The sequence below is a fragment of the Polyodon spathula genome, chromosome 9 (assembly GCF_017654505.1).
Source record: "Polyodon spathula isolate WHYD16114869_AA chromosome 9, ASM1765450v1, whole genome shotgun sequence".
Taxonomy (NCBI): domain Eukaryota; kingdom Metazoa; phylum Chordata; class Actinopteri; order Acipenseriformes; family Polyodontidae; genus Polyodon; species Polyodon spathula.
The window spans coordinates 50,910,814-50,982,902 of NC_054542.1; the positions used below are offsets into that span (position 1 = coordinate 50,910,814).

Genomic DNA, 72,089 nt, shown 5'->3' on the forward strand with positions numbered 1-72,089 from the left:
CTCTGTTGTATTCATCCCGAAGGGAGGTTCGCACCTCAGTACCATTGCTGCTAACCCCCGGAGCTTGTATGTGATCGTGAACTCTGCCAATCAGCTGGACCCCACTTCTACAAGCTTTCAGCCCCGCGTATCACGTGGGTGCTTTGCTATATAGTGAATCCTTTATGCCTGGCACGTCAATTTTCACAAACAAGCCAGCGTGGGTTGGGATCATCCAATTTCAATGACTGTCCAGTGCAACACTAAAAACCCTGGTTTAGGGCTCTCAATATAAACAGGATACAAGTATGGAATTACACGAAATCGGAGGTATTGCACAGAGATGATGTTTCGCGTGAAAGCATAATCTTATTGCGGTCGATGTATGTCACGGTTTTATATAAAAAAAAGATTGTTGTAAAGGGGGAGGGGATATTACAAAGGGGTTATCGAAGAAGCGGAAAACAAAACTGAAGAAGCGCGATGAAGTGAAGTGGAGGTCAAGTTAATCAAGCCAGGAGAGTCAGTACTGCTTCGCCGGCGATGTCTTGGGCAAAATGCATCATCTTTCCCGAGAGCTCTTTTTAATTACATCTCTCACTCCCAAGGAGGGGTGTTGGACACAATAGATTGAGCCGAAACCTTCTCTCTAACACACAAGACATTTCACCAAAAAAAAAAAAAAAAAACTTCTTCAAAGACCTGTCAATTGAATACATTCTGCTTTAGGCGCTTGGGTTGCGTTTAGGTGGTACTTAACAGCGTTGTGTTGACACAGTTCTGTTGTTTATAAAAGATCACCTTAAGGAATGTGGGGGTTTCAGAGAAGGCGACTGTTTGGTATTCTTTCGGCACCAGTCTTAGTAGCAGTGGTGTGCTGTGCACAGAGGTAGGCATTTCACTTTACACTGTTGGAGCGAGCGATTCTTCTTTCTTATTAAAAACAGATTTCATCCCGGTGTGTTTGTTTTCTTTCTTACAGCGCCAATGAGCCGGGGAACATGTCGTTTGTAAAAGAGACTGTGGATAACCTGTTAAACGGATATGACATACGCCTCAGACCAGATTTTGGAGGTACGTCTGCTCTTGTTTGATAGTTTGTTTGTTTACAACAGTGTCTATGTGAATTAACGAGCGCTCCGGTTAGTACCTCACAATATGCTTCACCGAGATATTTTATGGTTCTCTTTTAGGTCCCCCGGTTGCTGTTGGGATGAGCATAGACGTAGCCAGTATAGACATGGTATCAGAAGTAAACATGGTAAGCGACACATGAGTGCTTTATGAACTGTCTGAATTTCCTGCGAGCACGAGGATTACATGCTACACCCATGCAGGACATGTCACGATATAGAAGGGGTATCTTGACAGGCCACTGTAATTGGCCTAATGTTTGTTTGACAAAAAAAAAAAAAAAAAAAAAAAAAAAAAAACGTTTTCAGTTACTGATATGAACTAAAAAAATATTGAAATGGTAACTGCCCGATCTGGTACACGAGATATTAATGTACTGGAATCTTGTAGTGCATGAAGACTGTTTGTTATTAGCATCTTATAGTTTACATGAAAACAGCAACGAGACGTTCAGCTGTGTGTGAAGAAAGGCTAATTAGATGCTATGCGTGCCCTGAACCGCATTAGTTATAGCCCTGTCTCTGGGACTCTGCATATACAATTAGCAATTGCATATTTGACTGAAATAAGCAGGTGATTTAAGCGAGTATAATTAATATCCACTGAAGCGGGTGCTAAGCGTGGCTCGTGGTAAACGTGTTATCTTTCGGGTGTTCTGTGTGAGGTCGTTATTGCAACGCGAGGACTTGCTCTAACTCCGACCTTACTATCGTAACGTGTGTAGAATAGACTCTATAGCGTCTGTTGAAAATCTACACGCTGAGATCACAGGGATAAACTTATTTCAAACGACACGTTATGACAGGAGGTGTGTCCGATTGGGATCCACGCGTTTGCCTATGCTTTACACGTTCAAATGTAAATGTATTGTATCCCGTTGTGCGCTGTCCAGGGTACTGAAATGTGAACTCCACGTGGAATTGCATCGGTACAGCTTGCTGCCAGCGCACAGACCTCTTATTACTTGTTGATTGTCTTTGTCAGTTGCCTCTGTGTCAGTTGCTCATGGATCACAGACATTACAAGCAGCAACATTAACAATGTCGGAAATGATTGTGCAGTATATCTTTTTTATATTGTAGAGTTTCAACGTGTTTTAACTGGTGATATGTTAAGCCTTAGTTTAAAAAAAAAAAAGAATAATAAAAAAAGTTAGGTGTCAACTGGACTTTAATGCCTGTATAAACATATCATGATGTCACGATGCCCGAAACACAAGCTGTTTACAAAAATGCAATTTTGTAGAAAATATTTTTGTTTGACTATTTTGCAGTTCCTCTGTTAACGCGGTCGTGACTTGTAATTGTTGCGCACATGTTTATGCACGATGAATGGCAGATTTGTAAACCTGCTATGTTCAAAAGATTCACTGCAGAACAGTGGGTTTGGCAGGTAGAGGCATCAGAAGCGTCAAAGCATTGCAGCACCAATACCACGGGTCTAAGAGGCCTAGAACCTGGCGTCAATAAGTATTATTGCCTTAACACTGTAATCCAATATTGACGAGTGTGGTCTTCAGCAAACATTACATATATAAACACTACATACACACACATACACACAAACACATGCAAACACACACACACACACACACACATACACACACACACACACACACACACACACACACACACACACACACTATATTACAGTACATCATCATGGGAGCCAATAATAAAATTGTGGCTCTTGATACACAAGATAAGGCCACCATTTGGAAGAACACCATACAAACTGCTGATTCTATTCATTAGAAAGGGATGCAGACCACTTGAGGTAGGGACAGTTTCCTTTTAGTACTAGTGAATACATAACAAGTTTACCAGAAATCTATCTTTGGCATTCACTTAATAAAAAATATTTTTAAAAAAAACAACTATATGAGCATAATTTGGATATTTTATTGAATATTAATAATCATAAAGGTAGTACAATATTTTATGTTAGACTTTGAAATGTCCTATAGCAGGGGATCTCAAACTCAGTCCTGGGTACCCCCTGTGGCTATATCAAACATTCTGTTTTCAGTTCTTAAACAGTTGCAGTTCAAGTTACTTATACAACGTTATAGCTAACTTGAAATATGCAACTGTTCAAGATCTGAAAACAAGTAGGGCCCACAATGCAGACATCTGACACATTTCCATAGGGATTGCAATGCAGACTCCTGACACATTTCCATAGGGATTGCAATGCAGACTCCTGACACATTTCCATGAGGATTGCAATGCAGACTCCTGACACATTTCCGTTGGGATTGCAATGCAGACTCCTGACACATTTCCATACGGATGTAAATCTGTCTTGATTCTGCAGGTGATGGTTTATCTGTGGAACTAATGTGGAGGTTGAAACCTGAGATGGTTTAAATTTTGACCTTAAGTGCTCATTATCAGTTTATTTATTTATATGTCTTTTTCTGAAATCTTAGACCTGTATCAAACATTCTAAATTGGTCTATGCCTTCCTATAATCTGGGCTTCCTGATTCTAATGCATTGTTTGCTGGCATTCCTGCTAATGCTTGGTTTAAACTCAATTAAGAAAGATGCTGCCTTTAAAGAACACAGAGCTAACACAATAATTCCAGTGCATGTTACCTGGAGTTCATGTCAGAGCTGTCACATGTTCCTGTATGAAACACACACACACACACACACACACACACACACACACACACACACACACACACACACACACACACACACACGCTATTGTAAAGGTGAATTGCATCTTTTACTTAAGCTATCAATAAAGAAAAGGCTATTTATCTGGTAACACTGTACATTGTGTTTCTAATTACTATGTATTTACATAGGAGTTACTTAGTAAAAACATGTGCACTTACACACAATTACAATATTAGTATATATACTGTAGTTACAATGTACTTCATGTGTAAATCTATTTGCACAATGTGACCCGCAACCCTAATCTTTTTCTGATACAATTGTGTACTTACATACATCATGCACAAAGATTTACACAATAAGTACATTGTAACTATGCATATTAACTGTTACACTGTACTTTATGTGTAAGTCTTTTTGCATGCTATAATCCCAATCTGAACCCTAAGCCTAACCTAACGCTATCCCTAACCCTAACCCTAACCCTATACCTATCCCTAACCCTAACCCTAACCCTAACCCTAACCTTACATTATCCCTAACCCTAACTCTAACCCTCCCTCAACCTAACTGTGACCCTAACTGTAACCCTTAACCTAACCTTAACCCTAACCCTAACCCTAACCCTAACCCTAACCCTAACCTTACACTACCCTAACCCTAACCCTAACCCTAACCCTAACCCTAACCCTAAACCTAACCCTACCCTAAACCCTAACCCTGTGATAGGGATGTGGATTGAACTGTTGGTGTGGAGTTGGGATTTACACTGATTGGAAAACTCTAACCCTTACCCTAACCTTAACTCTAACCCTAACCCTAACCCTAACCTTACAATATCCCTAACCCTAACTCTAACCCTCCCTCAACCTAACTGTGACCCTAACTGTAACCCTTACCCTAACCTTAACCCTAACCCTAACACTAACGTCCCTAACCTGAACTCTAACCTTAACCCTAACCATTTTCTGATACATTTATTTACTTACGTATTTTGTACAAAATAACTTACACGTTAAGTACATTGTAACTATGCATAATACCATTGTAAGTTTATGTAAGTTCACATGTATTCACTAAGTAACTACCACGTGAATGCACTGTAATTGGAAACACTTACTGTAAAGTGTTGCCATTCACCTTTACATGCACTTAACCTGCACTTACTTATATCTGTGTTGTTTTTCACTAGTTTTGAAAAGTGGCACTGACTCAAAAGCTTAGTAAATGTGCTCTAATGAGTCTGAGTTTGTTTTCATTTTCCTCTCGCGTGTGAAGATGCATTAGTTTGTACGAGCATTTGTTTGTGATCTAAAGTGAGTTAAGAGTTGAGGTTTTGAATAGCTGCTCTTGTTTCATAAGAACATAAGAACATAAGAAAGTTTACAAACGAGAGGAGGCCATTCGGCCCATCTTGCTCGTTTGGTTGTTAGTAGCTTATTGATCCCAAAATCTCATCAAGCAGCTTCTTGAAGGATCCCAGGGTGTCAGCTTCAACAACATTACTGGGGAGTTGATTCCAGACCCTCACAATTCTCTGTGTAAAAAAGTGTCTCCTATTTTCTGTTCTGAATGCCCCTTTTTCTAAACTCCATTTGTGACCCCTGGTCCTTGTTTCTTTTTTCAGGCTGAAAAAGTCCCTTGGGTCGACACTGTCAATACCTTTTAGAATTTTGAATGCTTGAATTAGGTCGCCACGTAGTCTTCTTTGTTCAAGACTGAACAGATTCAATTCTTTTAGCCTGTCTGCATATGACATGCCTTTTAAGCCCGGAATAATTCTGGTCGCTCTTCTTTGCACTCTTTCTAGAGCAGCAATATCTTTTTTATAGCGAGGTGACCAGAACTGCACACAATATTCAAGATGAGGTCTTACTAATGCATTGTACAGTTTTAACATTACTTCCCTTGATTTAAATTCAACACTTTTCACAATGTATCCGAGCATCTTGTTAGCCTTTTTTATAGCTTCCCCACATTGTCTAGATGAAGACATTTCTGAGTCAACAAAAACTCCTAGGTCTTTTTCATAGATTCCTTCTCCAATTTCAATATCTCCCATATGATATTTATAATGTACATTTTTATTTCCTGCGTGCAGTACCTTACACTTTTCTCTATTAAATGTCATTTGCCATGTGTCTGCCCAGTTCTGAATCTTGTCTAGATCATTTTGAATGACCTTTGCTGCTGCAACAGTGTTTGCCACTCCTCCTACTTTTGTGTCGTCTGCAAATTTAACAAGTTTGCTTACTATACCAGAATCTAAATCATTAATGTAGATTAGGAATAGCAGAGGACCTAATATTGATCCCTGTGGTACACCGCAGGTTTGGTTAGTTTAAATTTGTTAACCTTAGCTTTATTCTTTACTATTGGGGATTTAAAAAACACATCAAATGAGACCATGTTGTGGTCTGAGTTTGCCAATGGTTCTCTGACCTTTGTTTTAGTTATTCTATCTTCGTTATTTGAAAAGACTAAATCAAGGCATGCCTCCCCTCTAGTGGGTGCCTTCACAAATTGTGTTAGGAAGCAGTCATTTGTCATTTCCACCATTTCTATTTCATCCTTCGCGCTACCCACCGGGTTTTCCCATTTTATTTGGGGGAAGTTGAAATCCCCCATTAGTATGGCTTCTCCTTTGCTACACACATTTCTAATGTCATTGTATAACAGATTATTGTGCTCACCGTCTGAATCTGGCGGTCTATAGCATGCTCCTATTATTATGCCTTTTGAATTTTTGTCTGTTATTCTGACCCATATTGATTCGGTTTTATTTTCTTTGTCCAGGTTTAACACCTGGGCTTCAAGACTGTTTCTTATGTATAGCGCTACCCCTCCTCCTCTTCTGTCCTGCCTGTCTTTCCTATACAGTGTATATCCACAAATATTATATTCGTCCCCATCACTCTCAGATAACCACGTTTCTGTAACACCTATCACATCATAGTTACCTGTTAGTGCAGTAGCTTCAAGTTCTAGAATTTTGTTTCTGATACTTCTAGCATTTAGATAAATACATTTAATGGTTGTCTTACCTGAGTTGTTGTTCTTGTTTTGATGCGGTCTCCCTTCTGTTTTTTTGTTGATTTCTCCCCCCTTCTTTTCTAGTTTAAGGAAGTTAGTTTCCTGTGCATTGCATGCGGATGATGATGAGGAAGAGGCTCTTCCATTACATTATTGATGCAGTACTTTAATGGTTGCTTTATAGTTTGATATTATTGGTTCACAATCGATCAGCAGTGTTGCGTTTTGGCTATTAATGAGGACCTTACTATAATATTACACCAGCCGGGCCGGGCAGGCAAAGGAACAGGTTGAAGTGACTCACCCAGAGGAAACACTCTAAAGGATGTGTTTAATAATTAATACAGAAAATACAGCAACATTTGCCACAGTAAAATTGCATTCAAAACAGAAAATAGGAGGCACTTTTTTACACAGAGAATTGTGGGAGTCTGGAAGCAACTGTCCAGTAATGTTGTTGAAGCTGCTACCCTGGGATCCTTCAAGAAGCTGGTTGATGAGATTCTGGGATCAATAAGCTACTAACAACCAAACAAGTAAGATGGGCCGAATGGCTTCCTTTTGTTTGTAAACTTTCTTATGTTCTTATTTTCTATAAGTGGATTGGATTGTAAAACCTTATATTTTGCATTTACAACACTTGGCAATATCAATCCTATGTTAACACACTTCAGGGATGTATCGTATTTGACAGTGAAGTCACTGGAGGAACGATGCATCAAAAGCCTATATGCAGCAGTAGTTTGGGTTAGTAGGATGTGCAATGCAGTAGATTGGGGTAGTGGGGTGTGCAATGCAGTAGTTTGATGGTAGTGGGGTGTGAAATGCAGTAGTTTGTAGTATGGTAGTGGGGTGTGAAATGCAGTAGTTTGATGGTAGTGGGGTGTGAAATGCAGTAGTTTGATGGTAGTGGGGTGTGAAATGCAGTAGTTTGATGGTAGTGGGGTGTGAAATGCAGTAGTTTGATGGTAGTGGGGTGTGAAGTGCAGAAGTTTGATGGTAGTGGGCTGTGAAGTGCAGTAGTTTCGGGTAGTGGGGTGTGAAGTGTAGTAGTTTGATGGTAGTGGGCTGTGAAGTGCAGTAGTTTGGGGTAGTGGGGTGTGAAAGTGCAGTAGTTTGATGGTAGTGGGGTGTGAAGTGCAGTAGTTTGATGGTAGTGGGGTGTGAAGTGCAGTAGTTTGTAGTAGTTTGATGGTAGTGGGCTGTGAAGTGCAGTAGTTTCGGGTAGTGGGGTGTGAAGTGCAGTAGTTTGGTGGTAGTGGGCTGTGAAGTGCAGTAGTTTCGGGTAGTGGGGTGTGAAGTGCAGTAGTTTGATGGTAGTGGGCTGTGAAGTGCAGTAGTTTCGGGTAGTGGGGTGTGAAGTGCAGTAGTTTGATGGTAGTGGGCTGTGAAGTGCAGTAGTTTCGGGTAGTGGGGTGTGAAGTGTAGTAGTTTGATGGTAGTGGGGTGTGAAGTGCAGTAGTTTGGGGTAGTGGGGTGTGAAGTGCAGTAGTTTGGGTTAGTGGGGTGTGAAGTGCAGTAGTTTGATGGTAGTGGGGTGTGAAGTGCAGTAGTTTGTGAAGTGGTAGTGGGCTGTGAAGTGCAGTAGTTTGGGTAGTTTAGTGGGGTGTGAAGTGCAGTAGTTTGATGGTAGTGGGGTGTGAAGTGCAGTAGTTTGATGGTAGTGGGGTGTGAAGTGCAGTAGTTTCGGGTAGTGGGGTGTGAAGTGTAGTAGTTTGATGGTAGTGGGCTGTGAAGTGCAGTAGTAGTGGGGTGTGAAGTGCAGTAGTTTTGGGTAGTGGGGTGTGAAGTGCAGTAGTTTGGGGTAGTGGGCTGTGAAGTGCAGTAGTTTTGGGTAGTGGGGTGTGAAGTGCAGTAGTTTGATGGTAGTGGGCTGTGAAGTGCAGTAGTTTCGGGTAGTGGGGTGTGAAGTGCAGTAGTTTGATGGTAGTGGGCTGTGAAGTGCAGTAGTTTCGGGTAGTGGGGTGTGAAGTGTAGTAGTTTGATGGTAGTGGGCTGTGAAGTGCAGTAGTTTCGGGTAGTGGGGTGTGAAGTGCAGTAGTTTGATGGTAGTGGGCTGTGAAGTGCAGTAGTTTCGGGTAGTGGGGTGTGAAGTGCAGTAGTTTGATGGTAGTGGGCTGTGAAGTGCAGTAGTTTCGGGTAGTGGGGTGTGAAGTGCAGTAGTTTGATGGTAGTGGGCTGTGAAGTGCAGTAGTTTCGGGTAGTGGGTGTGAAGTGCAGTAGTTTGATGGTAGTGGGCTGTGAAGTGCAGTAGTTTCGGGTAGTGGGCTGTGAAGTGCAGTAGTTTGATGGTAGTGGGCTGTGAAGTGCAGTAGTTTCGGGTAGTGGGGTGTGAAGTGCAGTAGTTTGATTAGTGGGCTGTGAAGTGCAGTAGTTTCGGGTAGTGGGGTGTGAAGTGCAGTAGTTTGATGGTAGTGGGCTGTGAAGTGCAGTAGTTTCGGGTAGTGGGGTGTGAAGTGCAGTAGTTTGATGGTAGTGGGCTGTGAAGTGCAGTAGTTTGGGGTAGTGGGGTGTGAAGTGCAGTAGTTTGATGGTAGTGGGGTGTGAAGTGCAGTAGTTTGATGGTAGTGGGGTGTGAAGTGCAGTAGTTTGATGGTAGTGGGCTGTGAAGTGCAGTAGTTTCGGGTAGTGGGGTGTGAAGTGTAGTAGTTTGATGGTAGTGGGCTGTGAAGTGCAGTAGTTTGATCGGGTAGTGGGCTGTGAAGTGCAGTAGTTTGAGGGTAGTGGGGTGTGAAGTGCAGTAGTTTGGGGTAGTGGGGTGTGAAGTGCAGTAGTTTGATGGTAGTGGGGTGTGAAGTGCAGTAGTTTGATGGTAGTGGGGTGTGAAGTGCAGTAGTTTGATGGTAGTGGGGTGTGAAGTGCAGTAGTTTCGGGTAGTGGGGTGTGAAGTGCAGTAGTTTGATGGTAGTGGGCTGTGAAGTGCAGTAGTTTGGGGTAGTGGGGTGTGAAGTGCAGTAGTTTGATGGTAGTGGGGTGTGAAGTGTAGTAGTTTGGTGGTAGTGGGCTGTGAAGTGCAGTAGTTTGGGTTAGTGGGGTGTGAAGTGCAGTAGTTTCGGGTAGTGGGGTGTGAAGTGCAGTAGTTTGGGTAGTTGTGATGGTAGTGGGCTGTGAAGTGCAGTAGTTTCGGGTAGTGGGGTGTGAAGTGTAGTAGTTTGATGGTAGTGGGCTGTGAAGTGCAGTAGTTTCGGGTAGTGGGGTGTGAAGTGCAGTAGTTTGATGGTAGTGGGCTGTGAAGTGCAGTAGTTTCGGGTAGTGGGGTGTGAAGTGCAGTAGTTTGATGGTAGTGGGCTGTGAAGTGCAGTAGTTTCGGGTAGTGGGGTGTGAAGTGCAGTAGTTTGATGGTAGTGGGCTGTGAAGTGCAGTAGTTTCGGGTAGTGGGGTGTGAAGTGCAGTAGTTTGATGGTAGTGGGCTGTGAAGTGCAGTAGTTTCGGGTAGTGGGGTGTGAAGTGCAGTAGTTTTGGTAGTGGGCTGTGAAGTGCAGTAGTTTCGGGTAGTGGGGTGTGAAGTGCAGTAGTTTGATGGTAGTGGGCTGTGAAGTGCAGTAGTTTCGGGTAGTGGGGTGTGAAGTGCAGTAGTTTGATGGTAGTGGGCTGTGAAGTGCAGTAGTTTCGGGTAGTGGGGTGTGAAGTGCAGTAGTTTGATGGTAGTGGGCTGTGAAGTGCAGTAGTTTCGGGTAGTGGGGTGTGAAGTGTAGTAGTTTGATGGTAGTGGGCTGTGAAGTGCAGTAGTTTCGGGTAGTGGGGTGTGAAGTGCAGTAGTTTGATGGTAGTGGGCTGTGAAGTGCAGTAGTTTGATGGTAGTGGGCAGTGTGAAGTGCAGTAGTTTGATGGTAGTGGGGTGTGAAGTGCAGTAGTTTGATGGTAGTGGGGTGTGAAGTGCAGTAGTTTGATGGTAGTGGGCTGTGAAGTGCAGTAGTTTGGGGTAGTGGGGTGTGAAGTGCAGTAGTTTCGGGTAGTGGGCTGTGAAGTGCAGTAGTTTGGGGTAGTGGGCTGTGAAGTGCAGTAGTTTGATGGTAGTGGGGTGTGAAGTGTAGTAGTTTGATGGTAGTGGGCTGTGAAGTGCAGTAGTTTCGGGTAGTGGGGTGTGAAATGCAGTAGTTTTGGGCTGTGACATGCAGTAGTGGGGTGTGAAGTGTAGTAGTTTGATGGTAGTGGGGTGTGAAGTGCAGTAGTTTGGTGGTAGTGGGGTGTGAAGTGCAGTAGTTTGATGGTAGTGGGGTGTGAAGTGCAGTAGTTTCGGGTAGTGGGGTGTGAGTGCAGTGTAGTAGTTTGCATGTCGGGTAGTGGGCTGTGAAGTGCAGTAGTTTCGGGTAGTGGGGTGTGAAGTGCAGTAGTTTTGGGTAGTGGGGTGTGAAGTGCAGTAGTTTGATGGTAGTGGGCTGTGAAGTGCAGTAGTTTCGGGTAGTGGGGTGTGAAGTGTAGTAGTTTGATGGTAGTGGGCTGTGAAGTGCAGTAGTTTCGGGTAGTGGGGTGTGAAGTGTAGTAGTTTGATGGTAGTGGGCTGTGAAGTGCAGTAGTTTCGGGTAGTGGGGTGTGAAGTGTAGTAGTTTGATGGTAGTGGGCTGTGAAGTGCAGTAGTTTGATGGTAGTGGGCTGTGAAGTGCAGTAGTTTGATGGTAGTGGGCTGTGAAGTGCAGTAGTTTCGGGTAGTGGGGTGTGAAGTGTAGTAGTTTGATGGTAGTGGGCTGTGAAGTGCAGTAGTTTCGGGTAGTGGGGTGTGAAGTGTAGTAGTTTGATGGTAGTGGGCTGTGAAGTGCATTAGTAGACCCAAACAAGCAACCTGCTGCAGGACCGTCTTCTTACCTGTGACCCGACCCGCTTTAATAAGACCCGCGACCCGACCCGAACCCACAAGTGTTTGTCCTTTACCTACTGCCTGGGTCGACTGACTCGCTCCCACTCAACATTCACACATAGATATCTCTACCATTCTCCACAGATTGAGTTTATACGATAGGCAATACAGCGTGGTCATTTTCTGTAGTGGTCTGGATATATTTTAACATTGTAACACATTACATTTTCGCAGAGATGTGCCTGTTTTGTGGCTGTCATTCACAAAAACATAATGACAGGTTTTACAAGCAACAAATCCAGTCACATGTTCATTATTTTCATTTGTGATGATTCCAAAATAATTGCACACTTGTGATTTACCTCTCACACTATTATCCACTACATGATATAAACCCTGCGCTACCTTTTGTTTCACTTCGTCCACAGGCATTTTTAATATCACCAAGCAGATGTGATAAAAGGATCTTGCCACGTATCAAACAAACGGCAAAACAAACCGAGAACACTGCTTAGTCAGCTGACTGCTCCCTAAATACCAGTACATTTACCGCAATACGTTATTTGGGAAAGGGCTACAGGCAAGTATGCTGAAAGGACAGGAAATGTTTTTGGTGACCTGAAAATTAAATTTTTTCTCAGGCACCAGAACCGCAAACGCTGAAAAAGTTTACATTCCGACCCGATCCCAACCCACTTTTCCGGGTCACCTGAGCCAATGCAGGATTCTCAAGTAAAGCACACATATGCGCCAGTACTCTCCTTGAGGAATACAGCCATTTTGTTCACAGCTGACTCAGTAGGCGGAGCTCGGGTGTATACAGGAAATGTGTGGATACGGGGTTAGTTAGGTGGGGATAGTGACGGTTCCAGCTCTGTACCTCGTATAATCACGGTTTCAACTCTAATTGCTTTGTGTGTTAAAAAGTACAGTATTACAAGTGAATATCTTGTTGGAGAAACACATACCTGGATGGAAAAAAGCCAGGGGACAGTTGATGCTGCTGGAACGAACTGCTTCACATACTCGTGTAATCATCATAACTATCAGTTTTCAGATAGGAAGAATGGAACCAAACTAGAAATTAACAATTTGCGCTGACGAAAGCTACCAGTCCTGTACCCACAGCTGTTGAATCAGCCACTCACAGCCCCAAATGTTTTGTGCTTCAACTGGGGCCATCTGACTGCTTTTATATACTTTCATGTGCTGTTGTTTAACTTGGGCTTTCCACTTCTATAATTTAGTTTCAAGCATGGTGGTGTTCTAAGCAAGGCATTGATCCAGAGACCTGGGGAATAAAGCAAGTGCACCTCAGAGGGTAGATTAGACAGTGTGTGCTAAAACGTGAAGCACACTTTAACCGGTTGAAGAACTCACATTAGTACTAGTACCAGAATCAGCTTTGTGAATTAATGAATCCCACACCAGCAAACCTAGCTCTCCATACCTTTGCCATGTGTAGCTGCTCTCCGAATTACCAGAACAATGGCTCATTTCTTCCTGTTCAAATAGTCTGCTGTCATGGTTACAGCCGTGGTACAGGAGAAGCTCCAGGCACAGAGACATGCATGTGGAATTTACAAGAAGGCTAGTTGCTCATTAGAAAGGCACATTAAGCTAGCAACAAGTGTTTTTATGTAACCGAACAAACAGCATTGCAATTAATGTAAGTTGTACAGCCTCAAGAAATGGGTTTCTTATTAATAGGCTGCTATAGCAAGACAGTGACCTTTTGCACTATGGTGTTCCCCTTTTTTGGAATAAAACTTTCAATTGAAATATGAGAAATATAATTTCTATCACCATGCTGGGGAACAAGAATGGAAAGTACCCCCTACTGAGCAACCAACATCAGATCCTAAGACATCAAAGATGCTTTACAAACCACCCATCCATGCACTGAGCAGAGACAAACCACCCATCCATGCACTGAGCAGAGACAAACCACCCATCCATGCACTGAGCAGAGACAAACCATCCATCCGTGCACTGAGCAGAGACAAACCACCCATCCTTGCACTGAGCAGAGACAGCCTTTCTTGACTTTCAGGATTTTACGGAAATATAGTGGAGTAAGGATACAGCTGTGCATCTGGGATTCAGACCAAGTCTGCTCCTTTTCAGTGTTTTAAAGTAGGTGCAGTACTTGCAAAATAATACATTGAAAATTTAATTAAATGAAAATCACATGAAGTAGAAAAGCCCCTGCAACCCATTGCAAAATGAAGAGCTTTCATGATGTTTCAATAAGTACAATCCAAATAATTATGTTGCTCTAAAAGCTGAGTGACTTCCAGTGCACACTGTGTCTTCATTGCAATGGAACCCAGCGCACACTGTGTCTTCACCGCAATGGAATCCAGTGCACGCTGTGTCTTCACTGTAATGGAATCCAGTGCACACTGTGTCTTCACCACAATGGAATCCAGTGCACACTGTGTCTTCACTGTAATGGAATCCAGTGCACACTGTGTCTTCACTGTAATGGAATCCAGTGCACACTGTGTCTTCACTGTAATGGAATCCAGTGTACACTGTGTCTTCACTGTAATGTAATCCAGTGCACACTGTGTCTTCACTGTAATGGAATCCAGTGTACGCTCTGTCTTCACTGTAATGGAATCCAGTGCACACTTTCTTCAGTGTAATGGAATCCAATGCACACTGTGTCTTCACTGTAATGGAATCCAGTGCACACAGTGTCTTCACTGTAATGGAATCCAGTGTACACTTGTCTTCACTGTAACAGAATCCAGTGTACACTGTGTCTTCACTGTAATGGAATCCAGTGCACACTGTGTCTTCACTGTAACAGAACCCATACACAATGTGTCTTCACTGTAACGAAATCCAGTGCACACTGTGTCTTCACTGTAATGGAATCCAGTGCACACTGTGTCTTCACTGTAATGGAATCCAGTGCACACTGTGTCTTCACTGTAATGGAATCCAGTGCACACTGTGTCTTCACTGTAATGGAATCCAGTGCACACTGTGTCTTCACTGTAATGGAATCCAGTGCACACTGTGTCTTCACTGTAATGTAATCCAGTGCACACTGTGTCTTCACTGTAATGGAATCCAGTGCACACTGTGTCTTCACTGTAATGGAATCCAAGCAAGCCCACTTAGCCGGATGCAATGTGAGCTCTTAAATGAGCATTAAAGTGCTATAGGACCTTGACCCCTATTTATCAAAGTGTTTGACTGCAGTGTGCAATTGTGCATTGTTTTCAAGAAATGAACAAACTGATAATGCTACACAACTTTTGAAAAGCAACCCAGAAAATTAAGTAATTTCTCGCTAGTTTTGTAAAATTTTCTTTTAGAAAAGTAAAAAGCTTCAAGAAATAGAGGTCTATTTGTGTGGGTGCGTGTGTGTGGGGGGGGGGGGTGTGTCAGTCTGTGTGTGTGTGTGTGTATCTCAGTGTCAGTGTGTGCTTGTGTGTGTATGTGTATCTAAGTGTCAGTGTGTGTGTGTGTGTGCATGTGTGTGTGTGTGTGTGTGTGTGTGTGTGTGTTGTATGTGTGTGGGAGGGTGTTTATAATATATTGATTGTTATTGTTATGCTTTTTCCAGACGCTCAAGAATAACATGAGATTATTACATTGTCAGTCATCTGAAGTACCAGGCATACTGTACATGAGATTCATCTCAGATTCACTGTGCATTCACCCATTGACTATTGCTGCATCATGCACCTCTGGACTATACTGAAAACAGTGGTTATTTACACTCACAAGGTTGTTGGGGGAGATGGTGTTTGCAAGGTGGGAATTACTGCAGAACTGAATTTCATGCCGTTTGCTGCAAGGTGGGAATTACTGCAGAACTGAATTTCATGCCGTTTGCTTGCAAGGTGGGAATCATTGCAGAACTGAATTTCATACCGTTTGCTTGCATGGTGTGCTAACAGTTGATTTCTATGCCTATAGCACAGCAAGGGACAAAATAAATAGATTTAACCTTTCCTACTGGATCACACTGATAATGTTCTATTGTGTTAATATGGCCATCTCTTATTCTAAAACTATATAATCGACCAAACATGTTATTATTATTATTATTATTATTATTATTATTATTATTATTATTATTATTATTAATAATAATAATAATAATAATAATAATAATAATAATAATAATAATAATAATATAATAATAATAATACAAAAGTACCATTAAGCAGAACTCATGAGTCCTTAATTAACTTGTGTTTTTTGAAAGGAGAAACCCCTTTTTACAATAGTACAGTTAAATAAATCAATAATATAAAGCAAGGCTTCAAGCTGTTTATTCCTCATATTTTTAAAGTCAGCACAGATTTATATCATTTCCTAAACAGGTGTCAATTGGACTTGAGTAAAGAAGAATATGCCCCTATCTTTTAGGAAGAGATGTCGCTGTTTATGAATGCAGTGACTAGTGAGCATGAAAACCACATTGCAATATTCTTAAATATTTTAATCTAAAGGCACAAATATATTTCAGTTTTTCTAAGCTATGGGTAGGCTTACCGCTGCATGTGTCTTCACTGCCATGGCAACATATATCTTTTTTTTCTCACACATAATTTGCAAGTTATTGTGGGGAGAGAAGTCCCTGGTTAAGTATAGTTGAATTGAAAGTATAAGATGGCCTGCCTCTCAATTCTGCTCATTTGCATTCATTCCACACTCTGATTTGCATGAGTAGGCGAGATTTCTCAGCTTCTTTCTCACTGAACAATTGGAGTTTTTATTTCAAAGCCATTTCATCTCTCATGATCAGTTTCTTAGCAATGTAAAGTGATGAATATAAAGTACTTTTATAATGACGATGCTTGTATGTAGCACTACTCTAAAATATAGGAAACTTATATTTCAATATTTAACTTTTGGCTGACACTCTAAATAGAATGCTGTGTCTTAAGCCTGTCACATCAGATGCGTAAGGGATTCTCCCTTGCTTTAAAGATGAGGGAATACAAAGCCATGTTTTCAGGAACAGTAGCATGAAACCAGGTTCCAGGATACAGGGAGACTTTGTTTGAGGCAGCTTTGCTGTATTAAACCCCAAGTCTCCCCTGGTGTGCTGTGCAGTGGCCTGAAACCTAGTTTCCTGAAACCAAGTTCTGAGCCACAAAGTGGCTTTGTGTTTCCTCAGCTTAAGACTAACCCCAGACACAGCAATGATGAACTCCTCCTCTATTACTGTTGCCACTTGAAAGACACTCACTCCCACTGCTGACTGGCCAGTTCAAAAGTAAAGCAAATGAGAATAATGCAGATTTCAGAATCTTCTTGAGAGTTGTTCATAACTGCAGCCTGTGATGAGGCTGTCAAATCCTGATCAAATACAGATGAACAAATATATTATATGAAAAAATAAAGCTTTCTAAAATGTGTTTTATACATGTACAAGTATTATCTTTATACTGTATTTTCTGAATTTGTCATTTCTGTAATCAGCCCCATATTCGTTTTGAAACACATCTCCGTATTACTTCAAACTTCACAAGATTACCTAATGGTAAACCTATGGATGTGGTATGTAGCAGTGGATACATCTTTTAAAAGAGCAAACAAACAAACAAGAAATACATCAGAAAACAGTTGGAAGTAAATATTCTCCCAGATTGAAAGAATCCAAAGACACTGCCTTAATCAGACTCACAGTGCCGATCATTTAGTGGTTGTGTTTCTGCATGAATGTCTCCTAGGTTGTCTTGTAATGTCTGTAGCAATTCAAGTGACAAGAGTCCATTGTGCCCTAGGGAGAGACACAGGACGTACCCATGATTCCACAGAGATACCAGAATAAAGATACAGTTACAGCAGAACCTTTAAACATATCACATCAGCTATCTATCTATTTATCGATCAATCGATCAATTGATCAACCGATCAACTGATCTATCTATCTATCTATCTATCTATCTATCTATCTATCTATCTATCTATCTACCTATCTATCTATCTATCTATCTATCTATCTATCTATCTATCTATCTATCTATCTATATATCTATGGCTCCAGGGAAGGTTTTAGAATAAGGTATTTTAAATTGCCATCATGTTTGTGTTTAATAAAATAAGTAAAAACATAACAAGTGGCAATTTCTTTAATGGATGTGCAGAACAGATTAATCAACAGTAATAAATAGGTGGAGCAACAATGTGAACACCTGTCATAACATGGTCAATAGGGACTAGAAACAGCATTCTTTAAATGTTCTGCAAGGTGTTTAAATTGCTCAATGATTACTACATGCAATTCCTTCAGGCAGGTGCGAGTGGAACACTAAAGCCTCTATTCACCAGAAAGGGACTGTTCTCATCAATACAACAGTGATGCAGTACATGCAGCCTTGGATACAGAAGCACCTGCCATCTGCCTTGATTGTACACCCCTGTAGATAAATGGAATGTGTCATTTGAAAACAGGCACAACCCAACCCTGAACAACTCTGGACTAGTTCCTTTAAAATGGCAGCTATAATTTGGTACTGAGACACATCGTACAGATTATTATAGACTATTAACGACAGGTGTGTGCAATGAGCCTCCCAGGCATTATGGGACACCATAGGTCATGAGACCGTAGGTTGAGTCCCTAGCCCAGGACCCCGAGAAGCCCTTCACAGGCTCCATTACACACTCTTATTGAAACGTCATTCTTTATTCTATATGGAGAGTTGTAATCGAGTGAACACAAACACAAATATTGTAAAGCTGAAGAATTTTCCACCATTCTGACTGCTCAGAAAAATATCTGTTCAGCAGCGCTACCCAGTCCACCATTCTGACTGCTCCTGAAGAAAACTGCAGATGTATTTCATCATCTGTGAGAGAGTCAGCCTGCTGAGGGCGTTTCCCTTTCCCCTTTTTTGAGAAGCTGTTGATTTGCAAGTATTGTGTCTCGTTCTTAGAAAATCTTGAGTCTGCCCTTTGTTCTCAGTTTGTTTAGAATTCTGACAGGGTGGTGTCATCACTGCACTCGATTACAGGCCTCAGCAGTGATGTCACAGTCTTATTACACACATGTATATAGTAGCAATAGGACTGCAAGCTTCACCAAGCTCTATGAGAGATTGCAACTCTCCATATATAATATTATTCATTAATCTTTTTTTTTTTTTTTACCATTACTTTTTTATCAGTGTATATTTAGTACGATTTTTAAAAATAATTTAGAGTGCTCAATGTTTTACCCATTATTTTATTCCGAATGTAGAATGTGCAGTAATGTTCCCTCGGCGCAGTGTTCAATGGGCGTCTTCCGATTCCACAGCCAAGCCAGTTTCCTCATTTACACCCAGGAACTGAAGAACAAGCTACTGGCCTGTGGAGGACCCTGCAGGTGTCCGCTTGAGATCACCAGGTGCTTGTCCACTGGGTTCCACTTCAGCGGGTTTGATGAAGTGGTCTCTGAGATCACCAGGCGCTTGTCCAGTGGGTTCCACTGCAGCGGGTTTGATGAAGTGGTCTCTGAGATCACCAGGCGCTTGTCCAGTGGGTTCCACTGCAGCGGGTTTGATGAAGTGGTCTCTGAGATCACCAGGCGCTTGTCCAGTGGGTTCCACTGCAGCGGGTTTGATGAAGTGGTCTCTGAGATCACCAGGCGCCTGTCCAGTGGGTTCCACTGCAGTGGGTTTGATGAAGTGGTCCCTGAGATCACCAGGCACTTGTCCAGTGGGTTCCACTGCAGTGGGTTCGATGAAGTGGTCCCTGAGATCACAAGGCGCTTGTCCAGTGGGTTCCACTGCAGTGGGTTCGATGAATTGGTCCCTGAGATCACAAGGCGCTTGTCCAGTGGGTTCCACTGCAGTGGGTTCGATGAATTGGTCCCTGAGATCACAAGGCGCTTGTCCAGTGGGTTCCACTGCAGTGGGTTCAATGAAAGGGTCCCTGTGAATTTTGCCTCCCTGACCCGCAGACGCACCCAGACCAAAAGCGATGTTTCTTTCCCATAGTCAATATTTTTTAAGAGAATTTCATAAAAAATTAAGCTTTTTTTCTGCCACATACTGTAAAACCCTTTTCCTAATGTAGCAAATTGCACCTGCCAAGCACTGCACTGAAGTATTTTTTTGTTTTGTTTTGTCTTTTTGGTTCGCAGATCTCCAGGCAGTTGTACTGCGAGCCTTGCCTGGTATTAAAAACTTGCTCCTAAATAATTACGATATATCTGCAGATTAGGCAGGCTTTTGCTTTTGATGCAACATCAAAACAATTTCCTGTTACTCTTATAATAGATGAGCAGCCAGTCATTAAACTCAAGTCCATCATATGGCTGACACGAGCTCCCTTTAAAAAGTGGGAGAGCTCTCAGCTGAATGCATAAACACTGCAACAGCTCTGCCCTTTGCTTGCAAACAGAGCATGCTGTGGATACGGGTTGTATGTGTTCCAAGTGATTTTCTGAGGGAGTTTAACGAGCATCAAGGATTATAAAGGATTGAAGAGATTAATTCATGTAACAAGTATCAAGAATTATACAGGATTGAAGAGAGGGATTCATGTAACGAGTATCAAGAATTACAAAGGATTGAAGAGATTAATTCATGTAACAAGTACCAAGAATTATACATGATTGTAGAGAGGGATTCATATAACGAGTATCAAGAATTATAAAGGATTGAAGAGATTAATTCATGTAACAAGTATCAAGAATTATACAGGATTGAAGAGAGGGATTCATGTAACGAGTATCAAGAATTATAAAGGATTGAAGAGATTAATTCATGTAACAAGTATCAAGAATTATATAGGATTGAAGAGAGGGATTCATGTAATGAATATCAAGAATTATAGAGGATTGAAGAGATTAATTCATGTAACAAGTATCAAGAATTATACAGGATTGAAGAGAGGGATTCATGTAACGAGTATCAAGAATTATAAAGGATTGAAGAGATTAATTCATGTAACAAGTATCAAGAATTATATAGGATTGAAGAGAGGGATTCATGTAATGAATATCAAGAATTATAGAGGATTGAAGAGAGGGATTCATGTAACGAGTATCAAGAATTATACAGGATTGAAGAGAGGAATTCATGTAACGAGTATCAAGGTTTATCTCGGATTATGCTCTGTCACATACTGTCTGAATTAACAATGCTCATTAACTTCTCTGACCTCCAGCTTAACTACTTGTACATATGCAAGTTCCAATAGAGCCCTAAACCGAATACTTCAAATTATCCGACTAAAGTCAGGTTTATTATTATCACATACTGTCTGAATTAAAAAGTTTTATTATTATTATTATTATTATTATTATTATTATTATTATTATTATTATTATTATTATTATTATTATTTCCCTGGAACAGAGCACTCTGCTTTTGGATGAGAGCAGTTCAGTCTCTATGCCTATCCAATTGCTGACACTAAGCAGAAATTCGACAGTAATTTTGAAGATCCTCATTCCAAATATGGGGACTCTTATGCTCTAATCTGTCTGTCACACTCTAAATGGTGAGAACGATAAGTGCCTTGATTTTGTACCAAACGGTTAATATACAGTCTTAGTCTCATAGAGGAGTTTCGGATTGCAGTTGGATATATTCTAGTGAACTCTTGATTTTATACAAGTGCTTTCAACCTTTCAGGTAGTGTGCGATTATTAAGAGTATTGTATGTGCATGCACTGGTATGATGCTAAAATCATTTGATTTATTTGAAAATGAATGGGCTGAAACTTTGAGTGTGCTTCTTTAGGTTGGACTGCTAAATATATTTCTTATTTTCAATTATAAACACCAAAGATTGTCTCAGCCAGACAGGTTCCTAATAGAAAGCTCATTATCCCACATTAGCTGACCGCAAAAGACTAGAATTTGGGATTGCCCCTTTAAATTTTAAAAACCATCCACTCCATTCTGCAGTCACTGGCACAGCTACATTATTGAAAACACAGAACAAAAAAAGAAACAGCAATGGCAAATTATGAGAAGAGATTCACTGAAAAAGAACAACATGTAAACAGACCTGTGAACGTCACAGCTTCGTGCTCAAACTAAACTAACTAACAAGGCAACAAGATCGCATACTTGCAAAAAGAAATGTGTTTAGCAATACTTGCTGCTGGAAGGGCTGCAGAATGCGTAGCTTCACCCTGGAGGACCAGGGCCAGCCCTGCAGCTGTGTTCTTGACCAGTAGGGGCTGCTGTAGCGGGTTAAGTGACTCAGCGCTATCATGTTGGAGTGCTGGAGCCAATGCCATGCTCCCTTTGGAACCCCCTGAAGATCAACAGCTTCACACAGCCCTGGCACTCCCAGCACCCCCCTGACTGTGTAACTCAACCTGAAGATCAACAGCTTCACACAGCCCTGGCACTCCCAGCACCCCCCTGACTGTGTAACTCAACCTGAAGATCAACAGCTTCACACAGCCCTGGCACTCCCAGCACCCCCCTGACTGTGTAACTCAACCTGAAGATCAACAGCTTCACACAGCCCTGGCACTCCCAGCACCCCCCTGACTGTGTAACTCAACCTGAAGATCAACAGCTTCACACAGCCCTGGCACTCCCAGCACCCCCCTGACTGTGTAACTCAACCTGAAGATCAACAGCTTCACACAGCCCTGGCACTCCCAGCACCCCCCTGACTGTGTAACTCAACCTGAAGATCAACAGCTTCACACAGCCCTGGCACTCCCAGCACCCCCCTGACTGTGTAACTCAACTCAACCTGTGGACAGCTACTCTGTGTTTAGAAATTATTAGGGCGTGTTTCTTTAATAGGACTGAATCTTCAAGTCAGCATCTAATTAATACTTCTATTTATCCTGCCTGCAATGGCCCAAAGCTGATTCTCTCCCAGTCTGGAACAGATTGCATTATAAGCAAAGGACATTTTGGAGGATATTCGTACTGAGGTTACTTTGTTTATTAAATGATAATGAGATATATTTTCTGTTTTGAATCTGTGTCTGTTATGGTTTGAGGTAAACCTGTTGCCTTTTAATTCAACTTTGAAAGGTGTTTACAAATAGTTTCTTTTTAAATATGCTTGCAGTTCAAAAGAAGAAAAAAGACGGAAAAGCATTTTCTACGGCAAGTGCCTTCATCTATAGAAGACCATGATTACATTGATTATTTGATGCTGTGGTCAGCACAACACAGCCATCCATGTGCTTTCTTTGGATCAGAGAGCAACAGAAAACCTAATGAGATTTTTTGCTTGGGTTCCCTAATAGTCTTTGTTTGTGCACATGAGGGTAAACAGTACTGTGAAAATCATGTAATGATGTGTGAGTGTGTTGTCTGTGCGTGTACGTGCATATGTGTGTGTGTATCTTGTTAGGAAGAGGAAAGCTGTCATTGAAACAGCAGCTGATGCTGTGTGATGTTAAATATAAATGAACAGACTGAGGATGCATGGTGACCTTTCACACAGTGCTGTAGTTGCTCAGTTGCTCCACCTGCCTCACCTCACACACCTTTCCTTGTATTACTCAGGTGATCCTTGAAGTGATTCAGTCCAAATTAACAGGCATGTTTGGGATTTCAAAGGGTGCAGGAAATATTATAATATCAAAGTAGGTGGATTGTTTTCTTTTTTATAAATATAACCACAGCAGCCATTTGAAAGGATAAACAAAGGAATATAGATAGGAGCGTGTTTTTATACTGAAAACATGAGCAAGTTTTAATGATGCACCAGACAAGTGAATGCACATAGATAGATACTACAGAATAAATAAGCGAACACACAGGTGTAGATACTACAGAATAAATAAGCGAACGGGAGTGAAGCTTTTAACTGGAGGTTTTTGTGAGTGTTTCTGCAGACGTTAGATATTTGAAAGTTTTATCTTCAGATTTAAAGCATAAATTGCAGTGTAAAAGGTACAGAGCCCATACTGTACTTACAGCAGTTATGAAGTAATACTGTCTCAGCACTACAGAGGCCTTAGTCAGCAAGTCTTTACCATTAGTATGACGTGTGGGGCTTTTGTGAGTTTTTAAATGATTTGGAAGTTTTTTTGTTTTTTTTTCTGGGTTAATCCAGGTGACACCACTAATATGCCTTTGGAGGGAAGAGAGCTGCATAGACAATAAGCACAAGGCCTGCTCTCCTGGGCTTCTGTAACCTGTTGCATTAATAGAGATATTTATCAATTGTGTCAGGAGCTCAATAACAGGGTCTGATCAGCTTGATGACCAGGGCATCACAATGTGAGTGAAGTGAAAGCCCCTCCACTCCACACCCTGCTGAGATGAGAATGCTGTTGCCGTTGATATAGGGGCATGGGAAAGAGGACGGGGGACATGTTTAGCTGGTAGTGTCGAATGCAGGTCTGTCCAAAGGACAGCTCAGAAGTCATATATGGCTCACTGAAGTAGCTGTGATTCCACCGGCATCTGATTTGTCTTTGTTTTGCGAGCAGTTCCCTTGTGGAGTGGAGGGAGGGAGCGTGTTATTTCTCTTCTTCAGAGAGGATTTGACTTCATGTGAGCAGTTCCCTTGTGGAGTGGAGGGAGGGAGCGTGTTATTTCTCTTCTTCAGAGAGGATTTGACTTCATGTGAGCAGTTCCCTTGTGGAGTGGAGAGAGGGAGTGTGTGATTTCTCTTCTTCAGAGAGGATTTGACTTCATGTGAGCAGTTCCCTTGTGGAGTGGAGGGAGGGAGGCTGTGTTTTCTCTTCCTGAGAGATGATTTGACTTCATGTGAACAGTTCCCTTGTGGACTGGAGGGAGGGTGGCTCTGTTTTCTCTCCCTGAGAGAGGATTTGACCATGCGAGTGACTGACATGATGACACAATCTCCCTCTTGTTTGCTATTCTTGTAGCAACCAGTCATAGATATCAGAGACCCCCTACTGGCCCCTATAGCAAGGTCATCTGTTGTGTTTAACATGTCGCTCCTGTCAGCAGGATTGTGGGAGCAGTTCATCGGAGAATACCATGCTGTCTGGAAATAAATTCAAATAACAACCAGCAGTTAATCGCTTATTTATTTAATGATACCTATTAACACTGAGGTCCTGATTTGGTCAGCCCTGTCCTGGAGTATAATGTCTAAATACAGATAAATACTGCTTAATTCAAAAGCCCTGAATTATAGTAAACTAGCTAATCCACTGTACACATGGCACATTTACAAAACACAACACAAGACTGGACAGTCCGCGTGACTAAACGTGAACTGACATACAACCTCTCGCAAGAAAATACATTTTCAAAATGTAAAAAAAAAAAAATGTTTACACTAGTTTTCTTCCTATAAGATGTGTGATACTCAGAGTCCCTTTGTACAGCAGAGTCGTTTTGTACTTTTGAAACACACTTGCTACACTCTGAGAGTCCTTGATTATCAATTTAAAAAGATGTATTTGTAATAGTACAGCGTGACTCTATTTTATACATGGGTTATAAGTGGAATAACTTATTGATGGTATGGTAGAGAGACACGAAAGGTCCTCAAGTTGGGTGGATGCCCTGAAAGCAGCTATTTCCAGGGCTGGCATACAGGCCTCACTGAGCTCCACACTATGACACTTTACATGCACTTGAAGTCTCCCATTTGGACTGGGAATGGGCTTCAACAGGACACATATTGGCTGGCAAATGGTTGTTTTTGGCAGAACAGGATGTACAGTAAAAATGTAACAAAATACTGAAACACAGTAAGTGTCTTAATTTAGCTAGCTTCTTAGTCTGAAATGTGTTTTTTTATTCAAATGTATTCAATTTATGTTATGTTCTGCCTCTTCAAGAATCAAAAAGCTTCAGCAGGTTTACAGCTCTACCCACATCCTTTTTAATTGCTTATTAAATTGACCTGTTTTAGAATTCAGCCAGGACATCAGTTTGCCTCCTTTGTTCTACTCGTTGGTTTGAATAAGATCCCACAGTGAGGGAGACTGGTGTGCCAACAAAGGACAAGCCCAAACTTTTCTCATGTTCTTGTGTTCTTTACCCTTTCAACACTGCCTGCCTGTATTTAAACTGAGGAAAGATAACTCTGCTCTAGAAGTGCAGTACATGAACAGAAACACAGTGCGTGTGTGTGTGTGTGCGCACGTGTGTGCGTGTGCTCGCGCGCGTGTGTGTGTGTGTGTATATATATATATATAACTTCAGTATAAGACACTGAAGCGATTGAAATGGTTATCCTAGGGTAGTGTTTGTGTAATGCTACTGAAAAACACTGAAGGTTTATATCCTGGATTGAACAGGGTTTCTTATTTCATTATTTCCAGAAGCAGCTAATGTTCATAGCCTGGCACTTTCTAAGTGTATCAGATGCAGTAGATGTTGCGGTGATGTCCATTATATTGCAGGGATTCATTTTTCAGTTGCTGGTGCGCGGTGAGCCGAGGACACCGTGGCTGACCTAAGATCTCCCCCACCGGGTGGCACCGGGGTGCACCGCCTCCTGGGAACTCCCGTCCACAGTCAGCAGTGGAATAGCCTGGACTCGAATCGGTGACCTCCAGGCTATAGGGCGCATCCTGCACTCCACACAGAGCGCCTTTACCGGATGTGCCACTCAGGAGACCTTAAAACAGTCACATTTATAGATATAAGAGTCCAGGGTACTGACTGAGACATTGCTTGTGATCTGACTAGCCCATTTTCAGATTTAAATAGCTGTAAAAACACTCCTATTTATAGATAGATACAGATATGAGAGTCCAGGGTACTGATTGAGACATTGCTTGTGATCTGACTAGCCCATTTTCAGATTTAAATAGCTGTAAAAACACTCTTATTTATAGATAGATACAGATATGAGAGTCCAAGGTACTGACTGAGACATTGCTTGTGATCTGACTAGCCCATTTTCAGATTTAAATAGCTGTAAAAACACTCTTATTTATAGATAGATACAGATATGAGAGTCCAAGGTACTGACTGAGACATTGCTTGTGATCTGACTAGCCCATTTTCTTAGCTTCTAAGATGTGACTGGAAAATAACCCCACATGGAATGACTAAAGGCTTTACGAATTCTGTGCATACAGTATTCATTGTGAATTGTTAGTGTCCAGAGAATAACTTCCACTCATAATGTATTGGAATGTTACTGTCATGTAGCAGATTTATATCACTTGCTTCTTTGTGCATCATTAATATGATGTTGACGTTAACACATTTAATTAGAGCTGCAAGACAGCTCAAAACTGAAACACAGCTGTGATGAGGGGACATCCTAAAAGGGTTAATGTGAAAAACACTCAGCGTGGCTCGATGTGTTGAAATTCAAACCTCATGGCTCAAAAATTCAAATGGCAACTCTAGCACTTCCCATTGCTATCCTAAACATAACCAGGGTTTTCATTAACATCCATTCATTAACATATACAACATTCATGGACGTACCTGAAAACCTGAAAAGCCCTTAACCTGGCTTAATGTGCATAAAGTGAAAATGATAGAAAGGATGACTTTCTATAAAGTGGCACTGTTATAAATGTATTTTTTCAGCTAGCAATCATTCAGAATTTCATGTTAGCCAGCCTGGGGTTTTAAAACAACCTGCAGAGTTACATGCTTGTGCAGCTCTGGCCAGAAGTGTTGCAGCACCCAAAATTTTAGGATTGAGACATAATAAAAATTAAAAAAAAAAAAAAAAAAAACTATATGACCATAACTTAGATCTTTTATTTAACATCATGTAACCAAAGAAACTGCAAAATGATATCGCAAAATAATAGTAGTACAGTATTTCATGTTATATTTTGAAACGTCACGTTTCAATTTTTGTTTATGTATAAAACTCCAAAGCGGTGTGTAATTCAGTATGTTGGCGTAACATTATTTAGCAGGTTTTATTTGACTTTATGAAGCAAAATGTCTTAATTCTACAGAGGGATGCAAAACAGTTTTTTCTTTTAATTATATCTCAATCATAAAATTCTAGGTAATGCAAAATGTTTGGCCAGAGTTGTACAGTCGGAATGACAGAGAACACTTTGAGAAGTTTAAAATATATCTACAGCACCTACAGCAGTCGTACTTGGAGAAGGCAGCCGGTATTATTTTGAATAATTAAGATCATCTGCTTGTAGCTGATGAGAGCAGATGTTTGAGGCAATTAAATGAGTGTAGCTATCAGTCAGCATCATAAAGGATGAAGGTTTAAAAGAATTAGTAAACACCGAAAAGCAATTACAATATATTATGAAGCTCTGCTGTTATGTGATACAGTGCCTGGTATTACGTTGTTATATAGAGATGCATTACATTCTGTGAGGTATAATTAGTCTAGTCGTTAAAACATTACAGAGAGGAAGATAGCAATTGGTATTCCTAGCTGAAGAGATTCCCGAGTACATTAAGATCTCACTAGTGCACAGATCCTAGGAGTTTTTTCGAGCAGTCCCTACGCTCATGTAGGTATACATTAAAGCATCTGTTGTGTTTTTACTTACCCTATACATCTGTCTGTGGAGCATTCACAGGAGATATATTGGTTGAGTACTTATCTTTCTATGGGACTAATCAATCCTTATATTACAACAGAATGAACCTAAACAGAGGTGAGTGAGGGAGGTGCAATATGGTTTTATGCCTTTGAAAATTCAGGCATAGTAAAATAGCAACCACCTTTTGTTCAGATTTGATCTTGTGAGTAAGTGCAATACTCAGCACACTTATGAACAAATTACTTTTTTTATTAGTGCAAGTGTGCACCGTGTAAAGCAGAAAGGCTTTTGCTTATTTTTTGTAACTTTCATTAATCAAGCTTTAACTGTTGTCAGATCAGTACAAGGTACAATTAGACTTGCCACATGTGCAATTTCAGAGCGAGTGAGAGCATCTCCATTAACAATGCGGATAGTGCTGCAGCAGCCTCTTTACCCGCAGGTCTTTTCATGAAGTAGGAACAGCACGACTTGTGTGTGTGTGTGTGTGTGTGTGTGTGTGTGTGTGTGTGTGTGTGTGTGTGTGTGTGTGTGTGTATGTCCATTCGGTTATTGTGTGGATCTAGTGACTTGACTTTTGTTTCCTTTTAGGTAATTATCAGGCACCCATCCTGTTACACTATGCTAAGGATAATTCTAGTCAAGTAGCCTCGAGAACGAGGCTGTTTTTAACCCATGGCTCTGAGTGTTTAACCTATGGCTGAGTGTTTAACCAATGGCTGAGTGTTTAACCAATGGCTGAGTATTTAAACCAAATATCCTAAACACACTGACCAAATATCTTACAAACACTGACCAAATATCCTACAAACACATGACCAAATATCCGACAAACACTGACCAAATATCCTAAACACACTGACCAAATATCCTACAAACACTGACCAAATATCCTACAAACACACGCCCAAATATCCTACAAACACTGACCAAATATCCTACATACACTGACCAAATATCCTACAAACACTGACCAAATATCCTAAACACATGACCAAATATCCTACAAACACTGACCAAATATCCTACAAACACTGACCAAATATCCTACAAACACTGACCAAATATCATACAAACACTGAACAAATATCCTACAAACACTGACCAAATATCCTAAACACACTGACCAAATATCCTACAAACACTGACCAAATATCCTAAACACACGACCAAATATCCTACAAACACTGACCAAATATCCTACAAACACTGACCAAATATCCTAAAAACACATGACCAAATATCCTACAAACACTGACCAAATATCCTACAAACACTGACCAAATATCCTAAAAACACTGACCAAATATCCTACAAACACTGACCAAATATCCTACAAACACTGACCAAATATCCTACAAACACTGACCAAATATCCTAAACACACGACCAAATATCCTACAAACACTGACCAAATATCCTACAAACACTGACCAAATATCCTACAAACACTGACCAAATATCCTACAAACACTGACCAAATATCCTACAAACACTGACCAAATATCCTACAAACACTGACCAAATATCTTAAACACACGACCAAATATCCTACAAACACTGACCAAATATCTTAAACACACGACCAAATATCCCAGCATCACTGCTTGAGTTAGTAGCCGCTTCTCTTTTAGACCTGGGTTTATTTATATAACTGTTCTACTTCGATGCCTTTATTCAGCGCACACCGTTATTGAAACTCAGTGGTTGATAGCAAGCTATTGAACCGTATGAGGAGATAATGAGTGCATTGATTTCATTAATTAGTATTTTCTCACTTTGGTATATTTACCTATTTCAAGTGCTTGTTTTTCTGGGTTTGAAGGTGGTGAGCACTAACAGTTTCCCTGGTACAATAGAAGGCAATGGCTTTTTAAAAACAGCAGGGCGTTTAGCTCCAGTCAGCAGGTCTAGGAAAAGTCTTTATCAGCTCTTATTCTCTGCTATTCAGGGCTTTCTGCTTTTTCTCCTCATCTTAGCTGTAGTCATCAGTACTAGGAGTTGCTTTACATTTCTGTTGTTCAGTGTTTTATCTGACTTGTTTCCTGTCTATTGTATGCAATTTTATGAGATCTGTGTGTCTTTGTCGTGGGTGTTGTATTGTAAATTGTGTAACTAGCCCTGGTGCAAAGGGGAAATCAGTGCAACATTAATCCTAGCAAACACATGTGCTGAGTACATTGTAGAATTCTTACAATATAAGGTTACACTTGATGAAGGCATTTGTCCAAATGGTTGTCTACTTCACTTAATCTGTGTAACTACACATGTATTTACTAAATAACTAATATTTAATTACACAGCAATTAGAGACACTTAATGTAAAGATGACCTGGAAATAATATGGTCTGCTTTACTTAAACAGGGTGTTCTGGGTAAACCTCATGCAGATGGGCAGGTACAGTATATGGGAAGAAGTCAGAGAGGACACATTACACTGCTCCTCATTAAAAGAGCAAAACTTTGAAAGAAATAACTGAAAAAAACTCGCCTCTAGTGCAATTTCCAGATTGTTTCCGGATACCTTACACCAGTTTAATTTAATAAAAGAGCAACTGCCCTGATACTGTTAGTCAGCAGAATGGAAATGCATCATATCAAAGTCCGTTCTGTGTTTACTGTGATGGCTTTATTAGTGTGAGCAAGCTCCATTAGGACCTCAGGATAATTATATTTAATAAATAACTCGTTACCAGCAAGTCCTGGCTTCTGTGCGTATATTTCTGTACCACCTAGGTCCTGGGAAATAGCACTTGCTTGGTTGCAAATTCTTCATATTCAGTATCACACTAATTCAACACACACCTCAGTGTTTAGCAGTCTGCAGTTTCTCTTCAAGCAGGTCATTCATAAGCAGATTAGTTATAGAAAGTTTCTGGGGTATAACAGCAGTCCAGTATTTACCAGACAGCAGAGTAATATTCTGCTGCCAAAAGCTGTTAAATGCCAGATCTGCTTTTTGATCCTCATGAATCTAAAGCTAATGAAAAACAAATCCTGCTTACTTTGCTTGGGTGTAAATATTTGGGTTGAAGCAACTCAATTACAGAGAGCGATACATTGCATCTGAATTACAATGCACTGCCTGTGAAGAGCACAGACCCCAGGCAAGACTGAAACACAACCCCGTCCTTCAAGACATGACCAGCCGGGTCTATAAATAAATCTCAGAGTATTTGCAAGCCTGTGTGTGTACTGTATGGCTTACTGCTTTCATTCCCATGCACTAGCAGGGACTAGTGGAAGGTGACTGTAGAACAATGTATGTGAATGAGAGCTGCACACCACATAAACAACACTGCTATAGGGTTACAGTGCATGTTCATAATGAATTGAGACATGTTTTATATACAGTGTGGTCCATGCATGGAAATATAGTGTTACAGGAATCTCCTGAAAGATCTCTACAGCAGCTGAAAATACTGCACAACAAGCCTGCACTACAGCTTCACAAGTTACAATCAAAAAAGGGTTGAATTGACTTTTTAAACAACCTTTTCAGGTAAACTTTCACATTAAGTGTATCTCATTACATAATAACATTGTGCATTGTATAAGTACACATGCATTTACTAAGTAACTGCTATGTAAATGCACAGTAATTAGAGACACTTCGTGTAGTGTTGCCCACTTTCATTACAGGCATTGTTTTTACAGAAATTTTCATGTACACATATGCTTTCACCTTTGGTGTTGTCATCCCACAAAGAACACATGAGACAGCATTTTAAAACAATGAGAGGTATCTCTGCAACACATATATAGAGTGTGCCACCACTTTTTAACAGTAAGGTTCTGTTATTTAAAATTGAAATGTGTAATAAATAAAAACATTACAGCACCTCCTTGGAACCAAGCAGCAAAAACAAAAACAAAAAAAAAACAGTTGTTCTCTGCAATTCTGTAACCTTCCTTTGCATCTTTCCATTCCAGGACTATACCTTGACCATGTACTTTCAACAGTACTGGAGGGACAAGAGGCTGGCTTACTCGGGAATACCTCTCAATTTAACACTTGATAACCGGGTGGCTGATCAGCTGTGGGTCCCCGACACCTACTTTCTGAATGACAAGAAGTCCTTTGTGCACGGCGTCACTGTGAAGAACCGGATGATTCGGCTTCATCCAGATGGAACAGTGCTGTACGGCCTGAGGTTGGTCTTGTCTAATGTGCTCTTGATATTTGCATCTGCAGATCTTGTTTCTGTACCAAAGCCTTTGCAAGAAGCATTGCATTACTCCAGCCTGCAGCGGTAGAAAAGCCTGCAGAGATGATGTGACAGGCGCACTGTTTCTTAATCTTACAGGCATTGTCAACAGTTAGGTCTGCTTTATTTATGATACAATGTGCAACATCAGGCATGCCCTGCAGTTACAGTACATGTGCAGTGAAAACAGGCACTGGAAATACAATCATAATAGACAATGTTTAACCCCCAATAGGTTTTCAAGTGACAGGATAGTAAAGCAAAGATACATGGGTGCAAAAGTAAAAGGTTAATGAAATACCTTATCAGCCAGCCCAAAAAATGAAGAAAGATAGAGTTAGGGTTAGGGTTATGGGACTAATGATCAGTGCATCAGGGAGCTTTAACCCAGCTGTCTGTGCACTGAGACACAAAGCCAGCAGAGCCAATCATGTAGTAAAGAAACGGGTGTACAACCTAAAGCCTTCAATCATGGTCTGGCTCAAACTCTTTGACCAAGTTATACAACCAATCCTTTTGTACTGCAGTGAAGTTTGGGGCCCCACTCTAAATTGTAAGTACAGTAATTGAGACAAAAGTCCAACAGAAATCTTACACGTAGAATTCTGCAAAAACATCTTTCAGTTGCACAGAAATGCTCCCAGCAATGCTTGTAGAGCTGAGCTAGGACGTTTTCCCTTACTGCTTATTGTACAAAAGAGAGCTTTGAGGAACTGGAGGCACCTGACCAAAGCAACCCCGACTCCTACCAGTTCAAGGCCCTGAAGAGCCAGGAGAGCTACTCAAACAGAAAGACCATCAACTACATGCAGGAGCAGCTCTGTGAGGAGAACCAGATCAGCATCGCAGAGGCTCAGCACAGCTACTCTAATCAGGCCCCAGTGATATCTAAAATAACCACCACCCTGAAAAACAAATACCTGATACACTGGAGAGCCAAGTCAAACCACAGTATAAATTAGACACAGTGCTACCCGAGTCTGAACGGGCCACACGCCCTGGCAGAATACCTGATACACTGGAGAGCCAAGTCAAACCACAGTATAAATTAGACACAGTGCTACCCGAGTCTGAACGGGCCACACGCCCTGGCAGAATACCTGATACACTGGAGAGCCAAGTCAAACCACAGCATAAATTAGACACAGTGCTACCCGAGTCTGAACAGGCCACACGCCCTGGCAGAATACCTGATACACTGGAGAGCCAAGTCAAACCACAGTATAAATTAGACACAGTGCTACCCGAGTCTGAACAGGCCACACGCCCTGGCAGAATACCTGATACACTGGAGAGCCAAGTCAAACCACAGCATAAATTAGACACAGTGCTACCCGAGTCTGAACGGGCCACACGCCCTGGCAGAATACCTGATACACTGGAGAGCCAAGTCAAACCACAGCATAAATTAGACACAGTGCTACCCGAGTCTGAACAGGCCACACGCCCTGGCAGAATACCTGATACACTGGAGAGCCAAGTCAAACCACAGCATAAATTAGACACAGTGCTACCCGAGTCTGAACGGGCCACACGCCCTGGCAGAATACCTGATACACTGGAGAGCCAAGTCAAACCACAGCATAAATTAGACACAGTGCTACCCGAGTCTGAACAGGCCACACGCCCTGGCAGAATACCTGATACACTGGAGAGCCAAGTCAAATCACAGCATAAATTAGACACAGTGCTACCCGAGTCTGAACAGGCCACACGCCCTGGCAGAATACCTGATACACTGGAGAGCCAAGTCAAACCACAGCATAAATTAGACACAGTGCTACCCGAGTCTGAACGGGCCACACGCCCTGGCAGAATACCTGATACACTGGAGAGCCAAGTCAAACCACAGCATAAATTAGACACAGTGCTACCCGAGTCTGAACAGGCCACATGCCCTGGCAGAATACCTGATACACTGGAGAGCCAAGTCAAACCACAGCATAAATTAGACACAGTGCTACCCGAGTCTGAACGGGCCACACGCCCTGGCAGAATACCTGATACACTGGAGAGCCAAGTCAAACCACAGCATAAATTAGACACAGTGCTACCCGAGTCTGAACGGGCCACACGCCCTGGCAGAATACCTGATACACTGGAGAGCCAAGTCAAACCACAGCATAAATTAGACACAGTGCTACCAGAGTCTGAACGGGCCACACGCCCTGGCAGAATACCTGATACACTGGAGAGCCAAGTCAAACCACAGTATAAATTAGACACAGTGCTACCCGAGTCTGAACGGGCCACACGCCCTGGCAGAATACCTGATACACTGGAGAGCCAAGTCAAACCACAGCATAAATTAGACACAGTGCTACCCGAGTCTGAACGGGCCACACGCCCTGGCAGAATACCTGATACACTGGAGAGCCAAGTCAAACCACAGCATAAATTAGACACAGTGCTACCCGAGTCTGAACAGGCCACACGCCCTGGCAGAATACCTGATACACTGGAGAGCCAAGTCAAACCACAGCATAAATTAGACACAGTGCTACCCGAGTCTGAACGGGCCACACGCCCTGGCAGAATACCTGGTCAGCATTAAAGATCAAAAACAAAAACAACTACTAACCAAATACAAGGTCATATAAGGGTCAAAAAAGTTTGTTTCTCCTGATATATCTTTACATATTCTTCAAATCAATAGACCTTTCGGATCATTCGGAACATTGCAGCAGCATTTAGCCCCTTGTTGCCTTTCGATTTTCAAACTACTTACTGTATCAAACGAGACAACATAGATGCAGTCTCTGTACACCAAAGCCAAAGCTCTCTCGCTCTCTCTCTCTCTCTCTCTCTCTCTCTCTCTCTCCCAGTGTAACTGATTGGCCCCAGTCTGACTCAGTTACTCTCCTAAGTAATTGTCTTAGTTTCTCATTCTGAGACGGGGATGGAATACCCAAATACATAATTCAGAAGCACAGATGATCATTTTTACAAATAAATATGTCAGCTTGATTCACTGCAAGGTTCCTCAAAGGTGCAACAAGTTGGTTACCCAGAATCCCTGTGTAAACAAGTTGTGCTGTGACACTGTTGCCTCAGCTCTGCAGGACTGGCTTTGCTTGAATGCCTCCAGAGTCTTCAGTCAGTAGAATGAGCTAGTATATTATCTATCTATCAAAGCAACACACACATGTATACTGTATAGTGTATGTTGTTATGGTTTTGATTAAGTCACTGGAAACAAGACTGTAGATATCAGTGTACTGTAGGTCTTAATGTACAGTTCTGTGTCAGCGCTATATGGAGGGAGACAGCAAGAAAAATAATGCCCTCTGTTACACTTTGATATATAAATATGTATAACTGTGGCTTTGACTCAGAATCACAACAACAGCTGCCTGCATGATGGATCTGCGGAGATACCCATTGGATGAACAGAACTGCACACTGGAAATAGAAAGCTGTAAGTAACCTCCAGAGAAATGCATGCCCTAAAGGTAAATCTGTATAACTCTTTCTTCAGTATAAGAGCACTGCTGTTTTGTTCTATTACCACATTGTCAGAGCCAAGTCCCTGTTAACTCCTGTCATGATGAAGCCAGGGAAAGTTACACTTGACCAGGGTTAAATCTATATGACCTGGTGCATAACACATCACAGAGAGGGCAGGGTGCCAAATATCACAGAGAGGGCAGGGTGCCACACATCACAGAGAGGGCAGGGTACCACACATCACAGAGAGGGCAGGGTGCCACACATCACAGAGAGGGCAGGGTGCCACACATCACAGAGAGTACAGGGTGCCACACATCACAGAGAGGACAGGGTGCCACACATCACAGAGAGGGCAGGGTACCACACATCACAGAGAGGGCAGGGTACCACACATCACAGAGAGGGCAGGGTGCCACACATCACAGAGAGGGCAGGGTGCCACACATCACAGAGAGGGCAGGGTGCCACACATCACAGAGAGGGCAGGGTGCCACACATCACAGAGAGGGCAGGGTGCCACACATCACAGAGAGGGCAGGGTACCACACATCACAGAGAGGGCAGGGTGCCACACATCACAGAGAGGGCAGGGTACCACACATCACAGAGAGGGCAGGGTGCCACACATCACAGAGAGTGCAGGGTACCACACATCACAGAGAGGACAGGGTGCCACACATCACAGAGAGGGCAGGGTGCCACACATCACAGAGAGTGCAGGGTGCCACACATCACAGAGAGGGCAGGGTACCACACATCACAGAGAGGGCAGGGTGCCACACATCACAGAGAGGGCAGGGTGCCACACATCACAGAGAGGGCAGGGTGCCACACATCACAGAGAGGGCAGGGTGCCACACATCACAGAGAGGGCAGGGTACCCTGTTTTTTAACCTGTGTGTGTGTGTGTCACAGAGAGCGGCAGGGTGCCACACATCACAGAGAGGGCAGGGTAACCCTGTTTTTTTAACCTGTGTGTGTGTGTGTGTTTGTACTGCAGATGGCTACACAACAGATGATATCGGGTTCTACTGGAGAGGAGGAGACTCTGCTGTGACTGGGGTGGGAAGGATCGAGCTGCCTCAGTTCTCCATTGTGGAATACAGGCTGGTCTCTCGCAATGTCGTCTTTGCCACAGGTAACAACTGATGAATACCTGCTGCTTCTTTCTATCCCCCCAAAACACAAACTATGACCAGCAATGGAAATGCTATGACAGAATCAAAAATGTAGTTGTAGAGGAAGTGTTTTTGTCTTGTGACATTTCGAAGTGTACACATGACAGAGAGTACTGTGCAGGGACTACACTATGTAACGCAATTTTTGTTCCTGGGTAGTAAGTGTTATTTCCTAATTGCTTATGCCTCAAAAGTATAGAAAATGGCTATTATTCCCCACAAACTTTGCTTTTGTGACCAGGACAGTGATATTTCAAAATATCACTATTTTCAATGGGAAAACGGGCAAATGTGGGTCTTTTCGTTCACATAAAGTCAGAAAAAAACAACTACTGTAAATACAGTATAATCGCAAATCTCGAAAAACTACTCACTTCTAAATCTTTTGTAGTCATTTTTGTATTACTTTAGTATAAATACATGTTAATTTGGATTCATATGTTGTTTTTTTCTGACTTTATGTGAACGAAAAGACACACATTTGCATGTTTTCCCATTGGAAATAGTGATATTTTGAAATATCACTGTCCTGGTTACAAAAGCAAAGTTTGTGGGGAATAATAGCCATTTTCTGTACTTTTGAGGCATAAGCAATTAGGAAATAACACTTACTACCCAGGAACAAAAAAAAAAAAAAATTGTTACACGGTGCTATTATAGCTTCTGATAGGCTTTTGCAATATCATTTTGTAGTCTCTTTGATTACACGATGCTAAATAAAATATCTAAATTTTACGGTGCTATTATAGCTTCTGATAGGCTTTTGCAATATCATTTTGTAGTCTCTTTGATTACACGATGCTAAATAAAATATCTAAATTATGTTCACAGAGTTTTTTTTTTTTTTTTTTAATTGTTTCAATCCTAACATTCTAGGTGATCCAAACTTTTTGTCCTCAGCAGTGCACTCAAGTGATTAAATGTTGTGCAAATCCTAAACATGGATTATAGTATACGGGAACTCATTTCCTTAGCGGATGTACACATCAGTGTAAGTAAACAAGAGGGATAGGAAGACACCACTCTTACACATGCTCACTCTTCTGTATGAAGATGCCATGGTATTTGATGTTACTTAAAATTCACTTGAATGGTGAATGATAATGCAGTGGGAATCATCCTCCTGTTTTTTAAAGCTTGAACTTTTAAAGATTGAACTTCATGATAAAAACATATGATATATTCATGAAGCTCAAGACTCGCAGTATAAATTATTCCCTTAACAAGCTTAGGTTAAAAATCTCATTGAAGTGGCGGAGTAATGATCCGTCTCTTTCACTTTAGCTCCTACATTTGAGCAGCTGACACAGATGTACCCAAATAAGATCCATGAAGGGTTTTATGTTTTCTGAGATTTGGAGAAACATGGATACTGTAAACATTACGCTTGTGCATGATTTGGTGCAGAGTTTGGTGAGATGACAACAGGGGTGATGAAATGTGTTTTATTTTATAATCATGTAAGTCCCTCCCCAAAGATAAAACATGACACACCCTTTCTGCATTGGGCTGCGCATGTGCACATTAGTTCATTTGAAATATGTATATTATATGACACACTTACAAGCTTAATCACTTTTGATTGAGAATAACCAAGGGAAACCAACAGCTCCTCTACCCTAATCAGAAGAGAACTCTGTTTTCTGTTAATTACTCAGAGCACATTTGTATAATGCAAGACAACTTGAGAGGGGATGTAATCAAGGGCATAGAGAGATTGGAAATAAACCTTTAATAAGAGATAGAAGAGCTCACTGTTAGCTTTGCAAAATCTACCATTAATAGGAGAAAGAATAGCTCCTTGTTATCTTTGCAAAATCTCAGACATGCTTGCAGTTTATTTAGATGTTGAATAAAGGCATGCATCTAGTGCTGGGATTCTTAAATGTCAACTGCAATACATCTAAGGTAAGCCAGTTAGCTTTCAATTGGGTGTTTGAAATAATGAGGTTTCTGTAGCGGAAATGCACTACTGCAGTACAGTTCTATTGATCTAGTTTTTCAGGCTAAATGTCAGGGTTATAATATTGTAAAATTTGTTCCATCTTCAGATACTGGAGCATTATAATGCTTTGATTAGCATTGTTCCATCTTCAGATACTGAAGCATTACAGTATTACAAAGTTCAAGTGGCACTCCACGTGGAGTGCAGGATGTACCCTATAGCCTGCAAATCGCAGGTTAGAATCCATGTCATTACCGACTGTGACCGGGGGTTCCTATGGGCAGCGCACAATTGGCTGATCGCCTCCTGGGTAGGGAGGGATTAGGTGGGCAGGGCAATCCACGGTTCATTGTGCACCAGCGACCCCTGTGGTTGATAGAGTGCCTGTAGATCTGCAGTGGAGCCATGAAGATCTGTGTTGTCCTCCAGCACTATAGGTCTGGTGGCTTCGCTGTGGATCCACAGTGTGAAAAATGACGGTTTAGCAGGAACACATTTCGGAGGACATGTGTTTCAGCCTCCATCTCCTGAGTCGCCGGGGGGTTGCAGCGGTGAACCGGGATAAAAACAATAATTTGGCATTCCAAATTGGGGAGAAAACTGGGGTAAAAAACATTGGCCATGACTAACTTTATAAAAAAAAAAAAAAAAGAGCCCGAATATTCAAAATATACCTTTTCAAGAAAATAAATTTTTTCCCCCTTGATATACTGTAGTACTCAGGGCTAAGTAATGACAATGTATTGTGCAATTCAGGACCAAGTGTGCTATAGTTGCCATAGCAATAAACCCAATACACTGCTGTCTCCATGGAAACTGAAACAAAACATTCTGTATGCCTGTGTTCTCCTTGAAGAAAGCAGGCTAATTATTTTCTTCAATCTTATTTCCTCAGGTGCCTACCCACGACTGTCTCTGAGCTTCAAGCTGAAGAGAAACATTGGATACTTCATCCTTCAGACCTACATGCCCTCAATTCTGATTACCATTCTGTCTTGGGTGTCATTTTGGATCAATTACGATGCATCCGCTGCAAGAGTTGCTTTAGGTATGTTTAATACGTCTACAGTAAGATGCAAAAACAAGTATGAACAACATTCAAGTTAAACAATGAAGATGTCACTCACCTTTGATCAGATCATCTCCAAAATCTAAATAGCACACTCTGTATATAAAGGGAAATTCCTCAATAAATGTGAAAGCATACTCTCGAGCCAGTCCAAGAGCTGTTCAGGAGAGAGAGAGAGCTATCGAAGGTTGAAGCTGTTTCAAATCATTCTGTCATTACTAGACCCATTAGACCCAAGAGGTATGAGAAGCAAAACTGAAAGCAATCTGGTTGTGACGGATTGAGCCTGCAGACGTCTGCAGCCCAATATTACAGCAGCAGACGTGTTACACACGAGCCCAACACATCACACAACCCTTCAGCACTGGCGAGAGCTGCATGGGCCAGCCCACTATTAGTGCATTCTCCACTGTGTTGACCAGTTGTGCATATTTATTTGTTTGCTTTTTAAAAAACAATCCTAATCTTAAAAGTTGCAATTTCATACTGCTTTCAAGGGTTGTCTGCAAGCATTCCTCCTGCACAGCAGCGCCGTTGTTTGAAATGCAGTTTTAGATGCGCTCTCAAGATAGATGTGTTCCTCTGGGTCTGTTGGAATTTCACAAAGAAAGCTACATTAGGTATTTATAATAGAAACCCGTCTCGATTAGTAAACTGCAATCTCACACAAGTAAATAAACATTAGATTGTATCAGATTGAAATTATTTAACATTGACTTCCACTCTCATGACTCACTTAGTTCCTGTTTAAAACACCAAACAGAAGGATAACATACATGTGTATATCTAATACAGATCACAATCAATCATACAGTATAAAAACATGTATATATCTAATACTGTCCTCCCCTCCTCAATACAAACTCACTGATCACAATCAATCATACAGTATAAAGACATGTATATATCTAATACTGTCCTCCCCTCAATACAAACACACTGATCACAATCAATCATACAGTATAAAGACATGTATATATCTAACACTGTCCTCCCCTCCTCAATACAAACACACTGATCACAATCAATCATACAGTATAAAGACATGTATATATCTAACACTGTCCTCCCCTCCTCAATACAAACACACTGATCACAATCAATCATACAGTATAAAGACATGTATATATCTAACACTGTCCTCCCCTCAATACAAACACACTGATCACAATCAATCATACAGTATAAAGACATGTATATATCTAACACTGTCCTACAAACACACTGATCACAATCCCTCAATACAAACACACTGATCACAATCAATCATACAGTATAAAGACATGTATATATCTAACACTGTCCTCCCCTCAATACAAACACACTGATCACAATCAATCATACAGTATAAAGACATGTATATATCTAACACTGTCCTCCCCTCAATACAAACACACTGATCACAATCAATCATACAGTATAAAGACATGTATATATCTAACACTGTCCTCCCCTCCTCAATACAAACACACTGATCACAATCAATCATACAGTATAAAGACATGTATATATCTAACACTGTCCTCCCCTCCTCAATACAAACACACTGTTCACAATCAATCATACAGCATAAAGACATGTATATATCTAACACTGTCCTCCCCTCAATACAAACACACTGATCACAATCAATCATACAGTATAGAGAGAAAGGAATCTTAGCCTAATCCACATGAGTCATCAATTTTCAAGAAATGATGACGGAACACAAGGAACAATCAATCATACAGCATAAAGACATGTATATATCTAACACTGTCCTCCCCTCAATACAAACTCACTGATCACAATCAATCATACAGTATAGAGAGAAAGGAATCTTAGCCTAATCCACATTTACTGGGAGCCAACCAACACAAAACAGCACACATGTGTGGAAGAAGAACAGCTTCAGCAATGGCAAGGGCATGGACCTATTTTTCTGGGTAAGTAATGTATTGAGTCATGTAATTTATAATGTATATATAATTTTACTACTAAGTCGTATACACCAAAGTGTTACCAATAGTGTCACGTATTCAAGCACAGGCCTCCTGAGTTGAAAGGCTAATGAATATTACAAACTGTGCTACCAGACCTCAAAGCTTTACTGCTTGTTTTCTTTCTGCTTCACAGGTTCTTCATCAGCCCAGAGTGACAACAGATGTTTGTCAACCAGGCATCTTCTCAAGAAAAATCCTTGTGGTTATTGTTGAGAGGAGGAGGATCAAACAGCAGGAAGGGAAGACAGCCTGATTAATCCCACCTGTTTGCTCGTGATATGAAACTGTATTGAAGACAATTACAGTATTAACATAATGCTATTTACAGCACATGTTACATAATGCAGGCTAATTCATTTAGCTTATACATTTCTAAATGTGTTTCTGTTTCAATGCTCCTAACAGCAAACAGTAACTATATACACTGTTGTTAAATCAGTAAACTAGTTAGCTTTCTCAGACATACAATTTTTTCAATATTCATTTGCCTATACCGTTTGAAAGGAATACGTTGAAAAATAAAATCTACGTACTTGCGACTAAGATGATCCATTATACGTAGAGTACTGCTGTGAAAGGAAAGCACCGATGAGCAAATGTTGCAAGCTGGTTTTTTTTTTCTTCATTCTGAGATGTTGTGAAACATTGAGTACACCTTCCAGAAAGTAGTCTCCACCATTTCTTTTTCACGCACCATCTATTGATACCACAGGATTAATCAATCCATTCTTTTTTAATGGATCAAAGCCCACAGGTGTGATTAATCGTTAATTGATTAAATTGACTTGGCAAGGTGTATCTGATTTTTCCAAATTCTTGTCATCCCCACACCACACACATTATCATGGCATTTAAACAGTCTGAAATTCAGCATGTTAGATACAGCCCTTCAAGCAGAATGGGTGTGAATCCAGCACCTGGGTTTGATACAATATAAACAGCCTGGGTTTCAATAATCTGTGCTTGATACATTATAAACTGTGTAGAGTTACCTTGAACATCAGTATTGAATCTAACAGAGCACTCACAGCTATACACACTAACAGCATGTACTGTATTGAATCTAACAGAGCACTCACAGCTATACACATTAACAGCATGTACTGTATTGAATCTAACAGAGCACTCACAGCTATACACATTAACAGCATGTACTGTATTGAATCTAACAGAGCACTCACAGCTATACACATTAACAGCATGTACTGTATTGAATCTAACAGAGCACTCACAGCTATACACACTAACAGCATGTACTGTATTGAATCTAACAGAGCACTCACAGCTACACACATTAACAGCATTTACTGTATTGAATCTAACAGAGCACTCACAGCTATACACATTAACAGCATGTACTGTATTGAATCTAACAGAGCACTCACAGCTATACACACTAACAGCATGTACTGTATTGAATCTAACAGAGCACTCACAGCTATACACATTAACAGCATTTATTGTATTGAATCTAACAGAGCACTCACAGCTATACACACTAACAGCATGTACTGTATTGAATCTAACAGAGCACTCACAGCTATACACATAACAGCATGTACTGTATTGAATCTAACAGAGCACTCACAGCTATACACATTAACAGCATGTACTGTATTGAATCTAACAGAGCACTCACAGCTATACACACTAACAGCATGTACTGTATTGAATCTAACAGAGCACTCACAGCTACACACATTAACAGCATTTACTGTATTGAATCTAACAGAGCACTCACAGCTATACACATTAACAGCATGTACTGTATTGAATCTAACAGAGCACTCACAGCTATACACATTAACAGCATGTACTGTATTGAATCTAACAGAGCACTCACAGCTATACACATTAACAGCATTTACTGTATTGAATCTAACAGAGCACTCACAGCTATACACATTAACAGCATTTACTGTATTGAATCTAACAGAGCACTCACAGCTACACACATTAACAGTGTACTGTATTGAATCTAACAGAGCACTCACAGCTATACACATTAACAGCATTTACTGTATTGAATCTAACAGAGCACTCACAGCTACACACATTAACAGCATGTACTGTATTGAATCTAACAGAGCACTCACAGCTATACACATTAACAGCATTTACTGTATTGAATCTAACAGAGCACTCACAGCTACACACATTAACAGCATGTACTGTATTGAATCTAACAGAGCACTCACAGCTATACACATTAACAGCATTTACTGTATTGAATCTAACAGAGCACTCACAGCTATACACATTAACAGCATGTACTGTATTGAATCTAACAGAGCACTCACAGCTACACACATTAACAGCATTTACTGTATTGAATCTAACAGAGCACTCACAGCTATACACATTAACAGCATGTACTGTATTGAATCTAACAGAGCACTCACAGCTATACACATTAACAGCATTTACTGTATTGAATCTAACAGAGCACTCACAGCTACACACATTAACAGCATTTACTGTATTGAATCTAACAGAGCACTCACAGCTACACACATTAACAGCATTTACTGAATTGAATCTAACAGAGCACTCACAGCTATACACATTAACAGCATGTACTGTATTGAATCTAACAGAGCACTCACAGCTACACACATTAACAGCATTTACTGTATTGAATCTAACAGAGCACTCACAGCTACACACACTAACAGTGTACTGTATTGAATCTAACAGAGCACTCACAGCTACACACATTAACAGTGTACTGTATTGAATCTAACAGAGCACTCACAGCTATACACAATAACAGCATGTACTGTATTGAATCTAACAGAGCACTCACAGCTATACACATTAACAGCATGTACTGCATTGAATCTAACAGAGCACTCACAGCTATACACATTAACAGCATGTACTGTATTGAATCTAACAGAGCACTCACAGATACACACATTAACAGTGTACTATATTGAATCTAAAAGAGCACTCACAGCTACACACATTAGCAGTGTACTGTATTGAATCTTGAGTTAGCAGAAATGCAAGCAATCTTGAAAAGTTGCCGCTTGATGTTCAAAACAAGATTTCAGTTCAACCTTATTAGGGACACCCGGTTACCAGAACAAAGAGCCAGCGATGTGGGGTATTTGAGTGTCTTCGAAGAGACAGCAATGTTTGGGATCTGAGTGTCTTCAGAACAAAGAGCCAGGAATGTGGGGTATCTGAGTGTCTTCAAAGAGCCAGCAATGTGGGGTATCTGAGTGTCTTCAAAGAGACAGCAATGTTTGGGATCTGAGTGTCTTCAGAACAAAGAGCCAGCAATGTGGGGTATCTGAGTGTCTTCAAAGAGCCAGCAATGTGGGGTATCTGAGTGTCTTCAAAGAGCCAGCAATGTTTGGGATCTGAGTGTCTTCAGTACAAAGAGCCAGCAATGTTTGGGATCTGAGTGTCTTCAAAGAGCCAGCGATGTGGGGTATCTGAGTGTCTTCAAAGAGTCAGCAATGTTTGGGATCTGAGTGTCTTCAAAGAGCCAGCGATGTGGGGTATCTGAGTGTCTTCAAAGAGCCAGCAATGTTTGGGATCTGAGTGTCTTCAGAACAAAGAGCCAGCAATGTTTGGGATCTGAGTGTCTTCAAAGAGCCAGCGATGTGGGGTATCTGAGTGTCTTCAGAACAAAGAGCCAGCGATGTGCGGTATCTGAGTGTCTTCAGAGAGACAGCAATGTTTGCGATCCGAGTGTCTTCAGAACAAAGAGCCAGCAATGTGGGGTATCTGAGTGTCTTCAAAGAGCCAGCAATGTGGGGTATCTGAGTGTCTTCAAAGAGACAGCAATGTTTGGGATCTGAGTGTCTTCAAAGAGCCAGTGATGTGGGGTATCTGAGTGTCTTCAGAACAAAGAGCCAGCGATGTGCGGTATCTGAGTGTCTTCAAAGAGCCAGCAATGTTTGGGATCTGAGTGTCTTCAAAGAGCCAAAGAGCCAGCAATGTGGGGTATCTGAGTGTCTTCAAAGAGCCAGCAATGTGGGGGATCTGAGTGTCTTCAGAGCCAGCAATGTTTGGGATCCGAGTGTCTTCAGAACAAAGAGCCAGCAATGTTTGGGATCCGAGTGTCTTCAGAACAAAGAGCCAGCAATGTGGGGTATCTGAGTGTCTTCAAAGAGACAGCAATGTGGGGTATCTGAGTGTCTTCAAAGAGTCAGCAATGTTTGGGATCTGAGTGTCTTCAAAGAGCCAGCAATGTGGGGTATCTGAGTGTCTTCAGAACAAAGAGCCAGCGATGTGCGGTATCTGAGTGTCTTCAGAGAGACAGCAATGTTTGGGATCCGAGTATCTTCATAACAAAGAGCCAGCAATGTGGGGTATCTGAGTGTCTTCAGAACAAAGAGCCAGCGATGTGCGGTATCTGAGTTTCTTGTTTATTTCAGGTTAAGGTCCCGTGTGGCATCTTTTCAGTGCTGGCGTGTGGTTCTTTGTGTTACAGACATGTTATGTGTGTAGTTTATTTAAAAAACGTATCTATACAAGTCAAATCTAAAATAAAGAAATACCAGACACAATACATTACATTGTTTATTTTTTATTTGTGTGTCAGAAAGCACTTTATTATCACTGTATTTAGAAATGATTAATGTACCTATTGTTTTTACTCAACTTAAGAATGCCTCACTCTGTAGATATCTCTTTGCTCATATATATATATGTGTGTGTGTGTGTGTGTGTGTGTGTGTGTGTGTGTGTGTGTGTGTGTGTGTGAGTGAGTGTGTGTGCAGTTAAATATTTAATCTCACACAGAGGTTGCTTATTGAGTTCATCATGATGATGATGATGATGATGATGATGATGATGATGATGAAAAGGCTGTTGACCGACTGCAATGCTTGTTTTCTAGGAATTACAACTGTACTCACAATGACAACAATCAACACTCACCTCAGAGAGACTTTGCCCAAAATCCCCTACGTTAAAGCCATAGACTTGTATCTGATGGGCTGCTTCGTCTTCGTCTTCTTGGCATTACTGGAGTATGCTTTCGTCAACTACATCTTTTTTGGAAGAGGCCCACAGTTACAGAAGAAACTTGCAGAGAAGATAGAAAAGGCCAACAATGACCGGTCCAAATATGAAGGCAACAAGGTAAGAGTGTGTTCTGTTCTGTCACTTAGAATACAAGTGTAGCACTGTACAAATGCAGACTAGAACTCTAGCACTGTACAAATACAGACTAGAACTCTATCATTGTACAAATACAGACTAGAACTCTATCATTGTACAAATACAGACTAGAAATCTAGCACTGTAGAAATATAGATTAGAACTCTAGCACTGTACAAATACAGACTAGAACTCTAGCACTGTACAAATATAGACTAGAACTATAGCACTGTACAAATACAGACTAGAACTCTAGCACTGTAGAATTACAGACTAGAACTCTAGCACTACAAATACAGACTAGAACTCTAGCACTGTACAAATACAGACTAGAACTTTTGCACTGTACAAATACAGACTAGAACTCTAGCACTTTACAAATACAGACTAGAACTCTAGCACTATACAAATACAGACTAGAACTCTAGCACTGTAGAAATACAGACTAGAACTCTAGCACTGTACAAATACAGACTAGAACTCTAGCACTATACAAATACAGACTAGAACTCTAGCACTATACAAATACAGACTAGAACTCTAGCACTATACAAATACAGACTAGAACTTTTGCACTGTACAAATACAGACTAGAACTCTAGCACTTTACAAATACAGACTAGAACTCTAGCACTATACAAATACAGACTAGAACTCTAGCACTATACAAATACATACTAGAACTCTAGCACTATACAAATACAGACTAGAACTTTTGCACTGTACAAATACAGACTAGAACTCTAGCACTTTACAAATACAGACTAGAACTCTTGCACTGTACAAATACAGACTAGAACTCTCTAACACTGTACAAATACAGACTAGAACTCTAGCACTATACAAATACAGACTAGGATGCTAGCACTATACAGTAACTGCTATTTACATAGTAGTTACTTTGCAAATACATGTGCACTTACAGATAATTAGTGTTTTTATGCATAGTTACAATGTACTTACTGTATCAGAAAATGGCTAGGGTTCTGTCCTGCAAAATGATTTACACATTAAGTATAATAACATTGTGATTATGTGTAAGTACACATGCATTTGTATAAACCACACACATGCAGAATGGTTCTAAAAGTTCCAGGCTGTGCTGGTATGGTGGCATCTGCACAGGTCAGAACAGTTGTTAGTCAATGAGATTGCTTCCTCTATTCTTGCCATTTTATACAAGCTAATGAGATGTGCTGTAATGTTGTGTGCTGATGAAGGCAGTTACTGAAAAGTGTCAGCTGCACAAGTGGAATTGATTACTCAGGTGATTGTTGATTGATTGTTCAGGTGTGATGCATTAGCCACTGCTGCTAAAAGAATCAATTGAAAGTTTCATGACACCAACAAAGGTTTTGCAACTAACTTTCTCATACCAGGTGACCACATGGTTCCAGGTTCACAGTCAGGGGCAGTCCATTTATTTTTATCTCACATCCCAACGCATTCATGCGCTTTAAAAAATGAACACTAGACAGTAACATAACTTTGAGGTCTGCTTACTTCTATGAAGTTTGAGTTCTCAGCTTCTTTATGCTTTTAAATCCTAATAATTGCCTTTCTTTCCAAACACAAAGACCTGGTGTTCATAGTGAATACTAAAGTATTGTTGGTGAAGCGTATGGCATTATTTAATCATGTGCAGGCTCTATAATAGACTGTTTAAAGGGTATCTAGAGAAAAGAATGTAGACTATTGTAGTATTTGATTTATTGGCTTTGTCTGTAGTGAGTTTAAATATAAATAAAATATATGCGGCAGAACAAGTCATGCTGCAATTATTATTAAAGTGTCTGCATTTTTAGATTTATGAGATATGGCTTTGTACTTGACACATGTATTTTTTATTAAATTTATACAATACATCATGTAAAAACAGATGAATTATAGAACACAGTTTAACTTTTTTTATTATCATTATTATAATAATGGTTATTATTCAAAATCTATAAACATAAGTGTATGTTCTTTAAGCCCGTTTAATTGCAGAACGTTTAAGGTGGACAGAGATGGGTAGCCAGCTGATCACAGCTTTGGCAATATAGTCTGCTGTTTTATTCTGGAGAAAGACATACTGCTTTTTGACTAACAGCTGTCATAATGAATACTAGTAATGTTGTTGCTCCACAAAGCATATTAGAACTATACTTTAATAAAGGGACGCTGTAGGGCTGTTTTTAATTGAAAATCTTATAAAGGAGTTGTACTGTACAAACCAGATTCCCTGCCAGCTGAAGCCCACACTCTCACATGACTATAATGTTTTATGTACACTGGTGCTTGCTAGTGAAGGTGTCATTTGATCATTGTTTACCTAGCAGTTACTTTGTAAATGCATGTGCACTTATACATAATTACAATATTATCATGCATAGTTACAATGAACATAATGTGTAAATCTTTTTGCATGATATAACCCTATCCCTACCCCTAACCCTAACCCTAACCCTAACCCTCACCCCTCTAATCCTAATCCATTTCTGATACAATTGTGTGTTTACATATATCGTGCAAAAAGATGTATATGTTAAGTACATCGTAACTATGCATAATAACATTGTAATTATGTGTAAGTACACATGTATTTACTAAGTAAGTACTATGTAAATACACAGTCATTAGAGAAACTTAATGTAAAGTGTTACCTGTAGACAAACAGACAGACAGACTGATAGACAGACAGAATGATAGATAGATCGATAGATAGACAGACAGACAGACAGACAGACAGACAGACAGACAGATAGATAGATAGATAGATAGATAGATAGATAGATAGATAGATAGATAGATTGGGAATTATACTTAAAGTGCAGATGAAGAGTTTTGTTCTTCGTTTTTTATTATTTTTGTTTTTTCTAACTATAGTCTGTTCTGGAAGGAGGCAATTGCAAACCATCAGTAAAACAGTCCAATCAGGTGCAAGGGCATCGACACTCATGCGTGGTGAGTGTGTGTGATGACTGTCAACATCCCTGAGGAAGAGTCCTCCCCCAATCCCAGCTCACTGTCAACATTCCCTGAGGAAAGTCCTCCCCCAATCCCAGCTCACTGTCAACATTCCCTGAGGAAGAGTCCTCCACCAATCCCAGCTCACTGTCAACATCCCTAAGGAAGAGAGTCCTCCCCCAATCCCAGCTCACTGACAACATCCCTGAGGAAGAGTCCTCCCCCAATCCCAGCTCACTGTCAACATTCCCTGAGGAAAGTCCTCCCCCAATCCCAGCTCACTGTCAACATTCCCTGAGGAAGAGTCCTCCACCAATCCCAGCTCACTGTCAACATTCCCTGAGGAAGAGTCCTCCACCAATCCCAGCTCACTGTCAACATCCCTGAGGAAGAGTCCTCCCCCAATCCCAGTTCACTGTCAACATTCCCTGAGGAAGAGTCCTCCCCCAATTCCAGCTCACTGTCAACATTCCCTGGGGAAGAGTCCTCCCCCAATCCCAGCTCACTGTCAACATTCCCTGAGGAAGAGTATTCCACCAATCTCTGCTCACTGTCAACATTCCCTGAGGAAGAGTCCTTCCCCAATCCCAGCTCACTGTCAACATTCCCTGAGGAAGAGTCCTCCACCAATCTCTGCTCACTGTTAACATTCCCTGAGGAAGAGTCCTCCACCAATCCCAGCTTACTCTCAACATTCTCTGAGGAAGAGTCCTCCACCAATCTCTGCTCACTGTTAACATTCTCTGAGGAAGAGTCCTCCACTAATCCCAGCTCACTGTCAACATTCCCTGAGGAAGAGTCCTCCCCCAGTCCCAGCTCACTGTCAACATTCCCTGAGGAAGAGTCCTCCACCAATCCCAGCTCACTGTCAACATCCCTGAGGAAGAGTCCTCCACCAATCCCAGTTCACTGTCAACATTCCCTGAGGAAGAGTCCTTCCCCAATCCCAGCTCACTGTCAACATTCCCTGAGGAAGAGTCCTCCACCAATCCTAGCTTACTGTCAACATTCCCTGAGGAAGAGTCCTCCATCAATCTCTGCTCACTGTTAACATTCCCTGAGGAAGAGTCCTCCACTAATCCCAGCTCACTGTCAACATTCCCTGAGGAAGAGTCCTCCCCCAATCCCAGCGCACTGTCAACATTCCCTGAGAAAGAGTTCTCCTCCAATCTCTGCTCACTGTTAACATTCCCTGAGGAAGAGTCCTCCATTAATCCCAGCTCACTGTCAACATTCCCTGAGGAAGAGTCCTCCCCCAATCCCAGCGCACTGTTAACATTCCCTGAGGAAGAGTCCTCCACCAATCTCTGCTCACTGTCAACATTCCCTGAGGAAGAGTCCTCCACCAATCTCTGCTCACTGTTAACATTCCCTGAGGAAGAGTCCTCCACTAATCCCAGCTCACTGTCAACATTCCCTGAGGAAGAGTCCTCCCCCAATCCCAGCTCACTGTCAACATTCCCTGAGAAAGAGTTCTCCTCCAATCCCAGCTCACTGTCACCATTCCCTGAGGAAGAGTCCTCCCCCAATCCCAGTTCACTGTCAACATTCCCTGAGGAAGAGTCCTCCCCCAATCCCAGCTCACTGTCAACATTCCCTGAGGAAGAGTCCTCCCCCAATCCCAGCTCACTGTCAACATTCCCTGAGGAAGAGTCCTCCCCCAACCCCAGCTCACTGTCAACATTCCCTGAGGAAGAGTCCTCCACTAATCCCAGTTTACTGTCAACATTCCCTGAGGAAGAGTTCTCCACCAATCTCTGCTCACTGTTAACATTCCCTGAGGAAGAGTCCTCCACTAATCCCTACTCACTGTCAACATTCCCTGAGGAAGTGTCCTCCCCCAATCCCAGCTCACTGTCAACATTCCCTGAGGAATAGTGCTCCTCCAATCCCAGCTAACTGTCACCATTCCCTGAGGAAGAGTCCTCCACCAATCTCTGCTCACTGTTAACATTCCCTGAGGAAGAGTCCTCCACTAATCCCAGCTCACTGTCAACATTCCCTGAGGAAGAGTCCTCCCCCAATCCCAGCGCACTGTTAACATTCCCTGAGGAAGAGTCCTCCACCAATCTCTGCTCACTGTCAACATTCCCTGAGGAAGAGTCCTCCACCAATCCCAGCTCACTGTTAACATTCCCTGAGGAAGAGTCCTCCCCCAATCCCAGCTCACTGTCAACATTCCCTGAGGAAGCGTCCTCCCCCAATCCCAGCTCACTGTCAACATTCCCTGAGGAATAGTGCTCCTCCAATCCCAGCTCACTGTTAACATTCCCTGAGGAAGAGTCCTCCCCCAATCCCAGCTCACTGTCAACATTCCCTGAGCAATGCTCATATCACCCCACCTCTGAAAATGAATCAATTTCATCCATTTTAAAGATGGTGTTCTCATCTTTATTTGGTCTGTGCCATTGTTAATGTGTAATCCGGGTCATGTGATTCTCCTCTGTGTGCTTGTGTGCGTCTGTTTACTTTTTTTCTTTCAAAGGTACCAGAACTCTTGTGCTATGTAATATATATTATTTTGATGCTCAGTTTTCCCCAACTAAAATCATTCGTAAATCTTTCATCAATGTATAAGATGCCTAGAATTGCCCCATATAGTCAATGCTATGATAATAGATGACCCATTTACAAAATGGGCGAACATACTGTTTTATTTTCTGTTGTTTGGTAAGATGTAAGCCTCAGTGCTTTTCTTCACAGTACTGCTAGTTGTGGATAAGCCAACATCATTTAATGTGAGAGTTATTTGGAAGTAAACAAATGACATCTCCGTCTCAAATACCTGTCTTTGCGTATCCCAAGATTCCAAATCCCCCAAGAGAAATAAACTAAACAAGAGAAAATATGGTAGCTAAATTATTTTTCTGTGCAAGGTCTGTTTATATCAAAATGTTATAAAAAAAGGCAAAAATGCTTAATAAAAAAATATGTATGCAGTTAAAACATGATGTATACTATACTATTATTGGTATACATCTGTTTTAGTTGTTTTATTAATGTGTATCTGTAATAAAACAAAATAAAATGAAGAATGTAAAGAATGAGATGTGTTTAAATTGATTCTGGCTCTCCAAACATACTATAGGCTAGACGTTCACATTGTCACAAGTATCTTAAGCCCAAGCTACTTAAAAGTGAAAGCTAATAACCTTATTACATTCTATTTGACATTGCACACACGCTGGTACACAATGATGTACAGACTAGTAGGTTAGTAAAGTACAGTACAGTATGACCCCCCTCTTTTTTTTTTTGTATTTAGTTGTCACCGATGGTTTTTACCCCACGTTTCTCCCCAGTTTGGAATGCCCAATTATTGTTATTATCCCGGTTCACCCTGTTCACCTTTTTCACACTGTGGAGCCACAGCGAAGTCATCAGATCTATAGTGCAGGAGGACAACACAGATCTGAGTGGGGCCACAGCAGACCCGCAGGCGTCCTATCAGCCACAGGGGTCACTGGTGTGTAGTGAACTGCGGATTCACTTGCTGACCTAATCCCTCCCTACACGGGTGGCGCTCAGCCAATTGTGCACTGCCCCCTATGAACCCCTGATCACAATCGGGGATAAGTATGACCCCGTTCTTTAAACCAAACTTTACAGATGTTCTCTTGTTTTCTTCTGGATGGATACCTGTTCGTTTAGACCCTTTGGAAGTGAGTGATAGAGAAGCAGTCTTGGGATAAGTTCAATGGTGATGTTCTTTCCTGGCTAATGAGTGGAATTGCCGCTGGATCTTGATCAGTCCTGACAGGCATGCACTTTAGAAACGTGATGAAGAATAAAGTTATAGTGTTGCATGTACTTGCTGGATGATCCCAATCGAACTCCGATGCCATTTTACTCTGTTTTTTATTACATTTTATTTCATTTGATGTATTATTTGTGGTAAAGCATTACTTGTCACAACTACCATCTTCCATGTGCTCTATTTCATACATGAATTATACAACCTACAGAAAATAATAACATGCTGATATACTTTTCCACCTAGATGGACACTCATGGCAACATCTTGCTAACCAGTTTGGAGATTCACAATGAAGTGGCAGGAAATGAGATCACCACCAGTGTTAGCGAGTCCAGGAATTCCTCAATGGCCTTGGACAACTCAGGAATCCAGTACAGGAAACAGAGCATGCCTCGGGATGCAACGGCCCCTCACAGCAAGGACAAGAATGCCCAGTTGAAGAAGAGTCGTCTGAGGAGAAGGTCATCACAGCTGAAAATCAAAATCCCAGATCTGACTGATGTGAACACCATTGACAGGTGGTCAAGAATAGTGTTCCCAGCTGCGTTTACACTCTTCAACGTAATCTATTGGCTTTACTATGTCAACTAAGGGAAGATTGGATTCTATATACCAGGGGTGAAAAGTGATAGCTTTTTTTTGGTTTGTTTTTACATATACTTGCAATCTCTAGGATTTACAACAGATTGCAAACTTTCACAAAAAAAGTAAAAAAATAAAATAAAATAAAAAAAAAAATCTTTTGTAAAACAATATTTTATGAACAGATGCCCTCGGAGTATTTATAAGTCTTGAGACTGCATGCATGATAAGCTGTATTGGAATCACAAAAGCAATCATTTTTTGTCTCCCATTATACCTAAAATAGGCTTGGAAGTAAGAGTAACAGTATGACTTGATTAAAATAAGTTAGACCGCTACATTATAACTGGGAGGACGGCAGTATTTAACCAGTAATCCATACATGTATACCTAAGTAATGAATTCTACCCTTGGGTTCAATAAACACTTTCGGTTAAGAGTAGGTCACCTCTTAACAGTATCAGACTTCCCTTGTCTCATACATATTATAGATTATTACAACTAATATTTATGCAAATTAAGTTATTCAGTTGTACATAGCCAGTTTTCAAATAGCATATGGAATAGTGATATATGGATGGGATAGTGATATGTGGATGGGATAGTGATATATGGGATAGTGATATATGGATGGGATAGTGATATATGGGGTAGTGATATATGGATGGGATAGTGATATATGGATGGGATAGTGATATATGGGATAGTGATATATGGATGGGATAGTGATATATGGGATAGTGATATATGGATGGGATAGTGATATATGGATGGATAGTGATATATGATAGTGATATGGATGGGATAGTGATATATGGGATAGTGATATATGGATGGGATAGTGATATATGGATGGGATAGTGATATATGGATGGGATAGTGATATATGGGATAGTGATATATGGATGGGATAGTGATATATGGGATAGTGATATATGGATGGGATAGTGATATATGGATGGGATAGTGATATATGGGATAGTGATATATGGATGGGATAGTGATATATGGGATAGTGATATATGGATGGGATAGTGATGGGATAGTGATATATAGTGATATATGGGATAGTGATATATATGGGATAGTGATATATGGATGGGATAGTGATATATGGGATAGTGATATATGGATGGGATAGTGATATATGGGATAGTGATATATGGATGGGATAGTGATATATGGGATAGTGATATATGGATGGGATAGTGATATATGGATGGATAGTGATATGGGGATAGTGATATATGGGATAGTGATATATATGGGATAGTGATATATGGGATAGTGATATATGGATGGGATAGTGATATATGGGATAGTGATATATGGATGGGATAGATATGATATAGTGATATATGGATAGTGATATATGGATGGGATAGTGATATATGGATGGGATAGAGATATATGGGATAGTGATATATGGGTGGGATAGTGATATATGGGGTAGTGATATATGGATGGGATAGTGATATATGGATGGGATAGATATATGATAGTATATGGATGGGATAGTGATATATGGGATGTGATATATGGATGGGATGATATATGGGATAGTGATATATGGATGGGATAGTGATATGGATGGGATAGTGATATATGGATGGATAGTGATATATGGATGGGATAGTGATATGATATATGATAGGATATGGTGATATATGGATGGGATAGTGATATATGGCATAGTGATATATGGATGGGATAGTGATATGTGGGATAGTGATATATGGATGGGTTAGTGATATATGGATGGGATAGTGGTATATGGATGGGATAGATGGGATAGTGATATATGGATGGGATAGTGATATATGGGGATAGTGATAGTGGGATATATGGGATAGTGATATATGGGATAGTGATATATGGGATAGTGATATATGGATGGGATATATGGGTAGTGATATATGGATGGGATAGTGATATATGGGATAGTGATATATGGATGGGATAGTGATATGTGGATAGTGATATGATGGATGGGATAGTGATATACGGATGGGATAGTGATATATGGGATAGTGATATACAGATGGGATAGTGATATGTGGTTTATGTAGGTCCCCAGCTGGCAGAACGCTTGTTGTAAAATACTGAGTGCATTCTTGCTTTAATTTAATGCATGTGAAACAGATTTCCTGAAGAATGGTCTGATAAAAAATAAAAAAATCAAACAATTTCTTAAACACCTCTTATAATTCAGGCACCAATAAAAAGAAATCACGTTTGTTCAGAAAATCAGGTTTGTAACAGCACTGTGAATGTGTGTGAAATTTTATTATTATTATTATTATTATTATTATTATTATTATTATTATTGGTTTACTAAGATGCCATTAATAAGACAGACTACTGGATCTTTATTCAGACAGTAGATTGTTTCACAGTTTGAAGGACGTGTCTCAGGTTATTTATATCTAATATGTATTATACTGTTTTAACACCTTTGTTTTTTTGTTTGGCTACTTGGATTATCATGAGAAAACTCCATCTCAAGTTTAGTTAATCTGTAAGATATACAGACATCTATTCCAGACCTCGTCTTCTTCTCTTGTGCTCAATATTGTGATAGCATGCTGTCAGATTGTTCTTGTTGTTTTTTTGTTTTTTTTAATACATGTTTTTTTTTTTCATTTTGCATATTTTTCTTTTTTGTCCAGTAAGAGCACTTTCTATACATCCACGCTAATGATTGGGCATGTGCTCAGTAAAACAGTAATGTCCATACAGTAGCATGTTCTATCACTGCAGAAGATAAACGCCTTGCATTCACATGACTGCATTCTCACAAATACATCTGTCCGTTTGTTAACTATCATTCCAATGCTGTTCACAAATGAAGTTATCTGCTTTGTTTGAAATGTTTTTGTGTTGGTAGTTGAATAATTTATAATTATGAATATTATAATACATATTATTGTTATCATATTATTAACATTGTTTTTATTATTAGCATTATTATCATAGTATTATGATTATTATTATTGCTGTTATTAATATTAATTATGATTAATATATTTAGACCTTGTAAATACTTAAAAAAACTGGTGACTGTACTATTTTTTGTTTGTTTGTTTTTTAATAGTTTATTTTCTGAGATACTTGGGAACTCAATCATTTAAGTCCCTTTTTTCCTGGTAGGATCAGCACCAGGGCATATTCTCTTTAAGATTAAATAAATAAATACATAATAAGACATTGTAATTTTGGGAAAAGAGAAGAAGAAAATAAACTTTTGTTGGAAGAGACTTTTGCCATGCTTAAAGGGGTTACAAGCAGGCATTTAAAAAGAATGTACCCTAAATAAAAAGGCCCTTACTGTATTGTTTTACTGTGGATTTCTTTACCAGACTTTCTTATCCTTTTAACTAAGGGTAAATCGATTGGTCCAGCCACCATACTACGCATTCACTTCCTGTCAAACAGACAGGGAGCCCGGTCACAGTGAATGTGAGGCTGAGGTGGGGACCTAATACTGTTGCACAGGATGTGAGAGTGTGGTGGCAGGAAAACAAAGTCTGGAACACAAAATGATAAGATTTCGGAGAATGATGTTCCACTAAGGAGATGTATGTTACAAAACGTTGGTGTTTGTGACATACTGTCACCTGACTGTGCAGTCTTTATCCTAAATGGAGCTTTAGCATCTCAGTTTGGGAAGAGCGAAAGACCCCAATTCACTGTACTTTCAGAGTCTCAATTCGGGAAGCACGACAGACCCCAATTCACTGTACTTTCAGAATCTCAGTTCGGGAAGCACGACAGACCCCAATTCACTGTACTTTCAGAATCTCAGTTCAGGAAGAGCGACAGACCCCAATTCACTGTACTTTCAGAATCTCAGTTCAGGAAGAGACAGACCCCAATTCACTGTACTTTCAGAATCTCAGTTTGGAAAGCGCGACGACAGACCCCAATTCACTGTAAGAATCTCAGTTCGACAGACCCCAATTCACTGTACTTTCAGAATCTCAGTTCGGGAAGAGCGACAGACCCCAATTCACTGTACTTTCAGAATCTCAGTTCGGGAAGAGCGACAGACCCCAATTCACTGTACTTTCAGAATCTCAGTTCGGGAAGAGCGACAGACCCCAATTCACTGTACTTTCATGAATCTCAGTTCGGGAAGAGCGACAGACCCCAATTCACTGTACTTTCAGAATCTCAGTTCGGGAAGAGCAACAGACCCCAATTCATTGTACTTTCAGAATCTCAGTTCAGGAAGTGACAGACCCCAATTCCCTGTACTTTCAGAATCTCAGTTCAGGAAGTGACAGACCCCAATTCACTGTACTTTCAGAATCTCAGTTCAGGAAGTGACAGACCCCAATTCACTGTACTTTCAGAATCTCAGTTCAGGAAGACCCCAATTCATGGTGACAGACCCCAATTCACTGTACTTTCAGAATCTCAGTTCAGGAAGCACGACAGACCCCAATTCACTGTACTTTCAGAATCTCAGTTCAGGAAGTGACAGACCCCAATTCACTGTACTTTCAGAATCTCAGTTCAGGAAGCGACAGACCCCAATTCACTGTACTTTCAGAACAGGAAGTGACAGACCCCAATTCACTGTACTTTCAGAATCTCAGTTCAGGAAGTGTGACAGACCCCAATTCACTGTACTTTCAGAATCTCAGTTCAGGAAGGGCGACAGACTCCAATTCACTGTACTTTCAGAATCTCAGTTCAGGAAGCACGACAGACCCCAATTCACTGTACTTTCAGAATCTCAGTTCAGGAAGTGACAGACCCCAATTCACTGTACTTTCAGAATCTCAGTTCGGGAAGCACGACAGACCCCAATTCACTGTACTTTCAGAATCTCAGTTCAGGAAGAGTGACAGACCCCAATTCACTGTACTTTCAGAATCTCAGTTCAGGTAGGGCGACAGACTCCAATTCACTGTACTTTCAGAATCTCAGTTCAGGAAGCACGACAGACCCCAATTCACTGTACTTTCAGGATCTCAGTTCAGGAAGTGACAGACTCCAATTCACTGTACTTTCAGAATCTCAGTTCAGGAAGCACGACAGACCCCAATTCACTGTACTTTCATTTATCCCTTAGTTACCCCTTAGTCAGATTTCCTGAGTTACCTTTTCCATCAGCCAGGAGGCCACCATGACGTCTATTGGGAATCAATTTTATTTGGAATCATGTGAAGCACACTCAGGGTGTGGCATTATCCTGGTGTGCTGAAATCAATGTTTCCAGGGTATTTACTGAACTGTATGTGCTCAAGTAACATACGTATTTGTTCACTGAGCTTAGCATTAAAGCAAGTACTGAACGCTTCAAGTTGTTCCAGGACTCTGCATTTCTGAGCATTGAAGAGCATTAAATGATGTGACAATTCTGCTCCGGAAGTTATTTAATTTTTTGAGGAAGAAAAGTTTTATCTGGTGCTGTGAATCTTTTCCCACAAATTTAAATGAATTATTTAAATTGAGATCTAGAATATGCAGCATCTTTGTCCATCTATAATAAGAAAATATTATTCATAATCATTTTTAATTTCCATGTTTGAGGCACAGAAGAATTTTTAAATATGTATATCAGATATTTCTTTACTCTGAAACTAATCATTTCAAACCCTAGGTGTGCAGATTATGCTTCAGTGAAAAGTTTGCTGTTTGTTAGAGGTGCTGATATAGCATACAATAAGAACTTTTTTAACAGGGGATTATATTTTTTTCACTTAAAAGCAAAGTTACTTGAAATACAACGTTCCTTGGAAATGTAACTATCCTAGAAATGAAATCAATTCCTTCAGACAAGCGTGGTGAGTTTACCAATGGTGCTGATCTTTTCCCATGCGTTCAGTCACTGCATTTCAGAGAGGCTGTGATCTGTTCCCACAGCAAGTCCCTGTCAGCCCAATGCCAATGCTGCATGTGCGAGATCAACAGAAAAGAGAAGGAGACACACACCAATGTGCTTTCAGTAATAAACTCCTTCGTTTCTGATTAACTGTTAACCGATTGACCGGTTACCGGGATACTAAAGCTGATGATGAACTGCCACCTTCTCATTTGTTATTGCGCAATCAATCAATGTACACCAGGGGCTCAAGAGAGGGGAGTAAAGAATTAAAGCATCACATTTCATCATCTAGACATTCAGCCCTTTTATAAAAACATGGGCAGCACATATACCACTTGAGCATATCACGTAGCACAAGAGGATATGATTGCTGGAATGAGGTAGTACAGTACAGCCATACAGTGATTTATACTGTTTCTGCATGATACCCGAAGCCCTTGATGGGTATCTGGATGTACTCATTATACTGGAAGCACATGCGTAGTGGCTCACGTCACATTGTTTCCTCTCTGTTGCCAAGGTGCATTGTGGTCATTTCAAACAAATCACCAGGATCTTTTTTTTTTCTTTTTTTTTTTTTTACAGAAAGTGAACACATATTTGTATTTTAATTTGTAGTTATTGGCAATGTTTACAGGAAGCTGCAAAAGGAAAGCCATACAGCTTCTGTATTTATACCCATTGTTGTAAATTCTTGATCATTTCTGTCAGTCACTTCTCAATTTGGGTTAATTTACTTGAAATTTGACTTCATACCAGAGGTGTAAACATCGTTAACCTCGAGGTAAACCCAGAAGACAAAAGAATGGTTTTCACTTGTAGTTTAACTTCTATCATGGCATTTGTATTTCTGTTACTATGTGCATTCACAAGCCCAGGTAAGCAAGGTTTGGCTGATGAGATGTTCAGAGACCTGCCTTTAGGCTAACTGCAGGTGCTGAGTTAGCAAGCTGAACCAAACTCACATGTGAGCATCAGACCTTTTTTTGTAGAAAAGCAATAAACTATTGTTTAAAAAGACTGTTTAGTTGTATACTTTGGGCCAGGATATGTTACTGTTATTCTTTTCTAATAATAATTCTTCTTCAGGGTACCAGAATTGGAGCATCCCATAAAAAGTAATTCTCTAGGATGACAAGCAAAAAATAAAGCTGCCTTTTAGTGAGCAATCAATTAGACAGCTGGCATAAGCATGGACTGCCCTGGTTTTGCGCTTGGCCTTGTCTTTGAAACACTCATCTCTCAGCCAGCGCCGTTCGACTGCCTCCTACCTGATGGTGCCGAGGTTGGTACAGGAGGAGGTGCACTCAGCATGGCACAGGCTGGACAGAGAGGTACAGCAGGTTTGAATGAGGTGGAGAGACAGGAGGAGGTGCACTCAGAATGGCACAGGCTGCACAGAGAGGTACAGCAGGTTTGAATGAGGTGGAGAGACAGGAGGAGGTGCACTCAGCATGGCACAGGCTGCACAGAGAGGTACAGCAGGTTTGAATGAGATGGGCAGACAGGAGGAGGGTCACTCAGCATGGCACAGGCTGCACAGAGAGGTACAGCAGGTTTGAATGAGGTGGAGAGACAGGAGGAGGTGCACTCAGCATGGCACAGGCTGCACAGAGAGGTACAGCAGGTTTGAATGAGGTGGAGAGACAGGAGGAGGTGCACTCAGAATGGCACAGGCTGCACAGAGAGGTACAGTAGGTTTGAATGAGGTGGAGAGACAGGAGGAGGTATGACCAAGAAGCTTGTAAAAATGTTCACTGAGACAATATTTCTACATTTGGGTCTCGGAGACAAAAACTGTCTTGGTCATTATTTCTGTCTTCAGGCCTCTGAAGTTCATTTAATGTAAGCGGATTTTATATAGTCAAAATCATGACTGAGTTAAGTAGATGCTCTCTTGTCAAAACCTCCACCAATTCTACACCCAAACTAATTTCATACATTTATTTATTAACCCACGTTCTTGCCATAGCCACCTCCCAGTTTATACCAAAATCCAATGTATGGCCCAGAGGACTTTAACAATATTCTGAACTGTATTTCTCTTTCAGTTGAACAGCCTTACTCTCACTTCAAATCTGATTTAGCACCCAGTTACCATAGCTACTGAATCAGATTGCAAAGGTCTAATTAGCCAGAGATTATGCTTTTCTCAGGCCTGTGCTGTTATTGTAGCTGTTTGCCTTTGTATCCCCAAAACTCTGTGCTTCTCCAACAAGCAGCCTGGTTGGCTTTCTGTTCATTAGACCATTTGCATGTTTATTTTTAAAGCTGTGTAGTTTTATGTTTGCTCTTTCTCAGAGCCTCCATGATCTTTATCGATCTCATCCACGACTGCTGTATTTGTTGACAGAGTCTCACTCTCTCTTGGTCTGTTCTTCAGTTGAAGCATGTTATGTAACAGGCTTTGTGTTCTATCTATACATATTCACAGTATTGTGACCAATCTTGCATGTTAGGTAATTGAGCTCTATGATGACTCTTTCACAAGCAGATACACCACTGAAGATGTGACCAGCTCTTTGTCTTCAATAGTGACATGGCTTGACAAGGAATGACAAGGAATGAATGCATTGATAATGAGGTCAAACCCTCATCCATCCTGGTGTAACACAGAGGAATGAATGCACTGATACTGAAGACAAACTCTCATCCATCCTGGTGTAACACAGTGGAATGAATGCACTGATACTGAAGTCAAACCCTCATCCATCCTGGTGTAACACAGTGGAATGAATGCACTGATACTGAAGTCAAACCCTCATCCATCCTGGTGTAACACAGTGGAATGAATGCACTGATACTGAAGTCAAACCCTCATCCATCCTGGTGTAACACAGTGGAATGAATGCACTGATACTGAAGTCAAACCCTCATCCATCCTGGTGTAACATAGTGGAATGAATGCACTGATACTGAAGTCAAACCCTCATCCATCCTGGTGTAACACAGTGGAATGAATGCACAGATACTGAAGTCAAACCCTCATCCATCCTGGAGTAACACATTGGAATGAATGCACTGATACTGAAGTCAAACCCTCATCCATCCTGGTATAAGACAGTGGAATGAATGCACTGATACTGAAGTCAAACCCTCAGCTGCTCAGAGATCAATTGCAAGATGCCTCTTCCTGGAATTTGGAGTTGCAGCTCCTTTGAGGCTCAATCTTACAAACTGGATCGATCGTTTAGATTTTTTAACCTCTTTTACAAAGGAAGTCAAAAGTAAGAGATACATCATCAAAATATGATTAAAAGGTTAGGAAAAGTCCAGAATTAGGTTTGCTTTTACTTAGAGCATAGATTACAAAAAAATAACCCTTAATAGATGTAAGAGTCAGCTTATAAACGCATGCTGGTATTGTAAACACCTTCTGAAGAAGCAGTAAAAACCGTACATATCATCTCTGGGTGTGTCATATCTGTCATATCTACACGTAATGTATCAGATACAGTAACTCGAGGAAATCAGGACCCTCGCTCTACCACTTAACAATGATCCGGCATAAATGTGTTTTTATATTCCGAGTGTATTTACTAAAACAGCTCTTTGTCCTGGTATTTTAGAGATTTTGTAATTGACTGTGTTAGACTAGTACTGCTGCACCATACCCTGTAGGACCTGTGTGCAGTTAATTAACTGATCCCTTTCATGCTCTGCAAATCTTTGCACTGTTGAGAGTCTGCAGAGAGTCTGCATTATTAACACGTTTGAGGAAAACGCAAGTTACACTGTATATTGTAAAAGTAAGTTGATTTCTATGGCATTTGCATAAATTTTGAAGTACACATAACAACCTTAAAAAAGGTTTTTTACAGTGATTCCTGCACATGTGCATCAGAGTCAGGTGTGTGATTAGCTGCCACTGTTTCCTGGTACTGCTGCAGTTTATTTATTTTCTGGCGCATTTTCTTTGTATGTTATGGGTGATTTAAAGCTAGGTAGGTCGTTGCATTGTGATTTGACATTTTTGAAGGAGTAAACCATGTCAAACTACATGATTAATGGCCAGGATACCGTTATTCATTTTTCTAAAATCATTTCAAACAAAACAAAAATCATTTTGCATAACCATTACGTAACGTCACATAAATCATGTTTACTCTTTTTATGTATCTGAAGAGAAGGTGCAGAAAATCATAAAGCGCTATCGAGGCACAGAAGAATGAAATCAATTTCTATTCAGAAGTTACCAAGCTCCTAAAAAGTGAGCAATATTGTCGTCATGTAAGTATTTCTGCTGCTCTTCTGTTCCAAGTAGCTTTACAAAGAAGGAGAAGCTTGTAAGAAAGGTTCTGTCCGCTTGCGCACAGCTTTCCCAACGCAATGACTGCTGTCTGAATATCCAATACAGAGGAGATTCAGGGGAACGCAATGACTGCTGTCTGAATTATCCAATACAGAGGAGATTCAGGGGAACGCAATGACTGCTGTCTGAATTATCCAATACAGAGGAGATTCAGGGGAACGCAATGACTGCTGTCTGAATTATCCATACACAGAGGAGATTCAGGGGAACGCAATGACTGCTGTCTGAATTATCCAATACAGAGGAGATTCAGGGGAAAGCAATGACTGCTGTCTGAATTATCCAATACAGAGGAGATTCAGGGGAACTCAATGACTGCTGTCTGAACTATCCAATACAGAGGAGATTCAAGGGAACGCAATGACTGCTGTCTGAACTATCCAATACAGAGGAGATTCAGGGGAACGCAATGACTGCTGTCTGAACTATCCAGTACAGAGGAGATTCAGGGGAACGCAATGACTGCTGTCTGAACTATCCAGTACAGAGGAGATTCAGGGGAACGCAATGACTGCTGTCTGAACTATCCAGTACAGAGGAGATTCAGGGGAACGCAATGACTGCTGTCTGAACTATCCAGTACAGAGGAGATTCAGGGGAACGCAATGACTGCTGTCTGAACTATCCAGTACAGAGGAGATTCAGGGGAACGCAATGACTGCTGTCTGAATTATCCAGTACAGAGGAGATTCAGGGGAACGCAATGACTGCTGTCTGAACTATCCAGTACAGAGGAGATTCAGGGGAACGCAATGACTGCTGTCTGAACTATCCAGTACAGAGGAGATTCAGGGGAACGCAATGACTGCTGTCTGAATTATCCAGTACAGAGGAGATTCAGGGGAACGCAATGACTGCTGTCTGAATTATCCAGTACAGAGGAGATTCAGGGGAACGCAATGACTGCTGTCTGAACTATCCAGTACAGAGGAGATTCAGGGGAACGCAATGACTGCTGTCTGAACTATCCAGTACAGAGGAGATTCAGGGGAACGCAATGACTGCTGTCTGAACTATCCAGTACAGAGGAGATTCAGGGGAACGCAATGACTGCTGTCTGAACTATCCAGTACAGAGGAGATTCAGGGGAACGCAATGACTGCTGTCTGAATTATCCAGTACAGAGGAGATTCAGGGGAACGCAATGACTGCTGTCTGAATTATCCAGTACAGAGGAGATTCAGGGGAACGCAATGACTGCTGTCTGAATTATCCAGTACAGAGGAGATTCAGGGGAACGCAATGACTGCTGTCTGAATTATCCAGTACAGAGGAGATTCAGGGGAACGCAATGACTGCTGTCTGAATTATCCAGTACAGAGGAGATTCAGGGGAACGCAATGACTGCTGTCTGAATTATCCAGTACAGAGGAGATTCAGGGGAACGCAATGACTGCTGTCTGAATTATCCAGTACAGAGGAGATTCAGGGGAACGCAATGACTGCTGTCTGAATTATCCAGTACAGAGGAGATTCAGGGGAACGCAATGACTGCTGTCTGAATTATCCAGTACAGAGGAGATTCAGGGGAACTCAATGACTGCTGTCTGACTTATCCAGTACAGAGGAGATTCAAGGGAACGCAATGACTGCTGTCTGACTTATCCAATACAGAGGAGATTCAGGGGAACGCAATGACTGCTGTCTGAATTATCCAAGTACAGAGGAGATTCAGGGGAACGCAATGACTGCTGTCTGAATTATCCAATACAGAGGAGATTCAGGGGAACGCAATGACTTCTGTCTGAATTATCCAGTACAGAGGAGATTAAGGGGAACACACTGACTGCTGTCTGAATTATCCAATACAGAGGAGATTCAGGGGAACACAATGACTGCTGTCTGAATTATCCAGTACAGAGGAGATTCAGGGGAACGCAATGACTGCTGTCTGAATTATCCAGTACAGAGGAGATTCAGGGGAACGCAATGACTGCTGTCTGAATTATCCAATACAGAGGCGATTCAGGGGAACGCAATGACTGCTGTCTGAATTATCCAATACAGAGGAGATTCAGGGGAACGCAATGACTTCTGTCTGAATTATCCAGTACAGAGGAGATTAAGGGGAACACACTGACTGCTGTCTGAATTATCCAATACAGAGGAGATTAAGGGGAACGCAATGACTGCTGTCTGAATTATCCAATACAGAGGAGATTCAGGGGAACGCAATGACTTCTGTCTGAATTATCCAGTACAGAGGAGATTCAAGGGAATGCAATGACTGCTGTCTGAATTATCCAATACAGAGGAGATTCAGGGGAACGCAATGACTGCTCTCTGAATTATCCAGTACAGAGGAGATTCAAGGGAACGCAATGACTGCTGTCTGAATTATCCAATACAGAGGAGATTCAGGAGTCCAACCCATGGGAGACACAAAGTGCGGCTCACAGCGGTAGCTTCTCATTATTTCTATGGTTCTTAGATGTCCAGGTCTTAGGCTGCGCTGGGGAACAGATTGTATCTTTATACATATTCTCTCTCACATATTGTGGCGTAGGGTTGAATGTTTAACCTCTGGTGTTTCTCTCATTAGTACATCAAACTTAATTGTGTCCAGTGATAGAGTTATTAAATATGGAACAGTCTTAATTGTGTCCAGTGATAGGGTTATTAAATATGGAACACAGTCTTAATTGTGTCCAGTGATAGGGTTATTAAATATCAATCATTCAATCAATCAATCAATCTTTATTTAATATAGCATCTGTCACATAAATTTCTGCAAAGTGCTTTACATGGACAGTATATTGACAGCTATACAAGGAGTAACAATAAGCAATACAAAGCAGAGAATACAATACAAAGCAGCAAATACAATAAAATAACAAAAATGAGAGAAAGAAAAACCCAATCATTTTAGGACAGATAGACATAAAAATGTAGGTAAGACTTTATATTAAGGTGCTGCTTATTAATGTTTTATAAATATACAGTAGATGATTAGTAACCATGTTATAATGTTAATAAAGCAGTATAACTAGTTTATAACCATGCAATAGCCATAGACAGAATTACGTTTAAACATCCCAAAGTACAATAGGGGGCTAACAACTGAATTCTGCCTATGGCTATTACATGGTTATAAACCATATATACTGCTTTAGTAACACTCTATTACATAGTTTTAAGCATCTATTATATATTATAAAACATTTCTAAAACATTAATAAGCAGCACCTTAATATAAAGTCTTACCAAAATGCATCTTTTGTCTGGAATGGAAAGCAATGTGTTTAATGAAGCTTTATTTTAATATTTTAACTACAATTGGTGTAAGATAGAAAGGAAGTGCCCCGGGCCTAGCTCACTGGAGTTGTTTTAGCACCACAAAAGTGTAGGTAGTTTTAAATGCTTGCAAGGCACACAAGCTCTCCCCTCCCTTCTGAAGCTTTCATTATTGCAACATACCAGCCCTGCACCTGCTGCTGCAGCCAGAGGATGCACATGAGATACCCTCTTATATTAAATGACATCATTGTGAACATGGCTGCTGCAGCCAGAGGATGCACATAAGAACATAAGAACATAAGAACATAAGAAAGTTTACAAACGAGAGGAGGCCATTCGGCCCATCTTGCTCGTTTGGTTGGTAGTAGCTTATTGATCCCAAAATCTCATCAAGCAGCTTCTTGAAGGATCCCAGGGTGTCAGCTTCAACAACATTACTAGGGAGTTGATTCCAGACCCTCACAATTCTCTGTGTAAAAAAGTGCCTCCTATTTTCTGTTCTGAATGCCCCTTTGTCTAAACTCCATTCGTGACCCCTGGTCCTTGTTTCTTTTTTCAAGCTGAAAAAGTCCCTTGGGTCGACACTGTCAATACCTTTTAGAATTTTGAATGCTTGAATTAGGTCGCCACGTAGTCTTCTTTGTTCAAGACTGAACAGATTCAATTCTTTTAGCCTGTCTGCATATGACATGCCTTTTAAGCCCGGAATAATTCTGGTCGCTCTTCTTTGCACTCTTTCTAGAGCAGCAATATCTTTTTTATAGCGAGGTGACCAGAACTGCACCCAATATTCAAGATGAGGTCTTACTAGTGCATTGTACAGTTTTAGCATTACTTCCCTTGATTTAAATTCAACACTTTTCACAATGTATCCGAGCATCTTGTTAGCCTTTTTTATAGCTTCCCCACATTGTCTAGATAAAGACATTTCTGAGTCAACAAAAACTCCTAGGTCTTTTTCATAGATTCCTTCTCCAATTTCAGTATCTCCCATATGATATTTATAATGTACATTTTTATTTCCTGCGTGCTGTACCTTACACTTTTCTCTATTAAATTTAATTTGCCATGTGTCTGCCCAGTTCTGAATCTTGTCTAGATCATTTTGAATGACCTTTGCTGCTGCAACAGTGTTTGCCACTCCTCCTACTTTTGTGTCATCTGCAAATTTAACAAGTTTGCTTACTATACCAGAATCTAAATCATTAATGTAGATTAGGAATAGCAGAGGACCTAATACTGATCCCTGTGGTACACCGCTGGTTACCACACTCCATTCTGAGGTTTTTCCTCTAATCAGTACTTTCTGTTTTCTACATGTTAACCACTCCCTAATCCATGTACATGCGTTTCCTTGAATCCCAACTGCGTTCAGTTTGAGAATTAATCTTTTGTGTACATTAATCTTTTTGCACATGAGATACCCTCTTATATTAAATGACATCATTGTGAACATGGCTGCTGCAGCCAGAGGATGCACATGAGATACCCTCTTATATTAAATGACATCATTGTGAACATGGTACCCCCTTACTTCCTGTATTTTAATGAGACTGATTGAAAATGCTTGTATGAATTCCCACTTCCCCCATTATATTTTCGAATGCCTCCTACAATCAAGGATATGTGTTGAACCGCAGGAGGGTGTTAGCATTGCCTCAGGGTCAGTGCAATCCCCATCCCATTACAGCCCTCGCTGCTATTTCTGCACATGGTTTAGATGTGTGTGAGTATTTAATACTGCACATGGGGGGCATAGGATTACATGCAGGAGTGATATGTGTGGGTCAGTTTCATGGAGCAGCCTTGTATACAGAGGCCCTCAGGGTAAAACATTGTGGCTGAGGCAATTAACCACTCTAATAAAATAATTAAAGACAACATGTAAAAAATAGCCCTGCTAAGTTGCTCTATATTGCTGTGGCAGATGACAGCTGACACTGTAGTTGTTCAGGGGCCCCTTTTCATATAAACACAGAAGGGATGACGATGAATCATTTTAATATGTTTCATTTCCCACTAGTTCCATATATATGTGTGTGTGTGTGTGTGTGTATTCACATTCCATTAGCCATTATGTTTCACAATGCATTTGTATTTCCCAGTATGTTTTGCATCACCTAGAATTTTAGGTTTGAGTCATCCTGAAAGAGAAACTCATGTGTTGATCTGTATCCTTTTCCCCCTTGCCCTTCTCCTGAGATGTGCTCAAGTCTTCCAGGATATGATTCTACTCTTGTTTGGCACATCACCACGGCAACCGTCCTGAGGATGTCTTATTGGTGCTTTAGTCCTGCTCTGGAGCTTTTTCTTGATACAAACGAACCCTCTCTCTACTGTACTTCACCCAAATGAATACAACCAAGGTATGCTAACACTTTACATTGTGTCTCTAATTACTCTGTATTTGCATAGCAGTTACATAGTGAATACATGTGTACTCACACATAATTACAACACTATTTTTCATAGTTACAATGTACTTAACGTGTAAATTATTTTGCTCAAAATATGTAAGTAAATAATTGTATCAGAAAAGGGTTAAGGTTAAGGTTAGGGTTAGTGTTAGGGTCAGAGTTAAGGTTAGAGTAAGGGTTACAGTTAGGGTCACAGTTAGGTTAAGGGAGGGTTAGAGTTAGGGTTAGGGATAGTGTAAGGTTAGGGTTAGGGTTAGGGATAGCATTAGGTTAGGCTTAGGGTTCAGATTGGGGTTATATCAAGCAAAAAGACTTATACAGTAAGTACACTGTAGCTGTGCATAATAACATTGTAATTATGTGTAAGTATAAGTAAGTAAATAAGTACTCTGTAAATACACTGTAATTAGAGACACTCAATGTAAAGTGATGTAAAGTATATTGCATAACCTCATATATAAGACACAGCCTCTAGAAAGCTCACAAACACGATACGATAACAGACAACTGTCGCTTTTAGCTTTGATTAAAGTCAAGCAAGAAAAGAATGCTTCTGCTCATATAAAATGGTGAATGGCTGTTCTGAATGAACTACATCATGTCATGCGTGCTCGTCTTTGATGTATTATCTCCAAGGTGTTTTCACTTGGAGAACAGTGGGATAGGGTACAGTATCCATTCGGAACAGAAGTAGTATTGCAATTGCAATGCACATTGTTGTTGTGTACTGTAGATTACATTAACCATGCAGAGTGTAATGAACAGCCACAAGTAGTTACAGTTTAACACCAGTGTCCCTCTGGCCTGCAGTCTCTGTGGGATTCAATAAGAGCGACGTAGTTTAGAGAACCCTCTGGTTTTCTGGGAGCTTCTTTCTCTAAGGGAGCTGCAGTCTGTTTTGTCCAGATTTTAGCAACATGAAACTTTTCAATACAAAATGTTTCAGGATCCATTACCAGTTGCTATTGCCTTAAAAAAAAAGTTGCTTAGCAACCTATAGTCAATACTAGGTCCTTTCAACTGACTCTCTATTCAACAGAGTAATTAAATTAATGTTGGTACACATTTTGTAATGCTGAACAGATCAAAACTATTTTGTCCATTACCTATTCTCAGTATTGCTTGCAATAAAAGGCAATCGACTCTGACACAGTTTTATTGACTGGTATGGTTAATTTGACAAAAGCATGAGGGTTCCCCAGGTAATAACTAATAAACAAGTACTTGTATGAAAAAGTGTTGTGGCAGGCGGTCAGGCTCACAAGCTAATGAAACCCTTCGATGCATCCAGAGACGTTTATAATCTTTCCTGCTTGAATTTTCATAACGGAAATACAGGTCTGCATCCAAAAGGTGCATTCCATATCATTATTCCATTTTATAATAACCCAATTCAGCACTGTGTCTTTGCAGCAGCTGTGTCAGTAAAATGCCCTGCAGTAATCCGGGTGTACTGCTATATATTGCTATAATTGAGAGTAGTGATACTGATATATACAGTAAATAAGGACCATGGTGGAGAGTGAACAGACATTATTCAGCTTCTATATCTGTCAAAAAGACATTGTGGAGCTTATCCCTATACTGTAAACTGGAAAAACTCCCAGAATTCATTTATATAGTAGGGTTCTGGCATAACAGCTTTTCTACAAGAACTAGCATATATTCATGAATAGACGTCTAAGAGATATTTCAGCTACTGTCACATAAGATGAATTCATCTGTCTTGTGCAAGATCCACGCATTTATTTCTTGATAGTGTGCCGGGCATTAGTGTGACTCAGGGGCTTAGCTCATGTTTACAATGTTAAAATCACAACGGCTTGCTTGTTGTGCTGATGGCTATGCAAGCAATCACACATGAAAAGGTTGCTCTCAGGTTGTACTGAGATAATCATTGTCAGTCAACCTCATGCTATTTACTGTGGTTCTGAGCTTATGAAAAGGCTCATTATGATGGGCTTATGAAAGGGCTTGTTGCTGTTTTAAAATGAAAAGTGCTTCTGTTTTTCCATTATGTGATGAGACCAATGTGTTCCAAACCATACACATCAAGACAAAACAATACAAACACATACCAACCAACATGCAGTCCCTGTGTTTGTGT

The 72,089-nt window shown here is 40.8% G+C and overlaps 1 protein-coding gene across 2 annotated transcripts; it reads left to right on the forward strand.

Moving 5' to 3' along the window:
- Positions 1 to 205: 205 nt before the first annotated feature.
- On the forward strand, positions 206 to 54,793 carry LOC121321017 (gamma-aminobutyric acid receptor subunit beta-3). Of its 2 annotated transcripts, XM_041259914.1 has the most exons (10): positions 206 to 868; positions 962 to 1,053; positions 1,173 to 1,240; positions 31,876 to 32,096; positions 35,486 to 35,568; positions 36,601 to 36,738; positions 39,619 to 39,771; positions 46,630 to 46,874; positions 49,761 to 49,838; positions 53,842 to 54,793. In XM_041259914.1, exons 1-10 carry the CDS (start codon positions 789 to 791, stop codon positions 54,187 to 54,189), a joined length of 1,506 nt encoding a protein of 501 aa, XP_041115848.1. In that variant the 5' UTR covers positions 206 to 788; the 3' UTR covers positions 54,190 to 54,793. The 2 variants fall into 2 exon arrangements, with proteins under 2 accessions (XP_041115848.1, XP_041115847.1); XM_041259913.1 differs by lacking the exon at positions 49,761 to 49,838.
- Positions 54,794 to 72,089: the final 17,296 nt, after the last annotated feature.

Bases quoted from the DNA above. Each gene is read 5' to 3' on its own strand.
- LOC121321017 (XM_041259914.1), top strand. From the start codon at position 789: ATGTGGGGGTTTCAGAGAAGGCGACTGTTTGGTATTCTTTCGGCACCA. The intron at 32,097-35,485 runs GTTGGTCTTGTC...GCTTTGACTCAG, and splicing joins ACAGTGCTGTACGGCCTGAG to AATCACAACAACAGCTGCCT. The intron at 39,772-46,629 runs GTATGTTTAATA...CTTGTTTTCTAG, and splicing joins CGCTGCAAGAGTTGCTTTAG to GAATTACAACTGTACTCACA.